This window comes from Dipodomys merriami, unplaced genomic scaffold, assembly GCF_024711535.1.
Source record: "Dipodomys merriami isolate MVZ:Mamm:240054 unplaced genomic scaffold, mDipMer1.0.p SCAF_540, whole genome shotgun sequence".
In the NCBI taxonomy this organism is placed as follows: Eukaryota; Metazoa; Chordata; class Mammalia; order Rodentia; family Heteromyidae; genus Dipodomys; species Dipodomys merriami.
The window spans coordinates 324,146-396,234 of NW_027206114.1; the positions used below are offsets into that span (position 1 = coordinate 324,146).

General features: G+C 38.8%; 1 non-coding gene across 1 annotated transcript; it reads left to right on the forward strand.

The window, feature by feature from the left end:
- The first annotated feature begins 18,095 nt into the window (after window positions 1–18,095).
- On the forward strand, window positions 18,096–18,259 carry LOC138811623 (U1 spliceosomal RNA). The gene has a single exon (XR_011367455.1). It is a non-coding gene; the product is annotated as a U1 spliceosomal RNA (small nuclear RNA).
- The last annotated feature ends 53,830 nt before the right edge of the window (window positions 18,260–72,089 follow it).

Sequence of the window (72,089 nt, forward strand, 5' to 3'; positions counted from 1 at the left end):
TGAATTCACCCTCAGGTGCAGAATACACACACACACACACACACACACACACACACACACACACACACACACACACACACACACACACACAGCTAACTATATATTAGAAAATAGTCATATATCAACATTTAATGCTCACAAATGTTAACTTCCACTGAATTTCACATTCTCTTAAAAGGGACTATCTTCTTGGCAGAATGTCCTTCATTTTTAAAAAGAATTTATTGCCAAGGAGTTCCGGGAAGATGGTGGAGGAGAAGGTGGAGGCAAAACAAGCTCTCGCATAGAAAGCAGTTTTAGTGTTCCAGTGAACAGTCCTAAGCCAGAGAATCACACCAAGTGTGCCATCACAGTACAGAGAGTTAGGCCAGAGAGGGAAAATCCAGGCAAGCAGACAGATCTGAGCACTTGCCAGCAGTCACTGCTGCGGCTGCAGCAGCAACAGCCAAAGCCGTCATTCCTGCAACACAGAGAGTTCAGGACGAAGGAGCCAGACACGGCATGTGGGCAGATTCTACTCAACACCAGCAAGAACCGACAAGGAGCAGACATCTTCATCTTGCAGGTCGTAGACCAGAGGCAACCCAGGAACCAAGACTGGGCATGAGTAGAAGCCTGATATCCTCACTCTTTCTCAGGGAGCAGAGGAGGGAAGGCCACCCCTTCCCCCCCCCCACTACCAGAGATCTCCATCTTTGATGCTGACAAACACCCAGCTGAGCTGCCAGCTCCAACTAAGGCCTTGGAAGAAAACTAGAGACATTTAGCAGGACACAGAAACAAACCTGACCTGCCAGACTCAGCTACACCCAGGGAAAAGTCACCCAGCTCAGGACCGTCAGCCCCAGGAGTGGCTTTCTTCACTGGGTAAACAGAGCCAGAGGCTGCCCCTCCCTTTTGCAGCCCTGACAATCAATTGAAATTCAGTAAACATAAACTCTGAGAATGGCTCCAGGCTAGGCTCTGTGAGTTTATCACAAGCTAGCCCACCAGGGAAAAGCTATTGTTCTCTGAAAGGCCTCAACTCTACCCAGAATCTAGCCTCATCACAGCATCTCCAAACTTGAGGAAACAGACATCTCCCTCTTTTGTTACTTAAAGCAGATCTCCCCCCCCCCCCCATTGAACTAACCTGGGAAGAGGATCACAAAATCCTGGGTAAAGTAGAAAATTTTTCTGCCTGCTCAAACAAACTGACTTAAGAAACCAACCAACCCACAGGAAAATCAACCACAAGCAGACCAGAGACTCCAACAAGAGGCTGGTTACAGACACAAGGGAGATACATGATCTTCCCATCCCTCCCAAAAAAATCAAAGAACTTTTTTTTATACATTTAATGAAAAGATATTTTTTAAAAAATTTTTACCTTTTGAAAAATGTTTACTATTAACTTTTTTTCTTCCTCTTATAATTTTTTTAGGGGTATATGTGTGTGTGTGTGTGCCTTTTTCTTTCTTTTTTTTTTCTTTTTAAAAAAATTATTTTGGGGGACTGGGAAGGTGGCTCAATAGTAGAGCGCTTGCCTTTCATGCCCGAGGCCCTGGGTTCGATTCCTCAGCACCACATAAACAAAAAGGAAAGAGCCAGAAGTGGCGCTATGTCTCAAGTGGTAGAGCACTAGCCTGCAGCTGAAGAGCTGAGGGACAGCGTTCAGGCCCCATGACTGAATACACCCCCAAAAATATTTTTTTTGTTTAGCTCTACTGAAATTTTGATTTTGTTTTCTTTCTTTCTCATTCTTTGCACATTTTCTTCTCTTTCGTTCTTCTTTGTGTGACATAATTGCTGTTCTGCACATCCTCAAATGTACACATAATCGATTATTAGACCTTATCCCCCATTGTGTGCACACTTAATCCAGATATTTATTACTCAATTCAAAACCTCTTAGACTTAATTTCTTTAATAGCAGTACTACCTCTTTATACCTATATAATATTTTAAATATTTTTAAGTTTTTAATGTCTCCTTTATATCCCCTTCTCTCATTATATCTACTTTCTTCTCTGAATATTACATTTTCATTTTGCATACTTTTTTTTTCGGTCGTGGGGCTTGAACTCTGGGCCTGGCCGCTGTCCCTCAGCTCTTCTCAAGGCGAGCACTCTACCACTTGAGCTACAGTGCCACTTCCGGTTTTCTGGTGGTTTACTGGAGATAGGAGTCTCAGGGTCTCTCTTGCCCGGGCTGGCTTTGAACTGTGATGCTTAGATCTGCCTCCGGAGTAGCTAGCATTACAGGCATGAGCCACCACTGCCCGGCTGGTTTTTTTGCATAATTTTGCACAATTTTGCATAATTTTTGCACAATTACCAACCTATTTCCCATTTGAGATTAAAACTTAGTTACATTAACTCTCCCTGTGCGTTCCCAAATCCCTCTATTCCTATTTTTACCCACATCTCTCCCTAAATCTAATAATTTCTAGTTTGCCAAATTCGTCTTTGCGGTTCATAGCCCATTAATATATAGTTGTTTGATATTGAAAATATATATCTGTTGAATTAGATTGTATCTGCAGACTTTTGACTGCAACTACAGACTTTGGTTGATACTTGCCTTAAGATAGTGTTCTAGCACAAAACCGGTGTTATTTTCATCCCAAAAAGGCAGAGTAAGCAGGAAAAACACAAGAAAAATGGCAAGTCAAGGAATCTCAACTCCCACTCATGATAATCAGAGGACAGAACAGATAATGAATAATCCAGAGGAGAGTTCCCAAATAGCTCTACAAACACTGCTGGCAAACATGGTAAATGAAAAGATTGAAAACCTAAAAAAGGACTCTGTATGAGCATGATAGGGAGAGAGAGAAGACAAACAAAAGGTCAATGCAGTAAAAGATTGAAAACCTCCAAAGGAATTTGTATGAGTGTGAGAGGGAGTGAGAGGAGGCAATCCAAAAGTTTATACAGGAATAATATAAGCATGAAGAAGCTACTCAGAACCTGATACAGGATTTGCGTGAGCAGCTCGAGAATACTCAAAGAGAAAGGCAGGAATGGCGTGACCAGGATGAGAACACTCAAAGAGAACTACAGGAATGGCATGAATGGGAGGAAGCTAAGCAAAGAGTAATACAGGAATTGAGAGGACAGGATGAGAACACACAAAGATAACTAAAGGCATTCATGGGATCCATTAACAAAGAGCTGAAGGAAGTCAGGGAGACCACAAAGGGAATGCTGATTGGAATCCAACAGAAGGAATTGGAGCCCAGGTAACCATAACCAATCAACTAAGTGATTTGAGAATAAACACTGAACACCAAATTAAGGAAGTAAAGAAGTTCATACAAGATCTAAAACAAAGCTTCAACAAAGAATTTGAAGCCATCAAAGCAGACCAATTAGAAGAAAAAGAAATAAAAAAAAAAAAACAAAGTAGAAAGTCTTGACAGCAGGTTAGAACATGCAGAGGATCGAATCTTGAGGATTGAAGACAGCCTAGATATTATAGAGAAAGAACATACAACCATCCAAGACAAGTCCAAGAAATATGATAGATCTATTCAACACTTGGAAGACACCATCAGAGAGCCTAATCTAAGGATAATAGGTGTAGAGGAGCACCTAGAAACAGAAGTTAATGGTCTAGGAAATTTGTTTAACAGGATCCTAGCAGAGAACTTCCCAAACATGCAAAAATATAGGCCTATTCAAATACAAGAAGCTTTTACATCTTCAAATAGACCAGACCAGAATAGGACATCCCATGGTCACATTATAATCCACACAGAATCAACTCAGATCAAGAAAAAGATCCTTAAAGCTGTCAAGGAGAAAAGATCAATCACGTATAAGGTGAAACCAATTAGAATCACCTCAGATTTCTCAGCAGAGACAAAGCAAGAAGAGCCTGGAATGATGTATGCCATGCCCTAAAGACAAACAACTATCAACCAAGAATACTATATCCAGCTAAACTCTCTTTCATAACTGAAGGCCAAATACAAACTTTCCATAGAAAAGAAAAATTGAAACAATATATCTCCACCAATCCAGCCCTACAAAAGATTTTTAAAGATGTCCTACACATAGAAAACCAACAAGACCACAATAAAGGCCAGGAAACCATACCCAAACTGAGAATCCAAGAACCATAGGAAGAACACAGTAGCTGCAGCCCCAAGAAGGTGGATTAAATGGCAGGAATACCCAAATAGTTCTCAGTCTTATCTCTCAACATTAACGGGCTTAACTCTCCAATTAAGCGACCTAGAATGTCTAGTTGGATTAAAAAGCAAGATCCTTCTATATGCTGCCTTCAGGAGTCACATCTTGCCCATAAAATTAAAAATATTTTCAATGTTAAAGGCTGAAACAAAATCTACCAAGCGAACGGTCCCCATAAATTAGCAGGAGTTGCAATACTAATATCAGATAAAATAGACTTCAAATTAAAATTCATGAGAAGAGACAAAGAAGGTTGCTACATACTAATTAATGGACCCCTCATTCAGGAGGATATTACAATTCTAAATATCTATTTGCTAAACAATGGAGCACTCAAATTTATCCAAGAAATAGTAATTTCCCTCAAATCCCACATAGATCCAAAGACATTAATTGTTGGGGATATTAACATACCAATTTCCCCACCAGATAGTTCAACTCGCAAAAACTCAACAGAGAAAAGGCAGATCTAAACAATTGCATAGATCAATTAGATTTAACAGAATTCTACCAAATATTTCACCCAGCAGCATCAGAATACATGTTTTTCTCAACAGCACATGGAACATATTCTAAAGTAAACCCCATTTTAGGTCACAAAGCAAACTTGTCCAAATTCAGAAACATTGAACTTATATCCTGCATTCTCTCAGACCACAAGGGAATAAAATTAGAAGTCAACACCAAAAGCCACCAAAGAAATTCCGGTAACACATGGAGTGTGAACAACACACTGCTGAATCACGAGTGAGTCATGGAAGAGATTAGAAAGGAAATTCAAATGTTCATTATATTCAACAAAAATGAACACACAAATTACCAGCTCCCCTGGAACACAGCAAAGACAGTACTCAGGGGCAAGTTTATAGCTCTGAGTTCCTACATCAACAAATTGAAGAGATCTGAAACCAATAATTTAATGAGACATCTGAACCTCCTTGAAAAAGAGCAGCAAGATAAACCCCAATCCAGTAGATGGAAAGAAATACTTAAAATTAAATCAGAATTAAATGAATTAGAATCCAAAAAAAAAAAAAACTATAGAAAGAATCAACAAATCAAAGAATTGGTTTTTCGAAAAAATCAACAAAATTGACAGACCCTTAGCAAATCTTATCAGAAAAAGAAGAGAACACACCCAAATAAATAAACTCAGAGATGAGAATGGAATCATCATCACAGAAACAACCAAGATTCTGAACATTATAAGAAATAATTCTCAAAACCTTATGCTAATAATTTTGAGAAGTTGGCATAAATGGACTGTTTCCTAACAAATATTGACATGCCAAAACTAAACCAAGATGAGTTAAACCATCTTAACAAGCCCATGTAAAGCATTGAAATAGAAACAGCAATAAGAGACCTCCCATTAAGAACAGCCCAGGATCAGATGGTTTTACAGCAGAATTCTACAAGGCCTTCAAAGCAGAGCTCATACCAATACTCCTCCAACTCTTCAATGAAATTAAAAGAGAAAGTTCACCGAACACATTCTATGAAGCCATCATAAATCTCATCCCAACACCAGGCAGGGACCCATCAAAGAAATAGAACTACAGATGCATTTCTTTGATGAACATTGATGCAAATTTATTCATCCAAAAAAATCAAACACTACTGTGATGACTCAGGGTCTATGTTGTGGGGGCAGAGTGATGCAGGCTCCAGCCTCACGACTGTGTTTGGTGTAAGGAAAGCTCTTGGCATGAAGGTCTAGAGAGGGAAAATCTTCTCTCTCCCTGTCTCAAAACACATGTCACAGACTCCTGGGAGCTGAGGAAGTAGCTCTTCTGCTTGCTTAAGCAAGGATGAACAGCTGGTCAAGCATTTTCCTGAGATTGGCGTAGTGGTTTGAGCTTGCTCTAACATAGTTTAGATAATAATATACCAAGACATTGTCTCATAGGTCAAGTAAAAATGTATCTGTTGAAATTTTTTGTTTGAATGTCTTCTGATCAAATCTTGGCAAAGATCATGCTTGCTTGTCTTTAAAAACCCACTAACAATAAAGCACAGCCTGCAGGGGCAATTGCTGTTTGCACTCTGCATCCCTAATCAGAATCTTGTACTAATTTGGCATAAAAGATTTTTTATGTGCTACAATCAATTAATTTCATTTTTAGGAAAAAATGGCAGAAAGGAATGTACCTGAAGATATAGTTTAATTTTTCTCTTTTGATTAATTAAGAACTTTATGTTTAATTTCAACTAAGTTATTGTGAGAAATACCAAGATATGAGATCCAGTTTCTGCCAATAATTAGATTAAATTAAAAGGAAAGGTCCTCTGTTTGCAGTAACAATTGCAATATGACATATAAAAATGCGGTCAACAAATTTGTGTTGTGGTGTAGTTAGCTATATTTATGTAGTGTTATAGAATTGTAATAAATTTCTTCAAGCACAAGGAAAAGTTTAATACATGTTAATGTTTTATACACAGCAAAGAAAATACCAGTTTTTAGTCAACAAATGTCCTCATTTTTCAATTTGTGTGTGTGTGTGTGTGTGTGTGTGTGTGTGTGTGTGTGTGTGTGTGTGTGTGTGTGTGTGTGTGTGTGTATGTGTGTGCTAATACTTGGGCTTCAACATGGGGTATTGTGCCATACCACAATTTCGGTGTTTTTTTTTTTTTTATTGCTGCTTGAGATCCTTTTGAATCTAGATCCTCAGATCTCAGATTCCTATGTAGCTGTGATCACAGGTGTGAGCCACCAGCATTCTGAATGATGCTTTTGTCATGTTGTGTTTGCTTAGCATGAATGAAGCATGAAAGGGTTCATTTACTCAGTACCACATAAAGAGAAAAACCTGGAAATGCTGTTGTGGCTCAAGTGGGATGGTGCTAGCCTTGAGCAAAACAGAAGCTCAGAGACAGTGCCCAGGCCCTTAGTTCATACCCCAGGACTGCCAAAAAAAAAAGAGAGAATTTGTCAATAATGGATGAGGGAGGGATCCAGAGTCCAAATTCATCACTGAATTTTTCCTCCTCTATTTCAAAATCAAGATATCATTCTCAGAGTAACAATGGGGCAAAAAGATGATCCAGAAAGAACATATCTTATGAAGTAATACTAGAATTTCTTAGTGTAACAGTCTTGTAGAGATAATCCATTAAGTATAATTGTGTCTTGCAGTACAACAAGAGCTCATTTAATAGCACAAGTGATATCTGGAGATTTTGTGTGGGTGCTGTTCCTGAAACGTGATCATTGCCTAATTGCTATTCCTATTTTTTCCCTCAAGGCTAGTACCATATTACTTAAGCCACAGCTCCACTTGTGGTTTTTTGGTGTTTAAATGAAGATAAGAGTGTCATTGACTTTTCCTGGTTCACCTGGCTTCAAAATATGATCCTCAAATCTCAGCATTCTGAAGAGGTAGGATTACAGCTGTGACTCACTAACACCCAGAGAAGCAATTTTTGGAGTGAAAGGAATTAAGAATACAGATCATCCAGGAAGATTCACCCGAAGTACTAAATATATCATCATGACCAATTTCGAGCATACACACACATGCATCTCGGTGTTCTGCATCATCTTTCCCAAAAGAATAGTGCCTTCCAAGTGGCAAATTGTGGTGTCACAGGTCTGTAATCCCAGCTATTGAGAGGCAGAGGTATAGGAGGATTGGGTTCTGAGGTTAGCTTGAGTGAAGTTAGCACAAGACCCTATATGATAAGCAAACTGTAAAAGATAAAAGGGTTGGAGCCCTGCAGGGCTCAAGTGGTAAAATATCGACCTAGTAAGTGAAAGGCCCTCAGTTCTATGGAAAGAAAAACTATAGCATCTCAGTCCATTTTGTCATGTTTTAACAAAAACATTGAAGCTGTATAATTCATAAGGAATAAGAGGTCTATTTCACTCACAATAGTGGTGGCTGGAAACTCTAAATAGCATGGTAGTGCATAGGACAAGGCCCCTAGTTGTATCACACCATGTAGGATCTCAGAAATCCTTCTTCATTTCTCCTTCCCTGTGATGGGCCTAGGGTCTGAAATCAGAGGTTGGGTGCTGTCCCTGAGCTTGTTCAACTCAAGGCTAGCACTCTATCACTTGAAACACAGTTCCACTTCCTGTCTTTTCTGAGTAGTTTGTTGGAGATGAGTGTCAGAAAGTTTCCTGCTTGGGGCTTGCTTCACATCTCAGCCTAATGAAGCAGCTAGTATTATAGATGTGAGCTACCCATGTCTAGCTTACATGCCACAGTTTTGAAAACAAAATTCAATTAGGCACTGCTGGCTAAGGCCTATAATCCTAGTGACATAGAAGGCTGAGATCTGGAGAATGGTGGTTCAAAGCCAGCCCAGGCAGAAATGTGTACAACTTCATCTTCTACAAAGCACCGCAGGGCTTGAGCTGAGATTAAGGTGGTAGAGTGCCAGCTAAGCAAGCAAGTTGAGACCCTGATTTCAAACCAATTATGTGCAAATACAAAACAAAATAAAGCAACCCTCCAGCCTATAAAAATTAAAATAGTGGGCTGAGAATGTAGTTCAGTGGTAAAGTTCTTGGCTTGCAGGCATGAGGCCCTGTGTTTGATTGCTCAGCACCACATAAGCAGAAAAGGCCAGAAGTAGAACTGTGACTCAAGTGGTAGAGCATTAGCGTTGAGCTAAAGAGCTCAGGGATAAGTCCCATGCCCAGTGTTCAGGCCCCATGACTGAAAAAAAAACATTAAAATAGTACAGTAGTCCAATAGTTAAATAATGGTCATTAAGTAATGGCTTGAAAATAAAAAAAAATAAAAACAAATACTCTCCATAAATCAAAACCTTCTACAAAATAATTTAAATGTCCTTTATTTTTTATTTTTTGGGTCCGGTCATGGGGCCTGAACTCTGGGCGTGGGTGCTGTCTCTCAGCTCTTCAGCTCAAGGCTAGCGCTTTACCACTTCAGCCACAACACCACTTCCGGCTTTTTTCTTTTTGATTATGTGGTACTGAGGAATCGAACCCAGGGCCTCAGGCATGCAAGGCAAGTTCTATACCATTGAACCACCTTCCCAGCCCCTTAAATGTCCTTTTAGACATGTTTTCTTTTTTTCCAGCATGTCATGGGATTTGAATTCTGGGTCTGGGAACTGTCTATGAGCACATCAGCTCAACACTAATACTCTGCCACTTGAACCACAGAGCCACTTCCAGTTTTCTGGCAGTTATTTGGATAAGAGGGTCTCACTGCATTATAGGCATACACAAGGTAGGCTTTTCTTGTTTGCTTTAAGTTCAGAGAGCCATGTTTTTATTATGTAATTCAATACATTTTTTCCTACAACAAAATCACAAGAAAAAGTCATCTAATAGAGGCATTCTTGGTTAAAGGCATCCTAGATGGTAATCTCCAAACTCTGATGACATATTTCACTCTTGGTTTTGACATCCTTTTGCCTTCTTCTCCAATCATTTTTTAAAATTGAACTCATGGCTTGAGATCTGTCTTTGCTTTCTTTTATCCCCCCTCAAAGTTAGTGCTTTAACACATGAGTCACAGCTCCTCTTCTAGATGTTTGGTGGTTAATTGGAGACAATTGATCCATTATCCTCAGATCTCACCATCTGAGTAGCTAGGTTTACCTAATGAAGTTATAGACAAAGCCATCACAGTGTCAATACCCTTGAAGATATAACATACATCCTATGAACAAGGACATTCTCAACATCACCACAGCACAACCACTAAACTCAGAGATTTTAAAAAGCAATACATTACTACTGTCTACAATTCCCTCAAACTACATTATCACATACTGCATCTGACTATTAAGTCTCACTGGTAGCCTAGAACTGCCTAAAGCATTTTCTGCTTTCCACAGCAACCACAAATAAAGTATAAAGTGTATCCTTGACCCCCTAAAAGATCTCTTGTCTTTCTGTAGTAAAATTCCACTCCACTGAGTCTCAGGCTATATAATTGATCAGCCATCACTACAGTTAATTTCACCTTTTCTTGACTTTCATGTAAACAGAATTATACAGTAATATGTCATTATTGTGACTGGCTTCTTCTAATCAGCTTTTATTGAGATATAATTTTATTGTCATTAATATTTAGGTTTGATGTGGCATGCTCACACACACACAAACGATATATGTATAACACATACCAATATATAGTATGTTAGTATATAATATATTATATATAATGTATTATACAATATATCCTATAATGTATATATAGTATATACTATATGCAATACATATGTATATTATATATGCATTATATAATATACTATATTATATATACTATAGTATATATGAAACATTATGTACACTATTATATATTGTACATTATATAACAGTGCATATTATATAATTATGTATTACATATAATATATTACATGTAATATAATATACAACTTATACAATATAATATATAATGAGTAATATATAATATAATAGGTATTACATAATATATATATAAAATTTATATTATGTATTATATATGGTTCATAGCATAGAAAACATATTGTATATGGTGTATATAATATATTACGCTTTATATTATATACAATATATGGTATATTATAAATCATATGTTATATATTATACAATTATGCATTTTATATATAGTATACACTCTATAGTACATATATAGTATACACAATATGATATATTTCACATAATACATAATATGATATATACACTATAAACTATATTATATATCATATGTATCATATAATATACATAATAATACATATAATTTATAATATATACAACTATAAAATATAATATATATTACAATATGTAACATATATAATATACATACATATACAATAGTGTTAAAATGACTTGTACTGGTGGCTCACACCTGTAGTCATAGCTACCCAGGAGGCTTAGATCTAAAGATTGTGGTTCAAAGCCAGCTTTGGGAGGGAAGTCCATGAGATTCTTATTTCCAATTAACCACTAAAAAATTGGAAGTGAAGCTGTGGCTCAAAGAGGTACAGTGCTTGCATTACAAAATGTGTTTAGGAGCCGTACAAGGCCCAGAGTTCAAGTCCAACAGCCAAAGGGAGGACTAACATCTCACAGTCTTTCCTGCCTGGGCTAGTTTCAAATTGTAATCTTTTGTTCTCAGACTCCTGAGTAATTAGTTTTACTAGATTGAGCCTCCAATTCTGGATTCTGGTTGTTTTTTTATATTCTAATTATCTCCTGTTATTTATGGCTGTATTGAGTTTAGCTCACAGTGTTTTGCAGTCAGAAATGAGTTTTTTTTACCGTTTTTTCCAAGTCCAAATAGTATCAGAACCATCAGTAGCAGCAGTCATTTCCAGCTAGCTTTTGTATTCTTAGTTCTGTTGGCTCTTTGATGATGTCTTTCCTTTCCAGTTTAACAAAGTATCTCTGATCCTTTCATTTCCCAAAATATTCCTGGACCTTTTCAGTGAAGAATGATACATAGCAATCAACCTCTGGGTGATAGGCAGTGTTTTCATACAGCCCTGCCTCACTTTCTGGGGTCCTGCATGAACATTTCTTGAATTGCTCTGCTCAACTCAACTACTAATGACAAGAGAAAGAGTATCAGCACACATTTTAGTGGCTCCACGCTTTAGTGCACTCGAGCAGGCCTGGAATGATCTTGCCTGGACATCAGCCATTTGTACATGCACAAGTACATGTACAAATGTACTTGTACATGTACTTAGGAATATTCCTAAGTAGCCCACTTATCTTGATAGTATATATTTCAATGTCCTTAACAATAGCTATATATTTTGTTGTTTTCTATTCTTCAAAAGTTTTTATTTTCCAGAATCACCTGTGGCTAATATTTTATTATTCCCCAAGACTTTGTGGACCTTTTCTTGCTGGATTCTTTAGCCTACTTCATACATGCCAAGCTTATTCAACTATCATTTATGTATATGAAAAACTTGCAAATACCTATTTCCAATCAAAACTCCTTGTATACACTTCTGATCCTTAAAATCTTGTTAAACAGGAATTATCTCCTTATATTAAGATATTAGTATATAAGTAAATTTAGGAAAATAAAGGAATATCATCAATAAATATAACTTACTATTGCTATAGTAATGTTAACCATTAATTAATACAGTGTTGATCCTTTTAATTTATTACAGCGCTGAAGGGAATGGAAATTAACTTTTTGTGTGCCACTTGAACTCAGGAATTTGCTTCTCATTCTACCTTTGCCCTCAAGGCTGGTGCTCTACTACTTGTCACAGCTCCACTTTCCCATTCATTTAGGGGAATAATTAGAAATATGTGTCTCACAGACTTTCCTCCCTGGGCTGGATTAGAAATTTGACACTCAATCTCAGTCTCTGAGGAAGCCAGTATTATAGGCATGAATTATTAATGCCTAGGTTTTATGAGAGTGAAAGGTACTGATTTGAAGCCCAGTACACAAAAACAAAAACAAAAAGATGGCACTAAGTACACTGAGAGAATATTAAATCAAACAAAATTATATGTGGGTTTCTGGGTGAAGGAAATCTGAGAATTATTATCACTATTATCTTTTCTGAATTTTTAAAATCAGAAATTAGGGTTGAAGGCATGGCTCAGTTGGTAGAACTAGATAGTCAGCAAAAGGCAGTCAGATACTGAATTGAAGTCCGAGTGTTGGACCTTAAATAAACAAAAAAAGAAAATAAAGAATAAATTGTTTCTTAAGTGTAAAATGCCTCCAGGAGACTCCTGTAGGAGTGTATGGTTCAATGTGATGACTGCTGTTGAGGAAAAACTGAAAATGCTCAGGCAGACTGAACATTTTAGATTTACGTGATGACCATATACATAGCAGATCTTAGCATCTGTAATTCGATACTACATGAAGTGGACTGCATTAATGACGTAAAAACAGTTGTACACATTAATACTCCTCATAAAAATATCTTGCTTCACATTCTTTCTCTGGATAGTTGATTCATTTTTCCACCAAATGCTACTAAGTATATACAGTCTTTCAACAACTCCAAAAAATTTTACTTTATCACTTAAATTTAGAATATTGTTATCTTTTTTTCTATTTTAGAGAATTAAAATAACTTTTATTTTGTTCTTTTAGTATTTATTTTGTTGAGACATATTTTCACAAAAAAAGATGGGAAAACCCTTAGCAGATCACATGATCTAAATACAGGTAACATAGTTGGGCACAAGTGGGTCATTCCTATAATACTAAAGAGGCTAGGATCTCAGAATTGTGGCTGACCTTAGCTCTAACTAACCTTAGCTCTACCTAATAACCAACAAAGATGAAAGTAGAGCTATGGCAAGTGGTAGAGCACTAGCCTAAAGTAAAAACAAAGGAAAACAAACAAAAAGAGGACTGGCACACACAAGAAAATCTAAGTGACAGAAATAGAGAGTTTCTGGGCATCACATCAACTTCCTAATGGGATGTGCACATGGGAATTTAAAATATTTTTGTTTTTAAAATAGATTAAAAATTTTAATCACAATGAAGCATTTTCATACGGTCAAACAAGTACTAAATCGGGGAATGAGTATAGCTCACTTTATGTTGTCATGGGAAGAAATACTTTGCGTTTGGGTTTGAAAACCCTATTACAGTTTCTTTTTGCCATGGCATCATTTTGGTTCAAGGTAAAATACTTGGCCTAAGGAACATTTATGGTTAAGATATGAAATCTCTTCATAAATCACTGCAATTGAGGACTGATTCCTATTGTGTGTAAATTCTTCATGCATGTCACTCAATGATAAAGTCCCATAAGATTGCACCTTCATTCACTCATACACTTTCACCAAAACATAAGCTGTCTACCTAGAATGTTGGATACCTTTAGTGTTGAATGTAGCTTTCAAGGGAACAGAGGAATTGTAGGGGAGACTTCAGACCACAGCAACTCACTTTGGCTGAATTGGTGTCCTTGATGAGAATGTTGATGTCAAAGGCTTCACCACTAAGCTTTTCAAAGGAGATGCTGTAGGACAATCCCTTCCCCTCCATAGCTATATGAAGTGAAGCAAGTTCTGTCTCCTCCTATTCCTATGGCAGAAAGAAAGCTCATCAGTTTTCAATAACTTAAGGATTTGTTTTCAGAGTATGACTATCAGACTAGAAGAATCAAAAAACATTCTGAAATATTCCAATACACTGGAATAAACTATTCTTTCCATTCTATACACAGTTATAGGGAGATTAAAAGAGATATACTTAATTGTATGATAATTTATAAGAAACAACAAAATTACTTTAAACATTTTTCTGGGACATCAAAGCTCTAATCTGAAAAGAGAATGTTCCTAAGGCAAAAAAAGAATTCTAACTCGTAGCACACCCCCACTCCCAAAATTATTTTTTGGTCATTCAGATTTATCAGCAGATACATGAGAGGGTCTAGGATATTAAACAGCTTCAGCATTAAGACAAATAAATCATAGCTAATATATTAGATCATAACCTAATCATCACTGCTTTTGGAAAGCCTTTATTTCTCGAGATTCCTATACTTTCCTTCAATGTATCTGTCTAGCATTCTCTTCTTTTTTCTGGTCCTGGTGTCTGAGCTTTTATTCAACGTTAGTGCTCCACCACATGAATCACAGTGTCACTTCCAGATTTTTCTGTGATTAATTGGATTGCAGGTGTGAGCCATCGGTGCTCAGGCATTCTCAGAAGTAGGGCTGTGACTCTAAGTAGTAAAGCACTAGCTTTGAGCAAAAGAGCTCAGGGACAGGGTCCAGGGCCTGAGTTATAGCCATATATCCAGTCAGATAAGTTGATGTTAGGCGAAACCTCAAGATAAGGAATCAAATGGTTTTTCTTTCTTGCTATTATTTCTAACTTATTTATAAGATGATTTTTTTTGTTGCTTTGTAGGAAGGGAAAAATTTGTTTAAATAGGGATACAGGTGGACCCATTGCAACAATGGGATGTCATGTCAAAAACGAAATTTACAACTTTGGTGCAAGGGAGGGGGGAGTAGATGGGAAGGGATGGTAAGGGGAAACAAAGGAGGAAGGAATAATGCTTGATAAGAACTATACTCATTATCTTGGTCATGTAATTGTAACCCCTATGTACGGTATTTTCACAATAAAAAAGTGAAAAAGAAAAATAAGAGAACAAAGAGGTAGAATCTTTAAGACATGATCGTGAGGAGAACTCTGCCCTCATAGACAGATGACCTCATTATGAAAATGATCTTGTTTCAAAACAAATACTGTCTTACCTTCTCATTCTCTCATTCATGCTTTTTTGCCTTTCTACCATCCTTCATGGGGAGACACAGCAAAAAGACCTCAGTTACATATGTAAACACCATGCTCTAGTGCTCTGTTTGACATTTCTTTGCGATAAGAATAACAAAGACAAGGTTGATTTTGAATAGAAGAGAAAAAGAACAGAATGTATTAATCAAAGATCAGGACACTGAATAAGATACCTATGTACAATGAAAAATATCTGCTCTATCATTGCTTTAGAGGTCAGGGGAGCTTATAGATAAATAGTTTCTCCTAGATACTCTAATTTATCACTTGCTACTACTGCTTTCATGGATCTCTGGGTACACAGCACACCACGAATGCAGTCACTGACTTAGAACTTTTCTAACACCTTCTACTTTTAATTCATTAGGATTAAAGTGAAAGAAAATCCCCACATATTTGTTAAAAATGGTGCATATCGTTACCTAATGAGATGGGAGGCAGTGGTGGACCCCAGAATAATGTGTACACAGTCTTCTTATGATATACCCTGGAAACCTGTGGAAGTGGAAGATGGTGCAGAACAAAGAGGGAGATTTAAATGATAAAAAGAAATAGTGGAAAATAGACAATATTTTACAAAATAAGTTTATTACAAACTCAGTTATTCATAGAAAAAAGTCACGTAAGAACCTTCTTCAGTTCATTGCAAAAAAGCACTTAATATATGAGGTAAGACAAAATATACAAAAACTAGCACTAAATATACATTACCTAGAAAACATTGTCAGTTCTCATTCATCTGGCCAGTGTGGGATTTCTTTTATTTATTTATTTATTTTATTTATTTATTTATTTATTTATTTATTTATTTATTTATTTATTTATTTATTTTTGTCAGTCGAGGGACTAAGACTCTGTCTGACTTGAGCTCTTCAGATCAAGGCTAGTGCTCTACTACTTGAGCCACAGTACCATTTCTAGTTTTCTTAGTGGTTTATTGGAGATAAAAGTCCCATGAATTTTCCTGCCTGTGCTAGCTTTTAACTGCGATCCTCGGATATCATCCTCCTGAGGAGCTAGGATTACAGACGTGAGCCACTACCTACTGGTTTAAGATTATTTTTTATCTGTCCCTGGAAGCAGCCATTTCAAAATTGTCTAACACTGCTGTAGCATTCCTGAAGTATAAATATTATGACAAGTAGAAATCGAAGAAGCTAATTGTACCTGTCAAGACAGTCAGTGACAATTATTTCAAGTTATTGCTTGGACATATATCATCACTATTCAAATGTGTTCTTAATTTGACAAGATTTGAGTACAGATTTTCCAAGCTGACTTTTCTAGTGATGTGTGTCAGTAAGGCATGCTTTAGACAAAATCAATATACTGTATGGATTAAAATACAAAGTATCTTGTAAGTTTGGTTTTAGAACTCTAAATCATTGACTGAACTAGCTCTGTCATTATTTTTATGATTCATAGGAATCATTCTAGACAATGAATCAGATTTTCTCCAGATAAGACACAGAATAAAATATAAGATTTGGGTACCGAAAAACAAAGTAATATCATTTTCCCAATTACCTAACATTATTAGTGTTAGTCCTGAAAATTCACCTCATAAAATGTTAGTAATAGAACTACTTAGCAATTTTGTGATGATACAGAGATATTTAAACCTATATAGTTTTAAGTTGTTTACCACTCTGGGAAGTTTCCCATACTTGTTCTTTTTTAAATTAAAAGAAGATACTTGAAAACTTAAAAAAAAAGTAAGGTGGATGCCAATGTCTCATCCTGTAATCATAAGCTGATAAGATCATGGTTGGAATCCAGCCGAAGAGGGAAAGCCAATGAGACCTTATCTCTAAATAACCATCAAAAAGACAGAACCGGACCTGTGGTTGAAGTGGCAGAGCACTAGCCTTGAACACAAAAGGTCAGAGATAGTGTCCAGGGCCAAAGTTCAAGCCCTGAAAAAGTACCCCCTCACCAAACACAAAATCATACCCAGGGCTGGGATTCAGCTTAGCAGCTTACCATGCATGAGTTTTGCTCCCTAAAACAAGGAAAGGGAGGGATTGGGTGAGGGAAGAGAGAGGGAGGGAGAAAAGGAGAGGGAGACATAACTGCATATAGAAAAGTGGGTACCTCTGCATAATAAATGATATTCACTAGGGTACATGGTCAGGCAAACATTTTCTGTAAAGGAAGAGTGTAACTACCTCCATGCCTTGGGAGCTACATGATATGCCGTAAGTATTCCATTCTTCTATGGCAGTGTCACAGGAGACACAGATAGAATGAATTCATTAAAACCTTACTAACATTCACTGAAACATGAATTCTATTTTTATTTGAAATATGGCTAGTGTAACAGTGTGTCTGAATTTTTAATTTTATGTAATTTTGCTTACTGTAGGTATTGTCACTTACAGCTTTGTGGCTGGCTACTCAGCTGAGTAGAACAAGTTTGGCCTCTGATGAAGTCTTAGAGCACCTCTAGTGTAATCCAGGAATACAATCCACGTAAGTCACTCAGCTTTTTGGTAGTCACAGTAAGAAACAGCAAAATAAGAAAATAAATAAAAACTAAAATTAAAAACACCAAAGGAGCTTTAATCAAAATTCAGCAAAATTTATCTAGTATTCAAAGCTTAATCCTCAGATTTCAGCATTCTGAGTAGCTAGTATTACAAATGTGAACTACTCTCATGTGTTTGTTAGTTTTTAAAATACCAAGTCAGCATTGTTACTTACCTGGCAGGGGAGATACCATGATCATGAAGATGGTTTTCCCAGGGAAATATTTACCTATCACATTCCAGATGAGATGACTCCTGTGATTTCCTCAAATGTGAGAAATTCGACTGCATAATTTGTGGTAGTGGAGGACTGTGTTAGTGTTCTACCCTGGATAACTAACTAGATTAGATAGATAGATAGATAGATAGATAGATAGATAGATAGATAGATAGATAGATAGATAGATAGATAGATAGATAGATAGATAGATAGATAGATAGATAGATAGATAGATAAATAGATAGCATTGTATTTTATATTGACCTCATCTCCTTTCCTGCACTCAGCAGTCACTTGGTCCTAAGGACTACTGTAAAGGATGAGGTACTTCTAGGCCTATGTTGTAGTTGCTAGGAACTACAAGGAGTAGATAAATCAGCTAGAACTCACCATGAGAAAATAAATGAGGAAGTTGGGTGCAGGTGGCTTACACATGTAAACCTAACTACTCAAGAGGCTGAGATCTGAGGATTGCAGTTCAAAGCCAGCCCAGGTAGGAAAGCTCATGAGATTCTTATCCTAAATTAACCACCAGAAAACCAGAAGTGTGCTCTGGCTCAAGTAGTAGAGCACATCATTTGTCCTGAAGAGGTCAGGGACAGCACCTAGAGTTCAAGTCCCATGACTTACAAAAAATAAAAAGAAAGAAAACAAATGGGTGACCAGAGCCAATGGCTCATACCTGTAATTCTAGCTAGTCAGAAGGCTGAGATCTGAGGATCAAGGTTCAACACGAGCCTGGGCAGGAAAATCTATGAGATTCTTATTTCCAATTAACTACTGAAAACCATAAGTGACAATGTAACTCAAAGAGGTAGAGCACTAGCCTTGAGCACAAAAGACCAGGGACAGGATCCAGGTCCTGAGTTCAAGCCCACAACCCACAAAAAAAAAAACAGAAGAAGAAAGAAGAAAAAGGAATGAGAAGACACCTTAATGAAATAGCTAGGCAAGTTCAATATACAGAATAACTCCTCCCTTCCTTCTTTTCTTCCTTCTATTCCTTCACATCCTTTCCCCTTCTATCCTAGAATTTAAACTCAGAGTCCCATGATTTTAGGTAGATACTCTACCTGATGAGCCATACACCTGCTGTTTTTTTTTTTTTTGCTTTAGTCATTTTTTTCTTTTTATAGGGGGGGATGGGGAGGTCCGGTTATGAGGCCTGAACTCTGGGTCTGTGTGCCATCCCTTCGTTCTTCAGCTCAAGTCTAGCGCTCTACCACTTGAGCCTCAGCGCCACTTCCAGCTCTTTTCTTTTTGCTTATGTGGTGCTGAGGAATCGAACTCAGGGACTCAGGCATACAAGGCAAGAGATCTACCACTGAGCCACTTTCCCAGCCCTCATTTTTCTTCTGTTTGTTATGCGACTTTAATTCTGTGCCTGGGTGTTGTCCCTGAGTTGTTCTGCTCAAGTAGAGGGCTCTACTGTTTGAGCCACAGTACCACTTCTCATTTTCTAGTGGTTTATTGGAGATAAGAGTCTCATTGTGCTGCCTGGGATGGCTTTGATCTGTGATCTTCAGATCTCACCTCCTGCATAGCTAAGATTACAGGCATGAGCCACCTGTGCCCGGCTCAGCTTTAGACATTTTGCGGTAGGGTTTTAAGTCTATGACCAGGCCAGCATGGATCACAATCCTTCTTTATACCTTTTCTGAGTAGATGAAATAAGAAATAAAATACATTGGGTTCAAATATTCATTGAGATCCAATATTTTGAATGTTTCCAGGGCTAAGATCAAATCATAATCCTCTCTGTATCAGCCAAGACCCAGCAGATAGCATTACAAGTATGAGCTCCCAACCCTGGCTCAAATTTCTGATGACTAAAACATCTGAAGAAAAATTTTTATTGTGAAAATACTGTACAGAGGGGTTACAATTACATGGGCAAGATAGTTAGTACAGTTCTTATCGAGCATTGTAGCCTCCTACTATGTTTACCCTTCCCATCACTTCCCATCCTCCCCCCTCCCTTATATAATCCTCCCCCTCCCAGTTGTAAAGTTAGTTAGTTTTTGACATGACAAATTGTACTTCTCATTGTTGAAACAGGTCCACCTGTATCCTTATTTAAACGACTTGTTTTTCCCCTGTCCTCTACAAATTATACCGACATCAAATACAGTGAAAGCATGGGTTATACCGTGGGGGAGGGACATACAAAGAAACAAAGAAATAATCTTATAATTGCGTTAGAAACAAATGCATGAAAGAAAAAAAAACATTTAAAATAGATATCTTAGGGTTCATTTTCCTAACATCACCTAATCTGACCTTTTCTGCTTGACTCATACATATACTAGATATTGCAAATAAGGGAAATCATGGGACCTATATTTCTTTGGGCTTGGCTTACTTCACTTAATATAATTTTTTCCATGTCTTTCCATTTCCTAACAAATGGGGCAATGTCATTCTTTCTGATGGAGGCATAGAATTCCATTGTGTATATATACCACATTTTCTTGAACCATTCATCTACTGAGGGGCATCTGGGTTGGTTCCAGATCTTAGCTATGGTAAATAATGCTGCAATAAACATAGTTGTGATGGTAGCTTTAGTGTGGTATTGTTTATAGACATTTGGGTAAATGCCCAAAAGTGGGACTGCTGGGTCATATGGGAGCTCTATGTGGAGTCTTTTGAGGAACTTCCATACTGCTTTCCAAAGTGGTTGAACAATTTTATACTCCCACCAACAATGAAGAAAGGTTCCCTTCTGTCCACAGCCCTCCAGCATCTGTTGTTATTAGAGTTCTTGATTTTTTCCATTATAACTGGGGAGAGATGGTATCTCAATGTTGTTTTGATTTGCATTTTTTTATGGCTAGGGAGGTTGAGCATTTCTACCTGTGTGTATTGGTCATCCTTCTTTCTTCTTCAGAGAAGTTTCTCTTTAAGTCATTAGCCCACTTATCTATTGTGCAGTTGTTTCTTTGAGGATTTGTTGTTGGGGGATTTAATTTTTTGAGTTCCAAGTATATTTTAGATATGAGACCCTTGTCCGTTGTATGGCTAGTGAAGATCTCCCAATCCTTTGGCTTTCTATTGATCTTGCTAGCTATGTCCTATGCCATGCAGGAGCTCTGCAACTTCATGCAATCCCATTTGTCCAACCTTCTTTGATTTGTTGTGTTTCCGGGTCTCTATTAAGAAAATTTCGGGCCTGAGCCAAGGAGACAAAGGGTTTCTCCTATTCCATCCTGTAATGTTTTCAGATTGTCTGCTTGGACTTCGAGGTCTTTGACCATTTGCAGTTGATTCTAATGCAGGATTATATATAAGGATATAGCTTTAGTTTTCTACATGTAGTTAACCAATTTTGCCAGCACCATTTACTGAAGAGGCTGTCTTTCTTCCATTCTATTTTTTTAGCTCCCTTATCAAAGATTAGATGGCTATAGGTCTGTAGGTTCATTTCTGGGTTTTCAATTCTATTCCATTGTTCCTGAGGTGTGTTCTTTTGTGAGTAGCAAGCTGTTTTGATTACTATGGCTTTATAGTAGTGTTTGAAATTTGGTATTGATATTCCTACAGCAGTGTTCTTTCCGTTGAGGAGCGTTTTTGCTATTCAGGGTCTTTTATTGTTCCATATGAATTTTTGGATTGCCTTTTCTATTTCCTTGAAGAATGAGGTATTTTAAATAGGTACTGCATTATATTTGTAGATAGCCTTGGGAAGTATTGTCATATTCACGATGTTAATCTTTCCAATCCAGGAGCATGGGAGTTTTCCCCATTTTCTATGTTCTGTTTTGATTTCCTTTTTCAAGCTTTAAAAGTATTCCTCATAGAGGTCCTACACTTCTTTGGTTAATTCCTAGGTATTTTATATTTTGTGGGGGTATTATAAATGGTGTTGCTTTCCTAATTGGAGCCACAATTTTCTTATTGTTGGCATACAGAAAAGCCATTGATTTTTGAGGTTTAATTTAAATTTTTTTAATATTATTTTATTTTATTTGAGAACATACTGTGCAGAGGGGCTACAATTACATGGGCAGGATAATGCATACATTTCTTACCAAGCATTGCAGCCTCCTCCTTTGTTTACCCTTCACCTCCCTTCCCAGCCTCCCCCCTTCCCCCCACCCAATTATACCCCCTCCCTCCCCCACCGACATTGTAAAGCTGGTTTTGAAATGACATTTTCTACTTCTCATTGTTGCAACAGGTCCACCTGAATCCTTAAACGACTTGTTTGCCCCCATCTCCTCCACATGTTATACTGACATCAAATATAGTGAAAGCGGGGGTTACAATGTGGGGGAGGGACATACAAAGCAACAAAGAAATAATCTTATAAATGCGTTAGAAACATATGCATGAAAGAAACGAAAACATTAAAATACATATTTAAGGGTTCATTTTCCTAACATCACATTATCTGACCATTTCTGCTTGACTCATACCTATACTAGATATTGCAAATAAGGGAAACCATGGGACCTATGCTTCTTTGGGCCTGGCTTACTTCACTTAATATAATTTTTTCCAAGTCTTTCCATTTCCTAACAAATGGGGAAATGTCATTCTTTCTGATGGAGGCATAGAATTCCATTGTGTATATATACCACATTTTCTTGATCCATTCATCTACTGAGGGGCATCTGGGTTGGTTCCATATCTTAGCTATGGTAAATAATGCTGCAATAAACATAGTTGTGCTGGTAGCTTTAGTGTGGTCTTGTTTGTAAACATTTGGGTAAATGCCCAAAAGTGGGATTGCTGGATCATAGGGGAGATCTATGTGAAGTCTTTTGAGGAACTTCCATACTGCTTTCCAAAGTGGTTGAACAAGTTTACATTCCCACCAACAATGAAGTAAGGTTCCTTTCTGTCCACATCCCCTCCAGCATCTGTTGTTGTTAGAGTTCTTGATTTTTGCTGTTCTAACTGGAGTGAGGTGATATCTCAATGTTGTTTTGATTTGCATTTCTTAATTGTATACCCTGCTTCTTTGCTAAAGTTTTGAATCAGCTTGAGTAATTTGGGAGTTGAGTCTATGAAAATCTTTAAGTACAATATCATGTCATCTGCAAAGAGGAGAGTTTTATTTCTTCTTTCCCTATTTGGATCCCCTGTATGTGTGCATCTTGTCTTATTGCTGTAGCTAGGCATTCTAATACTAGGTTGAAGAGAAGTGGAGAGAGTGGACATCCTTGACTTGTTCTTAAGTTAAGAGGAAATGGCTTGAGTTTTTCAACATTAAGTACAATGCTGGCTGTAAGATTATCATATACAGCCTTTATTGTATTGAGGAATGTTCCCATGGATTCCTAATTTTTCCAAAACCTTCATCATAAAGGGGTGTTGGATCTTGTCAAATGCTTTTTCTGCATCTACTGAGATAACCATGTGGTTCGTATCCTTGCTCCTGTTGATGTGATGAATATTAATTGATTTCTGTATATTGAACCAGCTCTCCATCCCTGAAATAAATCCTGTTTGATGTGATGTATGATTTTTTTGGATGAATTGTTGAAGTCTATTGGCCAAAATTTTGTTGAGAAGTTTTGCATAAATGTTCATCAAAGAAATGAGTCTATAATTCTTTTTGATGAGTCCCTGCCTGGTTTTGGGATGAAGGTTATGATGGCTTCATAGAATGTGTTCAGTAGTGAATTTTCTCTTTCAATTTCCTTGAAGAGTTGGAGGAGTATTGGTGTGAGCTCTGCCTTGAAGGCCTTGTAGAATTCCTCTGTAAAACCATCTGGTCCTGGACTTTTCTTAGCTGGGAGGTCTCTTATTGCTGTTTCTATTTCAATGCTTGATATGGGCCTGTTAAGATGGTTTAACTCATCTTGGTTTAGTATTGGCATGTCATTATTTGCTCGGAAAAGGTCCATTTCTGTCAAGTTCTCAAACTTATTAGCATAAAATTTTGAGAAGTATTCCCTTAAAATGTTCTGAATCTTGGTAGTTTCTGTGGTGATGTTTCCATTCTCCTCTCTTAGTTTATTCTCTTCTTTTTCTGATAAGATTGGCTAAGGGTCTGTCAATTTTGTTGATTTTTTGAAGAACCAACTCTTTGGTTTGTTGATTCTTCCTATAGATTTTTGCATTCTAATTCATTTAATTCTGATTAAATTTTCATTATTTCTTTCCATTTACTGGATTGGGGTTTATCTTGCTGTTCTTTTTCAAGGATGTTTAGATGTGTCATTAAATTGTTGCTTTCAGATCTCTCCAATTTGTTGATGTAGGAACTCAGAGCTATAAACTTGCCTCTGAGTACTGCTTTTGCTGTGTCCCAGAGGACCTGGTAATTTGTGTGTTCATTTTTGTTGAATATCATGAACTTTTGAATTTCCTTTCTAATCTCTTCCATGACCCACTCATGATTCAGCAGTGTGTTGTTAAGCCTCCATGTAATACTGGACTTTCTTTGGTGGCTTTTGGTGTTGACTTCTAATTTTATTCTCTTGTGGTCAGAGAGAATACAAAGTATAACTTCAATGTTTCTGTATTTGGACAAGTTTGATTTGTGGCCTAAAATGTGGTCTATTTTAGAAAATGTTCAATGTGCTGCTGAAAAAGAACGTGTATTCTGATGCTGCTTGGTGAAATATTCGATAGATGTCTGTTAAATCTACTGATCTATGCAGCTGTTTAGATCTGCGATTTCTCTGTTGAGTTTTTGCTGAGTTGATCTATCTAGTGGGGAGAGTGGTGTGTGAAAATCCCCAACAATTAATGTCTTTGGATCTGTGTGGGATTTGAGGGAAAGTAGTGTTTCTTGGATAAATTTGGGTGATCCTGTGTTTGGCGAATAGATATTTAGAATTGTAATATACTCCTGGAGGAGAGAGCTCTTAATTAGTATGTAGCGACCTTATTTATCTCTTGTCACAAATTTTAATTTGAAGTCTATTTTATCTGATATTAGCATTGCACCTCCCGCCTCTTTATGAGGGCCGTTTGCTTGGTAGATTTTGTTTGATCCTTTAACATCAAAAATGTGTTTGTTTTTTCGGGCAAAATGGGCCTCTTGAAGGAGCCAGATATAAGGATCTTCTTTTTTAATCCAACTAGACAGTCTATGTCGCTTAATTGGAGAGTTAGGTCAGTTAATGTTAAGAGATAGGACTGAGAGGTATTTGGGAGTTCCTGCCATGTTATCCTCTTTCATGGGGGCTGCAAAACTTGGTTCTTCCTATGGTTCATGGATTCTCAGTTTGGGTGCAATTTCTTGCCCTTTATTGTGGTCTTGTTGGTTTTCTATGTGTAGGACATCTTAAAGAATCTTTTGTAGGGCTGGTTTAGTGATGTATTGTTTCATTTTTTCTTTTCTATGGAAGGTTTTTATTTGGCCTTCAGTTATGAAGGAGAGTTTAGCTGGGTACAATATTCTTGGTTGATAGTTGTTTTTAGGGCATGGCATACATCATTCCAGGCTCTTCTTGCTTTGATTGTCTCTGCTGAGAAATCTGAGGCGAGTCTAATTTGTTTCCCTTTATTGGTGATGAATCTTTTCTCTTTGACAGCTTTAAGGATCTTTTCCTTGGTCTGAATTGATCCTGTGTGGATTATAATGTGATGGTGGAATGTCCTATTCTGGTCTGGTCTATTTGGAGTTCTAAAAGCTTCTTGTATTTGAATAGGCCTATCTTTTTGCCTGTTTGGTAAGTTCGCTGCTAGGATCCTGTAAACAAATTTCCTAGACCAGTAACTTCTCTTTCTAGGTGCTCCTCTACACCCATTATCCTTAGATTTGGCCTGCTGATGGTGTCTTCCAAGTGTTGGAAGACATATTTCTTGGATTTGTCTTGAACGGTTGTATATTCTTTCTCAATAATGTCTAGGCTGTCTTGAATCCCCGAGGTTTGATCTTCTGCATGGTCTAACCTGCTGTCGAGACTTTCTACTTAGTTTTTTATTTCTTTTCCTTCTAGTTGGTCAGCTTTGATGGCTTCAAATTCTTTGTTGAAGCTTTGTTTTAGATTTTGTATTAACTTCTTTACTTCCTTAATTTGGCGTTCAGTGTATATTCTCAAATCATTTAGTTTATTGGTTATATTTACTTGGACTTCCAGTCCTTCTGTTGGTTTCCATTCAGCATTCCCTTTGTGGTCTCCCTGACTTCCTTCAGCCCTTTGTTAATGGATTCCATGAATCCCTTTAGTGATCTTTGTGTATTCTCAACCTGCTCTCTGAATTTCTGTATTACTCTTTGATTAGCTTCCTCCCGTTCGTGTGATTCCTGTAGTTCTCTTTGAGTGTTCTTAGCCTGCTTATGCCATTTCTGCCTTTCTCTTTGAGTATTCTCAAGCTGCTCATGCAAATCCTGTATCAGTTTTTGAGTAGCTTCCTCAAGCTTATTATATTCCTGTATAAACTTTTGGATTGCCTCTTCTCTCTCCTTATTATGCTCATACAAAGCCCTTTGTATGTTTTCAATCTTTTTATTTATCATGTTTGCCAGCAGTGTTTGTAGAGGTATCTGGGAACTCTCCTCTGGATTATTCATTATCTGTTCTGTCTCCTGGTTATCATGAGTGGGAGTTGAGATACCCGGACTTGCCATTTTTCTTGTGTTTTTCCGGCTTACTCTGCCCATTTAGGAGGAAATTAACACCAATTTTGTGCTAGAACACTATCTTAAGGCTAGCTTCAATCAAAGTCTCTATTTTCACAGTCAATAGTCTTCAGAAACAATCTAGTTCAACAGATACATCTATTCAACATCAAACTAATTAATGGGCTATGGACCGTAAAGAAGAATTTGGTAATCCAGAAATTATTAGGTTGAGGAAGAGATGTGGGTAAAAAATAGGAATAGAGTGATGTGGGAAGGCACAAGGAGTGTTAACTAAGTCCTAATATCAAAGCAGGAAATAGGTTGGATAGGATGTAAGTAGAGACAAAAAAAAAAAAAAAAAAGAAGAAGAAGAAAGAGAAAGGGAACAAAAAGAGACCAGAAAAAAAAGAAAGGTAAAAATTACTAATATTATACAGAAATGAAAACAAGCTATACAGAGAAGATGAATATATTGAGAGAAGAGGAGGGATATAAAGGAGATGTGAAAAACTTAAAAATAAAAATACTTAAAATATTATATAAGTATAAAGAGGTAGTACTGCTATTAAGGAATTTAAGTCTAAGAAGTTTTGAATTGAGTAATAAATTTGTGGATTAAGTGTGTTCACAATGGGGGATAAGGTCTAATAATCGACTACGGGTTTATCTGAGGATTTGCAGAACAGCAAGTAACTCACATAAAGAATGCAAGAGAAGAACCGGTGAAAAGAATAAGCGAGAAAGAAAATAGATCAGAAGTTCAGTAGAGCTAACGAAAAAAACAAAACAAAAACAGAAACAAGATAAAAGGAAGAAAAATGCACACACTTATACCCCTAAAATAAAATTCTAAGAGGAGAAAAAAAATTACTAGAAAACATTTTTTTTTTCAAAAAAGGTAAAAATTAAAGATTAAAAAATTTTTTTAGAAAAAAATTTTTTATAAAAGCTACAACAACAAAAAAAAGTTCTTTGATTTTTTTGGGAGGGGTGGGAAAAATACTGTCTCTCCCTTGTGTCCAGAATCAGCCTCTTCTTTGAGTCTCAGGTCTGCTTGTGTTCCTGTGGCTTTGTTGGTTACTTAAGTCAGTTTCTTTGAATAGGCAGAAAAATACTCTGTGATCCTCCTCCCAGGTTAGTTAAATGGGAGGAGATGGCTTTTTCCTCGAGTTTGGAGATGCTGTGATGAGGCTAGGTTCTGGGTAAAGTTGAGGCCTTTCAGCAAACAGTAGCTTTTCCCGGGGGCTGGTTTGTGAGAAACTCACAGAGCCCAGCCTGGAACCACTCTCAGGGTTTCTATTTACTTAATTTCAGTTGATTGTCGAGGCTGCTAAAGGGAGGGGCAGTCTCTGGCTCTTATTCCCCAGTGAAGAAAGCCACTCCTAGGGCTGTTGCTCGAACTGGGTGACTTTTCCCTCGGTGGAGCTGAGTCTGGCAGGTCTCCTTTGACATGCTAGATGACTCTAGATTTATTCCAGGGCCTGAGTTGGAGCTAGCAGCTCCACCGAGCTTTGTCGGTATCCAATATGGAGATCTCCGGTACTGGGGGGCGGGGGGTGACCTTCCCTCCTCTGCTCCCTGAGAAATAGTGAGAACATTAGGCTTCTGCTCACGCTGTCTTGGTTCCTGGGTCGTCTCTGGTCTGCGAACTGCAGGATGAAGATGTCTGATCCTTGTCGGTTCTTGCTGGTGTTGAGTAGAATCTGCTCGCCCCCCCGCATCTGTCTCCTTCGTCCGGACTCTCTGTGATTCAGGTATGGCCGCTGCAGTTGCCACCTCCACTGCTGCAGCCGCGGCGGCTGCTGGCAAGTGCTCAGGGCTGTCTCCTTGCCTGTATTTTCTCTCTCTGGCCTAACTCTCTGTCCTGTGAAGGCACACTTGGTTTGATTCTCTGGCTTAGGACTGTTCACTGGAACTCTATAACTGCTTTCTATGCAAGAGCTTGATTAGCCTCCAGCTTCTCATCCGCCATCTTCCCAGAACTCCCTGAACAAAGTTTTAATAATTTCAAATGTTGAACTTGGGGACAAAGTGTGCTCTTACCTGCTTAGTTTCAAATTGCAACAAAATCCTAAGTTTTAACTTTTGATTTCCTAGAGTACATTAAATAAAAAGATAAACTTTAAAATGCAATTAACTAAAGAAAAAAGCTAAACAGAATACATCCTTACTATTGTAACTTTGGACTTAATACCTTGTCAATCATTGTTTGCATCAGAGTTGTTTGTCTGGGCAGTATATTCCATACACAGATCATGCCACCTCCAAGGTTGAGGGCTAAGCATCCTATATCCACAGGAGTGAAATCCAGACTGTAGGCAAACACACCAAAGGAAGGTAGGTTCCAGCAGCATTGTAGATGGCAATGTCCAAACATATGACTTGAAGTTTTAGGGCAGCTTAAGTAGAGCTTTTTCCTGAGGAATAATACTCTATTTAGGCATACCTCTGCTTCTGGGTTTATCACTGCTTAATTGGAGACAAATCTCATGGACTTTCCTGCTTGGGCTGGCCTGAAATCATGTCCCTCAGTTCACAGCCTCCTAAGCTGCAAGGATTATAGGCATGAGCTACCAATGTCTAAATTAATTATTCCTTTAATAAAAATCAAAATAGCTACAGTATGGTTTAGCAGAGAGCTTGAATCCTTTTCTGAGCATTAGAAATTTTCTGACTAGAAGAAGAATAACAAACTGACATGTGGGAAACAATCTACCATATTAAACCATTTTTCAGAAGAGTATCTGGCTCATCAGTTTGGCTCTTGTCCTGCTATTCTAATAGGTACTTTTCTGCCTGGGCTGGTTTCAAAACACAATCCTTACATCTCAGCCTCCTGAGTAAGATTATAGGCATGAGTCACCTATACCTGGCACAATCCACATTTCTGTACAAGCAAATAAGCTCAGTGATATACTGTCCACCGCTTTATCCAAAAGCAGATAAGAAACCAAAATTGAATTTGAAATTCAGTTGAATATGATTCTTAACAACTGAGTTGTAAATTATTTGATCTTTGCACGTCCCTTAGTAGATATAGACACATGTGTCGGGTCTTTGTCCATACCAGGAAAGATGGGCGGGCTGCGGGGAAAGGTAAGTGTGGCTGCAAGCCCATTCCCCAGTCTCCCTTAGCCCAGGAGACAATCAGACGCAGTGGGGAGTCAAGTCAAGCAGGAACTCATTTATTAGCATGGAGCATGCCCTTTTTAAAGAAAAAGACTGTGTAGTAGGGGAGGAAATGGAACCAACCAATGACTGTAAAGGCCATACCTTATATGCACCTAAGCTTCCATGAGTTGTTTACGCACTAAACATAAACAATTCCGGCTCAGCCCACTCAACTTCCTCTCAGGTCCATCGTTGCTGCCTGTGTTCCCACACACATGTCATGATTTTTCTATTTCAAATGGTCCATGAGAGAGAGCTGGGCATGGTATAGTAAGACTGTAATTCTATCACTTGTGAGGCTGAAGCAGAAGCAAAGTAAGCTCAAGGCCATATTGGCTATGTAGTGAGATGCCATTTCAGAAGGGCAGAAAGTAAATGGTTCCTGACTATATAAGCCTCGGCAATTAATTTCCCATCTTCTGTGTCTACAAAGAGAAGCCTAAGACTCTCCAAGGTCAAACAGAAAACATGAGCCAATGACTAACACAAAAACAACTGGATACCATCTGTGTCAACTCATTCTTGGGCCAATAGAGTGTCACCCAAAGGCACTCTTGAACAGTTGGGTCTATGTCCCCTACTCTTCTCTTCAGAAAGGGTTATTTCAAAATCATCATTCCTAGAAATTAAAAGACATCAGTGATATTAGGATTTCCATTCCAGCATATTTACAAGTCAGTGAACACTTAATACATTGGTAACTATAAAATTAAATGACTAGCAAGTGGAACATGGTACCTGAAGACACTAATAGTTCATAGTATATGGTCTGTGATTTAGAGCTTATTAAATTTGCTACCATAGCTGCAGCAGGTGCAGTAACAGTTGGGGGAGGGCAGCAGCATCCTTGGCTCCAGCCTCTTGACCTCCAGAGTGCATCATGGAACCTAGCAGCCCTTCACAAAGGCTGGGAGAGAAGGGAGCTGCCATGGAATGCTAGGATCATGCCTCTGGTGTGGCATGCGACCATCACCTCATTTCTGCTTTCTGGCTAGGTAAGTAGAGGCCGCATGCCTGTGTCACCTCATTCCTGCTTCCAGTCTGGGGGAAGTAGAGGGAGCCCATGTGCCCTTGTCACCTCACTCATGCTTCTGGTCTGGGTGGGTGGGAGCCGTGTGCCGGCACTACCTCACTCCCACTTCCGGTCTTGGTTAGTGTGGGGTGCATGCCCATTTCATCTCACTTCTGCTTCCACTCTAGGTGAGCGGGGGCCACATGCATGTGTCACTTCACTCCTGCTTCTGGTCTGTGTGAGTTGGGGAATAGGGGCCATGGTGCCTGTGTCATCTCACCACTGCCTCCCGTCTGGGTGGGTAGGGGCCATGTCCTTGCATCACCTCACTACTGCTTCCTGGCTGTATATATCTGGCATTGGTGCCCTTGTTACCTCACTCTGGCTTCCGGTCTGGGTGAGTGGGGGCTGCCTGCCTGTGTCACCTCACTCCTGATTCCAGTCTAGGTGAGTAGGGGAATAGGGGCCATATGCCTGCACCACCTCACTCGTGCTTCTGGTTTGGGTTGGTCTGACTGGCTGTGAGCTAATTACTATATCCAGATGCTGTTTACCAGCATGGACTGCGGCCCACACCAGAGGTTAGACTTTTCCAGTTCTTATAACAAAGCATGACATTAAGGGATTAGGATGGCACCTTGCTAGGTTTGAGAACCATGTTATTAAATTGTGTGTGTGTGTGTGTGTGTGTGTGTGTGTGTGCATGTGCACTGGTCTTGGGCCTTGAACTCAGGGCCTGAGGTCTATCCCTGAGGTACTTGATCAAGGTAGAGCTCTACTTCTTGAGCCACAACTTAACATATGGCATTTTTTGTGGTTAATTGGGACTAAAAGTCTCCCAGATTTTTCTGTCTGGGCTGGCCTTGAACCATTAACTTCATATCTCAGACATTTCAGTAGCTAGGATTTACAGGTGTGAGCTACTGGTGCCTCTGTATTTGCTTGATTGCCATCCAGAAAGAACTGTGATTGGCAAGTTAGAGGAAAACGAATTGAACTCTTCCAATGAGCAGTGGTGAAAATACTCAAGTTCTAGCCCAGCATTGGTGGATCAGGCCTCTAATTCTACCAATTCAGGAAAGTGAAATCTGAGAATTGCAGTTAGAAATCAGTGTGTGAAGGACAGAGTCCTTGAGACTCTTTATCGCCAACAAACTACCACAAACCCAGAAGTGGCACTGTAGTTAAGTGGTAAAGCACTAACCTTGAGTGAAAATGCACAGGGACAGCACTCAGGCCATGAGTCCAAGTCCAATGACCACAAAAACCAAACAAAACATGAAAATAAATTTGGGTTCTTCAGTAGAAGTTTATCATTATAAATATCACTTTCTCATTATATTTCGCTCTGTTATAGATGTATGAATCTTAGGGGAATAAGAAACTTGGCTAAAATATATAGGAAGCATTGGTTTTGTGTGTGTTGTGTTTGCCAGTCCTGAGGCTTGAACCTAGGATATTAATCTCTTGATTGGTTTCCTTCCATCAAGGCCGGTACTCTGCCACTTCGTCCACAGCTCTACTCCCAGATTTTTTTAATTGTTAATTGGAGATAACAAATATCTCTACTGTAAGGCTGATTTACATTTCTTTAGGTGTATATGTAGGATTTCTTGTGTGGAACTTCCACACTGATTTCTGTGGGGCTGCACTGATTCACTTAATTGCCATCATTGTGTAGGGTATATTTCCCCACCTCCTTGCAAGTATTTCTGTTTTCTTTTTAATAGGCATTCTGATTAGGCAGACATGAACTTCAACATAGATTTGATTTGCATTTCGTTGATTAGTAAAGGTGTTGAATATTTTCATTTATTCCTTACACACCTATATCAATTTTGGGGAACTATCTGGTCAATTCACTTGCCTATTTATTGATAAGATTATTTGTTCTTAGGGTGTTTAATTTTTTGTCTATTCGTTCTAGATATTAGGATTTCTTCAGTTAGGCAGGAGTTTAGGCTTATTTTACTTAATCTTAACAAAAGATAAATTGTGAGCTTTCAATTATTTAAATGATGATTGATTTAAAAATGAGAAGGATGTGGCTCACAGAGCAGAGTGCATGTCAACAAGTACAAGTTCTGAACTCAGACTACAGTGTCTACAAAAAAAGAGAAAGATTCTATTATTTTAGAACAATAAAAGCTAATAAGCTACATTTTCTCAAAATATATAATTCTAAATATTTTACTATTCTTCGTGGTAAAACTATTGCAAATTTTAGCACAAACTAACAATTTTAGGTTCTATCTTTTCCTTGGTAATCATTCAAGACAGCAAAACTGAAGAAAATACAAGTTTGGCTAGGTGCTGGTGGATCCTGTCTGTATTCCTATCTACTCCGGAGGCTGAGACCTGAAGATTGCAGTTCAAAGCCAGCCTGGGCAGGAAACTCCACGAACCACCAGAAAACTGGAAGTAGTGCTGTGGCTCAAGTGGTAGAGTGCTTTCCTTGAGCTGAATAGCTAAGGGACTGCCCCTAGGCCCATAGTTCTAGCCCCACGACCGACAAAAAAACAACAACAACAAAACAACTTTGTATAAAGAGTAAGAATCTCCAAGTTTTGATTCAAGTTTTTTAATTCTCGTGGCAAATGTTTTCATTGGGTAGAAAGTGGACTGATTATATCTGTCATTGTGATAAACTTGCTATTATGTGGTTGCTTTTCTCCAACATCTAACATTGTTGAAGATAAAAAATTCATCAAGGACAAGACATACCATTTGGAAAAACTGGTGAGTTGAAATGACTATTACTTTCTAGGTAGGCAAAGAAGCTGTGATTTTCCTTCCCTCTCCAAGATTTGAACAATGAAAAAAAAAAAGTCTTGATTTTTCCAAAAAGTGAGGAATACAGCTCATATTCAAATAATTAGAAGATAATGAAATGAATGTTTAGGACATATAATATGCTTAATTTTGAACCTTCCTCTCAAGAAACTTCCAAGCACACATTGGTTATAGATATTGATATCAAAGAGCCCACTGCAGGTGCTTCATACCTATAATTGGCTACTCAGAAAGATGAGATCTGGGATTAAGATTGGTGCCAGCCTGGAAAAGCAATAATTGCATGGATGATGTACCCTGCTGTTAGATCATATGTCTCTCCCTCCCATCCTCAGTGTGAAGCTGTCTCCCCAGATAACCATCCTTCTGATTCATTGATATTATCATTGGGATTTCTGGTTTTCTCCTTCAGCAAGAAATTTGCATGGAGAAGGCCATTCACAGCTGTATTCACATGTTTCTCCAGTAGCCTAAAACAATGCCTGGTCCTTAGTGCTTAGTAGCCTTGTGTAGAGATGAGTCTTAGTGCTTAGCCTTGTGTAGAGATGTGCCTGCTCTCCTCATGTAATCTCAGAATTCAGTCAGGAAAGCTCATCAAGCTGAGCTCTTGTAGTTAACAGTCATTTCTTCTAATTATATTTTTCCTCCTTGTGTATCTAAGTCCACATAAGGGTGAGATTAGTGGCTGACACCTATCCATTGTGATAGAAAAAGAGGCTGTGACATCATAGAAGTTTATTGTGAAGCTGCAGGAAGACCCCACCACCAAAGCACCCAAAATGGCAGACTCCTACGTCCAGAAATACATTTAACAATCCATCATTCATTCTCTGCAGGGTTCAGACTCAGTGTTTCCTTTTCCTGATTAAATTAAAGAAATATTCAAGACTTGCCTTTTTTGATTTGTCATTGAATTATTGAAATGTCCCTCCAAACAGAAAAAATAAAAATGCCATTTAGTGGAATGTAAATATAAGGCATGAAAAAAAAAACAAGCATAAATGTTCCTAGGGAAAACATCAAAAGTGGCAGCTGATACAAAAAGTTGGTTCTTAAAACCAGGACTGGTGTCTCACACCAGTAATACTAGTATAATATAAGCTAATGAAAGGTTTCTTTTTGTGCCAGTCCATGGGCTTGAACTTGAGTCCTGTGCTCTGAGTTTTTTGCTCAAGTCTAGCAATTTACTACTTCAGTCATATCTTCACTTCTAGTACATTGGTAGTGTAGTGGAGATAATTTCCTAGATTTTTCTGCCTGTGCTGGCTTCAAACTGTGATCCTTGATGTCAGCCTCCTGAGTAGGATAACAGGCATGAGCCACCAGGACCTAGCTAAAAGTTACTTTTGTGAAATACAAAAATTTAGTTATGTAAGATATAAAAAGCAACAAAACAAGTGAAACATTAGAACAAAACAAACAAATTATATAGAAGACATAAAAAAGACAAACACCAAAGTCCTGAGTTAAAGCCTAAGAAACACCACAAAAGAAATAAAGAAGTGTAGAAGAAGAGAAGGAATAGCCAGTGATCGTTTTAAATTAATCAATCACTGGTGGCTTACACATGTATTAACTACATAGGGGACTAAAGTCAGAAAATACCATTTAAAGACAAGTCCAAGCAGGAAAACCCATTGGCCTTTTTCTGTGTGTGCCAGTCATGGAGTTGAATTTGTTCTACTTTACTCAAGGCTGGAGTTCTATCAGTCTCAGCTTATTGGTGGGATCACTACCAGCTAACTGTAGATAAAGAGTATCATGGAATTTCCTTTGCAGGCTGGCTTCGAAACTGTGATCCTCAGATTTCAGCTTCCTGAGGTGGTCTTAGCTTTGCATGAGACTCTTATCTCCAAGGAACCACCAAAAAATAAAGAAAAGAAAAAAAAAAAAAAACAGCTGGAGGTTGAGCTGTGGCTCCAATAGCAGAAATGAGACTGATTCTGGGACAGCACCCACATATTGAGATAAAGCTCCAGGACCAGTATAAACAAGATAAAATAAATAAATGAAATAAAGGTGGAAGAAGAAAAGGGAGAGCCAATTTCAGAGGATAAAATCAATACTGAAGTAGCTTACACTTGTTATTATAGTTACTCAAGGTTCATACATATGAGACTCACAGTATTCAAGGCCAGCCAATGCAGGTGAGTCCATGGACTCATCTCTAATTAGCCAACTACAGTTTTTAAAAAATCCACAAATTGTGCTGTGGCTCACGTATTAGAGTGCTAGTATTAAAAATGTACTGGGACGGGGCTGGGAAGTTGGCTCAGTGGTAGAGTGCTGCCTTGCATGTATGAGGCCCTGGGTTTAATTCCTCAGCAACAAATAAGCAGAAAAAGCCAGAAGTGGCACTGTGGAACAACTGGTAGGGCTCTAGCCTCAAGCTTAAGAGCTGAGGGACAGTGCCCAAGCCCAGAGTTCAGGCCCCACTACTGGCAAAAAAAGTACTGGGACAATACCCAGGCTCTGATTTATAGCCCCAAGCCCAGCATACACATGGAAATAAAAAATAGAAATTAAAAAATGTATTGGAAAATCCAATTAAATTTTCAAAATGAGCCATGAGTTTTTGTTTCATGTGTGTAATCTAGATATTAAGATAGATGAAATCTGAGGGTTATGGTGTCTCATCATCAAATTACCAGCAAAACAAACAACAAGAAAATAGAAGTGAAGCTGGGATTGGAGTTGTAAAGCACCAGCCTTGAGTGAGAAAGCTATAAACCAGTGTCCTGAGTGCCTCAGAGATCCATCCTCCGGATCACAAAAAATGATAAGAAAAATAGAACCTGGGGCTGGTGACTCATGCCTGTAATTCTAGAACCTCTGGAGGCAGAAATATGGGGATCCAGTGTAAAGACAAAACTTAGCAGGAAATCCCAGAAGACAGTTCTTTATGGAGGGTCCTGGGGCTGGAACTGTACTACTCCCAGATTTTTTGGCAGTTAATTGGAGGTAAGGATCTTAGACTTTCCTGCTCAGGGTGGCTTTGAATCATGATGGTCAGAATTCAGCCTCCTGAAACAGTCCAGGCCTTGCATGAGTTCTAGCTCCAGGACCATCACACACAAAACAATGAAATGAATAAATGTAAAGAAGGGTAGAAGAAGAGAAGAACCAATAACCAAGGCTTCAATGAGCCAATCAGCCAATCATTGGTGGCTCATAATGGTAATTCTAGTTACTCAGGAGCCTAAAATCTGAGGATAATATTTAAAGACCAGACCAATTAGGAAAGTCCATAAGACGTGTGTGTGTGTGTGTGTGTGTGTGTGTGTGTGTGTGTGTGTGTGTGTGTGTGTGTGTATCTGTGTGCAAGTCCTATAGCTTGAACTTGTACTGTTTTTCTCAAGGCTCTACTATTCTCAGTTTTTTAGTGGTTATAATTGGAGATATCAATGACTTTCCTGCCTAGGCTAGTACAAACTATGATCCTCAGATTTCAGCCTCATGAATCTGGACTGGATCTACTCATTTCTAATTAACCACCAAAACAGAAAAAATAAAACCTGGAATTGAGTTATGGTCAACTGACAGAACTGGGAAATAGTATCTGGTACAGCACTCAGACCCTGAGTTCAAGGCACAGGACAAAGAGAAGAAATAAAAGAAAGGATGATAGAAGTACAAAACCTCTATCAGTGATAGAGGTTGAAATGAATCAAAGATTGGTTGCTCACACATGTTATACGAGGTACTCAGGAGGATGAAATCTAAGGATCACAGTTCATGACCAGCCAAGTCAGGAGAGTCCAAGAGACTCATCTGTCTAATTTGCCACCAAAAATAAGCTACAAGTTGTACTTTGGCTCATGCAGTTGAGTGGTAGTCTTAAACAGAAAACCTGGAACAGCACCTAAGACCTAAGTTGAAATCCTAGACACACATTTCAAAAAACCAAACAAGCCCAAACTAAAAATGAAGGGAAAAGAGAAAGCCAGTTTCAAAATGATCATGGGTTTTGGTTCATATGTGTATTCCTAGCTATTCAAGGTTCAAAGCTAGACTTGGCAAGAAAGTACATGACACTCTTTTTTTTTAATTTTATTTTGTTTTATTTGAGAACATACTGTACAGAGGGGCTACAATTACATGGGCAGGATCTTATACCCAACTACCCAGTGTAGATATCATTGTATCTGTAAAACACTGTATTTGTTTAAAAATCTAAAAAACAAACTTGTTTGCTGACCGAGAGGTCAATTCCTGGTACTAAAAATGTGTAGGAGAAGAGAAGAAAGCCAATTATAAATTGAAGCATAAGCCTAGTGCTTGTTGATCATGGCTGTAGTCCTACTCAGGAGGCAGAAATCTCAGGATCAACTTTCAAGGCCAGGTCAAGAAGCAAAGTGCAGGAGACTTTGTGTGTATGTGTGTATATGTGTGTATGTTTGTGTGTGTGTGTGTGTGTGTGTGTGTGTGTGTGTGTGTGTGTGTGTGTGTGTGTGTGTGTGTGTGTTTGTATCTGTGATGTTGTGTTTGTGTACCATACTTTGCTAGTGCCCTAGCATTCCCAGATTTTGGGTGGTGAATTGGAGATAAGAGTGTCATCGATTTCCTGCCCAGGCTGGTTTTGAAACATGGTCCTCAGATTTCAGCCACCTGATCCAGCTGGAATTTGATCTATGGCTTAAGTGGCAGAACTGGGCAAATATTTTCTGGGACTCCACCTAAACCCTGAGTTCAAGCCCCAGAACATGCACAGAAGAGATAAAGAAGAATAGAAGTAACCAAGGAAGAGTGAGTGACAAAGTCTTAAATTGTTGGCTCATACATGTTCTACTAGCTATTCAAGTGGCTGAAATCTGAGGATGATGGTTTATGTCCAGCCCTGACAGGAGAGTCCTTGAAAATCTTGTCTGTAACTAATCACCGCCCGCAAAAAAGGGCCAAAAAGTAATAGTGTGTCTCATGTAATAAAGGATAGCCTTGAATAAAAACTTCTGGGACAAATATGAGCCCCAATATGTAGACCCAGTAACAGCACACACATGCAAAAAAAGTAAACAACAGTTGATAGTGGCAAGCACATATTAAAGTTTTAAAATGACACAAGGGTTGTTGGTCCTGTGTATAATCCTAACTATACAAGAGGCTGACATATGAGGATGTGGTATCAAGTCAACCTGGTCATAAACCTGCTTGAGATGCTTATCCAAGCTACCTAGCACAAAGCTCTGAGCTGAAGCTGAGGTGGTAAAGTAGCAGCCTTTATTTAAAAAGCTAAGAAACAGTCCTCAGAGCATGAGGTCAAGCTGCAGGACGACTAAAATTTACAAATAAAAACCAATAAATAAAAAGGACAGTAGAAGAAGAGAGACTGAAATCTGAGGATTAGTGTTCAAAATTAACACAAGCAAGAAAATCCATGAGACTTTGTGTGTGTGCATCTCTGTGCCATCCTGAGGCTTTTGTGTGCCATCCTTGAACTTGTGCTGGTTTGTTCAAGGATAGAGCTCTACCACTCCCAGCTATTCAGTGGTTAATTGGAGGTCATAGTCTCATGGACTTTCCTTTCCAGGCTAGCTTGATTTATGCTAGGCTTTGTCTCAGTCTCTTATCTCCAATTAATTGTCAAAAAGAAAAGAAAAAAACCTGGGAATTGAGTTATGGCTCAAGTGGCAGAATTGGGCAATCACTTTCTGGGACAGCAACCTGGCACTGAGTTCAAGACCCAGGACAATCACAGAAGAAAAAAAAGGAGGGTAGAAGTGCAGAAGGAAGATCCAATGACAGAGGTCTAAATAAATCAAGCATTGGTAGCTCACTGATGTTCTATCAGCTACACAGGAGGATGAAAGCTTAGGATCACAGTTGAAGGCTAGCCCAGGTAGGAGAATCCCTGAGACTCTTATGTCTCATTTGTCACCAAAATATGCCACTAGCTGTGCTCTGGCACATGTGGTAGAGTGCTAGTCTTAAACAGAAAGCTCTGGGACAGCACACAGACCCTAGTGCTGATGCCCTAGCACATAACTTACAAAAAAAAGAAAAAAGCACAAATTATAAAAGATGGAAGAACAAGAAAATTACAGTTTCAAAATGAGCCATGCGTGATTGATTTATGTGTGCATTCCTAGCTACTCAGAAAGATGAAATATGAGGATCACAGCTAAAAGCCAGCCTGGACAGGAAAGGGATTGAAATTCTTTTCTCCAACTACCCAGTAAAAGCTGGAAATGAAGGTGTTTTGTAGTTGTAAAGTACTGACATTTCGTGAAAAAACTGGGAAACAGTTCCCTGGTCCATAATTCAGCCCAAAGTCGAACAAAAACAAAACTGAAAGAAGAGAAGAAATGACCATTTGAGATATAAAAATAAGCCTGGGGCTGGTGGTTCTTGCTTATTATTATAGCTATTCAGGGAGCTGAAGTCTGAAGATACATTTTAAGACCAGCCCAAACAGGAAAGTCCATGGTCCTTTTCTTACTGTGTGTGCCAACCTGGGGCTTGAATTTGAGTAGTTAGTTGATGCAAATAGCCTCATGGACTTTCTTGTCCAGGACAGCTTCAACTTCAATCCTCAGATTTTAGCCTCCTGTGTCTTGCTGGGCTTTACATGAGACATCTCCAATTAACCACCAAAAGGAAGAAAAATAAAACCTGGTGATTGAGCTGTGGCTTCAATGGTAGAAATGAGAAAATAATTTCTGGGACAGCACCCAGATCTTGATATTAACTTGAGGATGAACATACACACAAACAATAAAATAAATAAATGTAGAGAGGTGAGGAGAAGAAAGGGCCAATTTCAGAGTTTAAAATGAGCCAAGCATAGGTGGCACACATCTATGATGATAGCCACTCTGTAGGCTCAAATCTGAGGATCACAGTTGAAAGCCAGCCCAGGTAGGAGAATTCATTGACTCAAATCTAAGTAGCTATTTGAAACAAAACAAAAACTAATAGCCACAAGTTATGCTGTGGTTCATTTCTTAGTGTGCTAGTCTTGAATAAAAACTTCTGGGACTGCAACTGGGCTGATTTTTAGACCCAGGGCCAGCATACATAAGAAAATAAAAATACAAATAAAAAGGTGTAAGAATGGCTGGGAATGTGGCTTATTGAAAGAGTGTTTGCCTACCATGTTTGAATCCCTGTTTTTGTATCCTCATTACCTCATAAATAAAAAAGGCTGGAAGTGGCACAGTGGCTCAAGTAGTAGAGTTCTCACCTTGAGTAACAGAAGTTCAGAGACAGTGCCCAAGGCCTGAATTCAAGCCCCAGGATTAGGAAAAAGAAGAATGGTGTGAGAAAATCCAATTAAATTTTCAAAATGATCCATGCATGAATGTTTGGTCGGTATGTGTAATCCTATTTACTCACAAGAATGAAATCTGAAGTTTGTTGTTCATAGCCAGCCTGGAGAGGGAAGTTCATAAGTCTCCAACTAACCAGCAAAAAACTTCAGAAATGAAGCTGTGGTTGTAGTTGTAAAGCACCAGCCTTGAATGAATAACTTATTGAAACAGTGCCCTGGCTCAGAGATCCTGCCTCAGGATCACAATAAGAAAATTAAATGCTTGGAAGGAGAGAACCTAGGACTGTTGGCTCCTGTCTGTAATTCTAGAAATGCAGGAGACTGAAATATTAGATCCTGTGTAAAGTCAAACCTAATCAAGAAATTCGAGGAGACTGTTTTGTTTGTGGTGGCCACACTGGGGATAGGTTTTTGTTGATTGAAGGGAGATAAGAGTTTCATGGACTTTCCTGCTCAGGCTGCTTTCAAACCATGATGGGCAGATTTCAGCCTCCTGAATCAAGCTAGGGCTTGCATGAGCTCGAGCTCCAACACCAACACACACACAAAGAATGAAATAAATGAAAAGTAGGGTAGAAGAAGAGAAGAAAGACCAAGTAACAGAGGTTTTGATGAGAGAACCATTGGTGGCTCATATCTGTTATTCTATATAATCAAGCTGAAATTTGAGGATACTCTTTAAAGCTCAGCTCAGGTCTAGGTGTTCATAAGACGTGTGTGTGTGTGTGTGTGTGTGTGTGTGTGTGTGTGTGTGTGTGTGTGTGTGTGTGTGTGTGTGTGTGTGTGTGTGTGTGTGTGTGTTTGCCAGTCCTGGTGCTTGAACTTGCACTATTTTGCTCAATGATCTACAACTCTCAGATTTTAGTGGTTAGTTGGAGAAAACAGTGTCATGAACTCTCCTCAATTTTCATCCTCCTGAATCTGGCCTAGCTCTACATGATTCTTTTCTCTCCAATTAACCTCCCCCCCAAAGCCAAATATTATGGTGGGTCCCATGTGTGCCCTGAGACAACATCTGAGCTTCAATTTCTTCTCCCAGGACAAGTAAAAATGGAAAAAGAAAAAGAAAAAATGTGGAAGCAAGCACATATTAAAGTTTTAAAATGATCCAAATGTTGATGGTCATGTGTGTAAGCCTTACTACACAAGAGGCTGACAACTGAGCATTGCAGGGTCAAGTCAGCCTAGGAAGGAACGTGCTTGAGATTCTTATGTCTAGCTGCACGGCACAAAGTCTTGAGCTGTGGATGAGGTGGTAAATCACCAGCCTTGAGTTTAAAAGCTAACATATAGGCCTTAGAATCAGAGGTCAAGGCACAGGACAAATAAAATTTTCAAAGGAGAGAGGATGAAGAGAGGCTGAAATCTGAGAAGCATGGGTCAAAGCTCACCCATTCAAGAAAGTCATGAAGCTTTCTCTCTAGGTGCATCTGTGTGCTATCTTGTGACTTGAACTTATGTTGTATTGTTCAAGGATAGAGCTCTACCACTCCCAGCTTTTCAATGATTAATTGGAGCTAAGAGTCTCATGGGCTTTCCTGCTCTGCCTGGCTTTCAACCATGATCCTCAGAATTCAGCCAACTGATTCAGGCTAGGCTTTGCATTAAACTCATCTCCTATTAACTACCAAGAATTAAAAAAAAACCTGGAGTTGAGCTGTGACCCAAGATACAAACTGGTCAATGACTTTTTAGTACAGCACCTAGGCCTTTACTTCAAGCACGAAGATAAAACACGTATAGCCACAAGTTACACTTTGGCTCATGTGGTAAGCCACTAGTCTCGAAGAAAATCTCTGGCATTGTATCAGGCCCTGATTTGTAGTCCCAGGACTAGAACATATACAAAAATTAAAAAAAAAAACAAGGAAAATTTTAAAAATAAGAAGTGAAAAAAACCTATTAATAATTTTAAATGACCAATGGGTTTGTGCTTCATGTGTATAATCGGAGCACCTGAGGAAGCTGAAATCTGAGGATCATGATTTGAAGCCAGACTACTCAGAAAAGTACATTTGAAACTTATGTCCAATAAACCAAAATAAACTAGAAGTGGAACTATGGTTGAAGTTGTAAAACATCATCCTTGAGTCAAAAAGCTAAGAAACAGAAGGACACTGCTGGTTCTAGTCTGTAATCCTGCTACTCATTGGGCTGAGATATGAAGATCACGGTTCAAGCCAGACTGATCAGGAAAGTTCATGAGACTGTAATCTCCAATTAAACAGCAGAAAATCTGAAGTGGCTCTGTGGGTGAACTGGTAGAGCATTTGCCTTAAGCTGAAGAGCACAAAGACAGCCCCCAGGCCTAGAATTCAACCCCTACCCTCCTTCAAAATAACTAAGAAACAGCAATGTGGCCCAATGATCAGGTCTACTGGACAAAATAAAAAAAGTATTAAGGTTGAAGGCAAGAAAGAGATGGTTAAAAATATTAAAATAAGCCGGGTACCAGTGGCTCATGCCTGTAACCCTTACTACTAAGGAGGCTGATACTTGAGTATCAGAGTTCCAAGCCACCCTGGTCAGGAAAGTCCCTGAAACTCTTATCTCTGATAAACCACCAGAAAACTGGAAGTGGTTCTATGACTCAAGTGGTAGAGTGTTGCCTTGAGCTGAAGAGCACTGGGACAGCAACTAAGGCCAGAGTTTAAGCCCCAAGAATGACCAAAAAAAATATAAGTCAGCAGTTGGTTGCTCATGCCTGTAAATCCTAACTCCCCAGGAGGCTGAAATCTAAGGGGTGCAGTTCAAAGCAGCCCAAGCAAGAAAGTCCATGAGACTTGTTTGTGTGATTACCCGTACTAGGGCTTGAACTTGCCCTGTTTAACTCAAGGCTAGAGATCTACTACCCACCGCTTTTTGGTGATTAATTGGAGATAAGATCTCAGACTTTGCTGCTCAAACTGGCTTCAAACCAAGATCCTCAGATTTTAGTCTCCTTAGTTGTGCTGGGCTTTGCATGAGACTTTTCAAAAGAATGAATCTGGAAGTTGAGCTCTGGTTCAATTGGCAGAACTGAGAAAAACCTCTGAGACAGTTGCCACTCAGTACATGCAGAAAAAAAAAACGATAAAAGCTTTCAAAAATTAATAAAAGTAGTTGTAATATAGAAAAAATAAAAAAACATGTTTAATATGATATAAAGGAAAACCATGTGTTTTTTTTTTGTTTTGTGAGGCAAACGAGAACATAGTACAAAGTCTCAAAATGACATACTGAGAGTAAGGGAAAAAGAAAAAAAAATAAAATCATGTAAATATTAAATACAAGCTGACATGACCAAAATATAATGTGATCAAAAACTTATCTCTCTCTTATCTCTCACTTTTAATTGCTTACAAATAATTGTCCCTCCAGTTTCAGCAGATATTACGATCATTTAGACATGACCTCTCTATGCAGCCTTGAATGTGTAAGGATCTTCCTGCTTTAGACTCGAGTTAGAACTGCAAGCATTGCTCTCATTTAAATATACGCAGTTTCCTTTAAAACTCAAAATTAATATTCAAATAATGGATTTTCTGTAATGCATGACTAAACATCAGAGATCCACCAGAGATCCTCTGAGGAATACAATCAAAACAGTAGAAAAGGAAGGAAAATTTAGCATTTTTTTGGATGTGCTGGGGGTTGAATGCAGGGCCTCATGCTTGCTAGGGAGGTATAAAATTCAGTGACATTAATTATATCCACACTGCTTTGTAACCATTACCTCTATTTGTGAGCTATCTTTTTGATACTGATGGAATCCACACAATTCTTGAGTAATATCACCCCAATGACCTGCCCCAGAAAATTTAATCTTCCAGTTTCTCTTATGAAATAGTTTAGCCAATATGTTTCACATAAATAGTAGATTATTTTTGGTGTCCATCCGTTACAGACATATATTAAATTGCAGCCATCCGGTGGATAAGTCATAATCCATTTATGCATACCTCATATTTTATAAACCTGTTCATCTAATAGACACTCCAGGTATTTCCAACTTATGACTATTGTAAACGATGGCATATGAGCTATTATTTTTTTTTTCTTTTCAGTTCTTTTTATTATGCAATGAGCAGTGGAATTGCTGGGTAATGTGGTAATGCTATGTTTTGTTAGAAGAATGAGTCAAATTCTACCATAATTGTTATATCACTTTTCATCACCAGAGAAATGTACAAATGGTCAATAAAATGTACCATAGTATTTCAAATCTTCCACAGCTGTGCCCTAAAAGATCATTTTTCTTACTTTTTACTTGTTTTTATTTAGGTCATGTAGGCCTGGAACTATGAAGCATTGTTTAGAGCTGAAGTGAGAACAGTACCAAATTCCCCTCCCCCAGCCTCCAAAAACATTTAATCTGCTAGTCATTTTTTTCTAGAGATAAATTTTAGTGATTATTTGCATTTTTACTCTTTTTTTACTTTTCTTTTTTTTAAATTTTATTTTATTTTATTTGAGAACATACTGAACAGAGGGGTTACATTTACATTGGCAGGATAATGCATACATTTCTTACCAAGCATTGCAGCCTCCTCCTTTGTTTACCCTTCACCTCCCTTCCCAGCCTCCCCCCTCCCCCCCACCCAATCATACCCCCCCTCCCCCCCCCACACCGACATTTTAAAGCTTGCTTTGACATGACATTTTGTAATTCTCCTTTTTGCAACAGGTCCACCTGAATCCTTAAACGACTTGTTTGTCCCCATCTCCTCCACATGTTATACTGACATCAAATAAAGTGAAAGCGGGGGTTACACTGTGGGGGAGGGACATACAAAGAAACAAAGAAATAATCTTATAAATGCGTTAGAAACACATGCATGAAAGAAACGAAAACATTAAAATACATATTTAAGGGTTCGTTTTCCTAACATCACATTATCTGACCATTTCTGCTTCACTCATACCTATACTAGATATTGCAAATAAGGGAAACCATGGGACCTATGTTTCTTTGGGCCTGGCTTAATTCACTTAATATAATTTTTTCCAAGCCTTACCATTTCCTAACAAATGGGGAAATGTCATTCTTTCTGATGGAGGCATAGAATTCCATTGTGTATATATACCACATTTTCTTGATCCATTCATCTACTGAGGGGCATCTGGGTTGGTTTCATATCTTAGCTATGGTAAATAATGCTGCAATAAACATAGTTGTGCTGGTAGATTTAGTGTGGTCTTGTTTGTATACATTTGGGTAAATGCCCAAAAGTGCGATTGCTGGATCATAGGGGAGATCTATGTGAAGTCTTTTGAGGAACCTCCATACTGCTTTCCAAAGTGGTTGAAAAAGTTTACATTCCCACCAACAATGAAGTAAGATTCCTTTCTGTCCACATCCCCTCCAGCATCTGTTGTTGTTAGAGTTCTTGATTTTTGCTGTTCTAATTGGAGTGAGGTGATATCTCAATGTTGTTTTGATTTGCATTTCTTTTATGGCTAGGGATGTTGAACATTTCTTCATGTGTCTATTGGCCATCCTTCTTTCTTCTTCAGAGAAGCTTCTCTTTAAGTCTTTCCTCCACTTATTTATTGGGCAGTTGTTTCTTTGAGGATTTGTTGTTGGGTGGTTTAATTTTTTGAGTTCCAAGTATATTTTAGATATGAGACCCTTGTCCGTTGTATGGCTAGTAAAGATCTTCTCCCAATCGGTGGGCTTTCTATTGATCTTGCTAGCTATATAATTTGCCCTGCAGAAGCTCTGCAACCTTATGCAATCCCATTTGTCCAACCTTTCTTTGATTTGTTGTGTTTCCGGGTCTCTATTCAGAAAATTTCGGGATGAGCCAAGGAGAACAAGGGTTTCTCCTATTCCATCCTCTAATGTTTTCAGAGTGTCTGCTTTGAGTTCAAGGTCTTTGATCCATTTGGAGTTGATTCTGGTGCAGGGTGATATATAAGGATCTAGCTTTAGTTTTCTACATTTAGTTAACCAATTTTGCCAGCACCATTTACTGAAGAGGCTGTTTTTCTTCCATTCTAATGTTTTAGCTTCCTTATCGAAGATTAGATGGCTATAGGTCTGTAGGTTCATTTCTGGGTTTTCAATTCTATTCCATTGGTCCTGAGGTCGGTTCTTATGCCAATACCAAGCTGTTTTGATTACTATGGCTTTATAGTAGAGTTTGAAATTTGGTATTGATATTCCTCCAGTAGTGTTCTTTCCGTTGAGAAGTGTTTTTGCTATTCGGGGTCTTTTATTATTCCATATGAATTTGTGGATTGCCTCTTCTATTTCCTTGAAGAATGAGGGTGGAATTTTGATAGGTATTGCGTTGAATTTGTAGATAGCCTTGGGAAGTATTGCCATTTTCACGATGTTAATCTTGCCAATCCAGGAGCATAGGAGGTTTTGCCATTTTTTAAGTTCTGTGTTGATTTCCTTTTTCAAGATTTTAAAGATTTCATCATAGAGGTCCTTCACTTCTTTAGTTAAGTTAATTCCTAGGTATTTTATTTTTTGTGGGGCTATTACAAATGGAGTTGCTTTCCTAATTTCAGCCACACTTTTCTCATTGTTGGCATACAAAAAAGCCATTGATTTTGGGGGGTTAATTTTATAACCTGCTATTTTGCCAAAGTTTTGAATCAGCTTGAGTAATTTGGGAGTGGAGTCTATGGGATTCTTTAAATACAAGATCATGTCATCTGCAAAGAGGGAGAGTTTTATTTCTTCTTTCCCTATTTGGATCCCCTTTATGTCTGCATCTTGTCTTATTGCTCTAGCTAGGCATTCTAATACTAGATTGAAGAGAAATGGAGAGAGTGGGCATCCTTGTCTTGTTCCTGAGTTAAGAGGAAATGGCTTTACTTTTTCACCATTGAGTATAATGCTGGCTGTAGGTTTGTCATATACAGCCTTTATTGTATTGAGGAATGTTCTATGGATTCCTAATTTTTCCAAAACCTTCATCATTAATGGGTGTTGGATCTTGTCGAATGCTTTTTCTGCGTCTATTGAGATAACCATGTGGTTCTTGTTCTTGCTCCTGTTGATGTGATGAATAATATTAATTGATTTGCGTATATTGAACCAGCTTTGCATCCCTGAAATTAATCCTGTTTGATCGTGGTGTATGATTTTTTGGATGAATTGTTGAAGTCGATTGGCCAAAATTTTGTTGAGAAGTTTTGCATCAATGTTCATCAAAGAAATGGGTCTATAGTTCTCATTCTTTGATGAGTCCCTGCATGGTTTTGGGATGAGGGTTATGATGGCTTCATAGAATGTGTTCAGTAGTGAGCTTTCTCTTTCAATTTCATTGAAGAGTTGGCGGAGAATTGGTGTGAGCTCTGCTTTGAAGGCCTTGTAAAATTCCGCTGTAAAACCATCTGGTCCTGGACTTTTCTTAGCTGGGAGGTCTCTTATTGCTGTTGCTATTTCAATGCTTGATATGGGCCTGTTAAGATGGTTTAACTCATCTTGGTTTAGCTTTGGCATGTCAATATTTGCTAGAAAGAGGTCCATTTCTGTCAAGTTGTCGAACTTATTAGCACAAAGTTTTGAGAAGTATGCCCTTATAATGTTCTGAATCTTGGTTGTTTCCGTGGTGCTGTTTCCATTCTCATCTCTGAGTTTATTAATTTGGTTGTGTTCTCTTCTTTTTCTGATAAGATTTGCTAAGGGTCTGTCAATTTTGTTAAGTTTTTCAAAGAAACAACTCTTTCTTTTGTTGATTCTTTCTATAGTTTTTTTGGATTCTAATTCATTTAATTCTGATTAAATTTTGATTATTTCTTTCCGTCTACTGGATTGGGGTTTATCTTGCTGCTCTTTTTCAAGGAGGTTTAGATGTGTCATTAAATTGTTAGTTTCAGATCTCTCCAATTTGTTGATGTATGAGCTCAGAGCTATAAACTTGCCTCTGAGTACTGCCTTTGCTGTGTCCCAGATGAGCTGGTAATTTGTGTGTTCATTTTTGTTGAATATCATGAACATTTGAATTTCCTTTCTAATCTCTTCCATGACCCACTCTTGATTCAGCAGTGTGTTGTTTAGCCTCCATGTGATACCGGACTTTCTTTGGTGGCTTTTGGTGTTGAGTTCTAATTTTATTCCCTTGTGGTCAGAGAGAATGCAGGGTATAACTTCAATGTTTCTGAATTTAGACAAGTTTGCTTTGTGGCCGAGAATGTGGTCTATTTTAGAAAACGTTCCATGTGCTGCTGAGAAGAACGTGTATTCTGATGCTGCTGGGTGAAATGTTCAGTAAATGTCTGTTAAGTCTAGTTGATCTATGCAGCTGTTTAGATCTGCGGTTTCTCTGTTGAGTTTATGCCAAGTTGATCTATCTAGTGGGGAGAGTGGTATGTTAAAATCCCCAAAAATTAATGTCTTTGGATCTATATGGGATTTGAGGGAAAGTAGTGCTTCTTTGATAAATTTGGGTGCTCCATTGTTTGGCGAACAGATATTTAGAATTGTAATATCCTCCTGAAGGAGAGATCCTTTAATTAGTATGTAGCGACCTTCTTTATCTCTTCTCACGGTTTTTAATTTGAAGTCTATTTTATCTGATATTAGGATTGCAACTCCCGCCGTTTTATGAGGGCCGTTTGCTTGGTAGATTTTGTTCCAGCCTTTAACCTTGAAAATATGTTTGTTTTTACGGGCAAGATGTGATTCCTGCAGGCAGCAGATAGAAGGGTCTTGTTTTTTAATCCAACTAGACAGTCTATGTCGCTTAATTGGAGAGTTCAGTCCGTTAACCTTAAGAGATAGGACTGAGAGGTATTTGGGAGTTCCTGCCATGTTATCTACCTTCTTGGGGGCTGCGAAAACTGGGTTCTTCCTATGGTTCTTGGATTCTCAGTTTGGGTGCAGTTTGTTGGCCTTTATTGGGGTCTTGTTGGTTTTCTATGTGTAGGACATCTTTAAGAATCTTTTGTAGGGCTAGTTTGGTGGAGATGTATTGTTTCAATTTTTCTTTGCTATGGAAGGTTTTTATTTGGCCTTCAGTTATGAAGGAGAGTTTAGCTGGGTACAGTATTCTTGGTTGATAGTTGTTTGTTTTTAGGGCATGGCATACATCATTCCAGGCTCTTCTTGCTTTGATTGTCTCTGCTGATAAATCTGAGGTGATTCTAATTGGTTTCCCTTTATAGGTGATTAACCTTTTCACCCTGACAGCTTTAAGGATCTTTTCCTTGTTCTGAGTTGATCCTGTGTGGATTATAATGTGACGGTGGGATGTCCTATTCTGGTCTGGTCTATTTGGGGTTCTAAAGGCTTCTTGTATCTGAATAGGCCTATCTTTTTGCATGTTTGGGAAGTTCTCTGCTAGGATCCTGTTAAACAAATTTCCTAGACCATTGACTTCTGTTTCTAGGTGCTCCTCTACACCCATTATCCTTAAGTTAGGCTTTCTCATGGTGTCTTCCAGGTGTTGGATAGATCTATCATATTTCTTGGACTTGTCTTGGATGGTTGTATGTTCTTTCTCTATAATATCTAGGCTGTCTTCAATCCCTGAGATTCGGTCTTCTGCATGGTCTAACCTGCTGTCAAGACTCTCTACTTTGTTTTTTATCTCTTCTCCTTCTAATTGGTCAGCTTTGATGGCTTCAAGTTCTTTGTTGAAGCTCTGTTTTAGGTCTTGTATGAATCCCTTTACTTCCTTATTTTGGTGTTCAGTGTTTGTCCTCAAATCACTTAGTTGATTGGATGTGGTTTCTTTGGACTCTCATTCCTTCTGTTGGGTTCCATTCAGCATTCCCTTTGTGGTCTCCCTGACTTCCTTCAGCTCTTTGTTAATAGATTCTATGGATGCCTTTAGTGATCTTTGTGTGTTCTCTACCTGGTCTCTCAATTCCTGTATTACTCTTTGTTTAGCTTCCTCACGTTCGTGGGATTCCTGCAGTTCTCTTTGAGTGTTCTCAGCCTGCTCAAGCCATTCCTCCCTTTCTCTTTGAGTATTCTCAAGTTGTTCACGCAAATCCTGTATCAGTTTTTGAGTAGCTTCCTCACGCTTATGATATTCCTTTATAAAATTCTGGGATGCCACCTCTCTCTCCCTATCACGCTCATACAGAGTCCTTTGTACATTGTCAAACTTCTCATTTATCATGTTTTCTAGTAGTGTTTGTAGAGCTATTTGGGAACTCTCCTCTGGATTATTCTTTATCTGTTCTAATCCCTGATTATCAGGATTGGGAATTGAGATACCCGAATTTGCCATTTTTCTTGTGTTTTTCCGGCTTACTCTGCCCATTTGAGATGAAGATAGCACCAGTTTTGTGCTGGAACACTATCTTAAGGCAACCATCAACCAAAGTTTGCATTTGTACAGTCAATAGTCTACAGATACAATCTAGTTCAACAGATACATCTATTCAACATCAAACAACTATATGTTAAAGGACTTCGAAACACAGAAAAGAATTTGGAAAACCAGAAATTATTAGGATTAGGGAGAGATGTGGGTAAAAATAGGAATAGATTGGTGTGGGGAGGCACAGGGAGAGTTAACTATGTCCTAATCACAATGCAGGAAATGGGTTAGGTAGGATGCAAGTAGAGAGAGAGAGAAAAGGAAGAAACGGAAAGGGGAATGAAAAGAGAGCAGAAAAAATAGAAACGTAAAAATTAATGTTATTGTAGAGATTGAAAGACCATCTATTTAGAGAGGAATGTGAATATGTTGAGAGAAAGGGAGGGACCTAGAGGAGATGTGAAAAACTTTAAGGATGGTAAGGGAGAAGAATAGATCAGAAGTTCAGTAGAACTAGACAAAAAACAAAAAGATATTTAAGAAAGAAAGAAAAAGAGAAAGAAAACAAGAAAAGAAAGGAAAACGCTCATTCACATATTCCTAAAATAAAAATTATAAGAGGAGAAAAATAAAAGGTACTGGAAAACAATTATTTTTTCTGAAGAGGCAAAAATTAAATATTAATAAAAGTTTTAGAAGAGAAAAAAAATATATATATGGTAACAAAAAACAAAAAACAAACAAAAAAAGAAAAGAAGAAGAAGAAAAAAAAGAAAAAAAAGTCCTTTGATTTTTTTTTGGGGGGGAGGGGTGGGAAGAATCCTGTATCTCCCTTTTGTCTGTAGCCAGCATCTTGTTGGAGTCTCTGGTCAGCTTGAGGTCCTGTGGCTTGATTGGTTTCTAAATCGGTTTGTTGGAAGAGTCAGAAAAATGCTCTGCTTTACCCAAGATTTTGAGATCCCCCTCCCAGGTTAGTTTTCTGGGAGGGTGATCAGCTTTGAGAATCACAAAAGAGGGGGATGCAGTGATGAGGCTAGGTTCTGGGTAGAGTTGAGGCCATTCAACAAACAGTAGCTTTTCCCTGGGGCTATTTTGTGATAAAACTCACAGCGCCCAGCCTGGAGCCATTCTCAGGGCTTCTGTTTTTCAATTGATTGTGGTGGCTGCTAGAGGGAGGGGCAGACTCTGGCTCTGGTTACCCAGTGAGGGAAGCCACTCCAATGGCTGGCACCTGAGCTGTGTGACTTTTCCCTGGATGGAGCCGAGTCTGGCAGTTCACTTTGCCGTTAAGTTCTTGTGACCTGCTAAATGACTCGTTTTATTCCAAGGCCTGGGTTGGAGCTGGCAGCTCCTACGATCTTTGTCGGTATCCAAGATGGAGATCACTGGTGCTGGGGGGGAGGGGTGGCCTTCCCTCCTCTGCTCCCTGAGAAGGAGTGACGACGTCGGGCTTCTACTCACGCCGTCTTGGATCCTGGGTCGTCTCTGGTCTGCAAGCTACAGGATGAAGATGTCCGCTCTTTGTTGGTTCTTGCTGGTGTTGAGTAGAATCCGCTTGCCCGCTGCATCTGGCTCCTTTGTCCCGGACTCTCTGTGTGAGCGCTCAGGTATGGCCCCCGGCTGCGGTCTCCGCCGCTTGCGACCCTGCTGCCACCGGGACGGCTCCTGGCCATCACTCAGGTGTGTCTTTTTGCCTTGGCTTCCCTCTCTTGTCTAACTCTCTGTCCTGTGATGGCACACTTGGTGTGATTCTCTGGCTTAGGACTGTTCACTGGAACTCTAAAACTGCTTTCTATGCGAGAGCTTGTTCAGATTACAGCTTCTCCTCCGCCATCCTCCCAGAACTCCTGAATTTTTACTCTTAAAATAAGATTTTGAATTTTAAAATGATTTATATAAATGTAACACGTCTATATACTTCTTTTTAATAAGAAGAAAAATTATATTTCCAAAAATTATAAAAGGAATAAAAAGATTCCCAGCAGGAAAATACATTACAATTACAGTCTGATTCTGACCCAAGCAAAATAATACAATAAGAGCTCATCTAAAATAAAATGAAGAACAAGGGCTGGGGGCAGGGTTCAAGGGGTAGAGCACTTGCTTGCCCAGCACCAGCCTCTGAATCAAAACCACAGTACTGCCAAGGAATAAAATAAAGTGTTAAAACTTAAGGAAACATGGAGATAATAGTATGATGGATAACATAGATGTACACACCTGTAATCCCAACAGTTAGGAGACAAGGCAGGAGAATTATGATGTTAAGATCAGACTTGGCTACATAATGAGACTGCATAGAATAAAATAAATCAAACTATATTTTTCAAGACTAGGAAGTATTTCAAGTGTAATTTAAGTAGTTTTGTATGTAAAAGGAACTGGTAAAATGCACAAAAATTACATGCTTTGATAACTACAACGTTCAGTTACACTGCAGTACAAGGTGCCCCTTGGCTGGAATCCCTCCTGAGGAAACCTTCTGGAATCCCTCCTGAGGGAACCTAAGGCAGTTGATGCACCTGTCTTCTTGGCTGGACTGAGGGTGTTGCTGCGCAAAGTGTTTTGATCTCCATTCTTGAATCCCACTTACAACTTTTTTTTTAAGTAGACCACCTACAAATCTCTCCCATCTCAATAACAGGGTCTTCTGGATTTCAAGTGAAGTTACCTTTGATATATCTTAGGGCTCTCCTCCCCTTTGTCTAGAAATGCTCTGTTCCTGGACCCACATTCAGTAGCTTGTTCTAAGAAGAGTGGTAGCTATTTTGCTAGCCACCTCTATCCACTGCCATTTCCTCCTCAAATTAGTCTTTGGTATCAGTTTGTGTCTACTCAGACGTTAGAGCCAGTCTGGGCTGGCTTTGAACCATAATCCTCAGAACTCACCCCCCTGAATAGCTAGGATTACAGATGTGAGCCACTGGCACCCAGCCATCATTTCTTTCTTCCAGGAAAATGTAGCAGGGTGGAATAGCACAGCAGCACATATATTCAATAGCAACTGCCCCAGGGTGAACCAGATGCTCAGACCAAACTACTGACCTTGATATTGTCTTTGGTATCCAACAAGATGTTGTTGGACTTAAGGTCTCAGTGTGTGATTCTGTTCTAGTGTGAACAGTACTTACAATTCGTGTGAAGAGCCTCTTGGTTTCATCCTCATATAGGAGGCAGGATTTTCAGATCCACCCCAGGAGGTATCCACTACTGGCATGATGAGATACACATACTCTTCCTTCTCCATCACCTGGTACAATCTCATGATGTTTGTGCCATATCGTCTTAAAAATGTCCACCTCATTCTTTAACTGATGACTAGAGAACTCTCCCTTCAGGAGTATTTTAACTGCCACTTCCATGTGTGTGAGGCGAGGATGGGCCAGCTTCACTTGTCCATTGGTACCATGGTCGATGAACTCTTTCATCTGGCATTGTTTGATGATCTCCTCCTTCAAGGATCTGGAGGATGATTCTTTTTATTCTTCCATCCTTCTGCTATGATGGCAGGTAGCAAGTCTACCTAAAATTAACTAAATAAAATAATGGAAAACCCAGAAAAAGTAAAAAGAAATACCAAAATCCAAACGACAACTCACCCCCCAACCAAAAAAATCATGAATTTAGCTTTGAGACAGTCAAGTGGGTCACCAATCAAGAGATCCTAAAGGTGTTAACTGACATAGGTTGGAGCACAGTGGCTTCCTATATACCCTGCATGACCTCGCAAAATGGAGCTATCACAGCTCGGCATAGTGACATCATAGAGGAAATGGACCAAACAGAGTCTGGGCCAGTGAGGTCAGAGAAAAAATTGTACCAATCATAGCTTTCCAGCATTGCTACTCTAGCTCATAGGCTTCAAAGACTGTTGCTCAGGAATCCATGTGGGCTTGAGCTTGCTCTGGTCATTATTATGCCATTCCTGAAACCACTAAGACAGTGGTCAAAGTCCTCTGACCTTATAGAAGACTCCTGAATCTCATAAATTGCTTCTGTGGAGACACTATCCAATGGCCTCCATGCTTCATGCCCACATTATCCTATATCTTGTTCCAGCAATGAAATGGCAAAAAGGCCTCTGTCCTTCTCAAGGACTGCTGTCCTACAACTTGCTCATGAGGGGACAAGGTCCAGACTGGCTTTGAGCCACAATCCTCACAATTCACCTTCCTGAGTAGTTAGTATTATATGCCTGAGCCATCGTTAGGTACTTAGCTCATCTCTCACATTTGGAGGAAGTATAAATATTTGTTAGAAAGGTTGGTATTAGATATGTCCTTTTAGCACCTTAAATTTGTTGCCCTTGCTGTCTAATAGTTAATTTAGTGTCTGATTAGAAATTTGTCATAATATTATTGAAGATCACTTGTGTGTGATGAGTTTTGTCTCTGTGCTTTGGGAGGGTTTCTGTCTTTGAGTGTTTAATTAGGATGTGTCTTAGTGTGGACCTGTGTAATTATGTTAATTGACTTCTTTAAGCTGCTAGATTCCTGCATAGAAGGGTTCATGCTTTCAATCAAATTTGGGAAGGTTTTTGTCATTATTCCTTCAAATACTATGTATTTTTTTTCTCCATGTATGTTATACATATACACATTATACGTACAATACATATTCATGTTGTATATGTGTTTTCACCATTTATGTTAGGTTTTTAAAAAGATTTAGATGAGTAAGCGCAGCAGCACACACGTGGTATTCAGGTTTTATTCATTGTTCTGGCTGGCACCAGACCATCTTGGTCCTCCACGCGGTGGGGAAAGGCCTGGGAAAGAGAGCTGGGAGAGCTGGGAAAGAGAGAGATATGGGAAAGAGAGGAGCGCTGAGAAAGAGAAGAGAAGGAAAGAGTTGAGAAAGAGCTAGAAAAGAGCAGAGAGAGAGCTAGAAAAGAGAAGGGAGCTGGGAAAGAGAAGAGAAGGAAAGAGCTGAGAAAGATCTAGAAAAGAGCAGAGTCACGTTGTATATGTGAATATACATATATAAACCTATATGTATATATTATATATACAACATTTATATACATATGTTTTTTCACATAACTTCCTCTTTTGTGATTGTTCATGGCAGGAAGTCTAGATTGATCCCAGCTAATCCATCAGAGTTAGAGTTAGCAGTTTTCCATTTTATTTCTTGGTGAAAATATGCATTTATCGACAAGGATATTTAAAACGGTACAAATCAGAGCTAGCCTAGAGTCTCTCTCTCTCTCTCTCTCTCTCTCTCTCTCTCTCTCTCTCTCTCTCTCTCTCTCTCTCTCTCTCTCTCTCTCTCTCTCTCTCTCTCTCTCTCTCTCTCTCTCTCTCTCTCTCTCACTCATTCTCTCTCTTTCTCTGATTTCCTGCCTGTCAGGTCTCTGAGCACAAGACCATGGATTAACAAGTTCTTCTAGTGTGTTATGTAATCTTCTAGTGTGCACACTGTCATGTTCTGCTTCAATGGCCACTACACCTGCACCTGGAAGAGGAGCTGCTCCAAAGTCAAACTGCATAGGTGTGACTGACTCTTTATTTTTGTCAGAGCCCCCATAGCTACTGCAGTGGACTTAGTAGATTCCCATGTGTCAGGACTGCTGACTGCTGAGTGTGGACAACTCAAGCACAGCCTCTGTTTTTTTTTTTTAACCAAAGTCAGAGGTCTGCGTTGGATCCTGGGGGCACTGCCCTGTTGGTGACTGTGCTAGTAGCAAGGCTGTGGACTGCAGAAGCCTCACTGTGGCCTGACTTCTGGTGCACAACATATGCCAAAGGCTTCTCTGGGCTCTATTCAGAATACATGGGCAAGTTCAGGAAGCAGAAACTGAGCTCAGGGGGCCCCTCGACACAGGGTGGGCAATGGACCTTGAAGGCACAGGGCTGTCCAGGTTGGCAGGAGGACAGGTTATAAGCCTATATTAGTAGTTTGCCGGCTTCCAACGGAAAAGTTAGACTTACTTGCTACCCAGAAATATCCTCCTAAAACTGGATGCACCAGAGTGTCCCATGCTGTTGAGGGGCAAAATCCCAAAGACCAAATTAGACAGACCAGGAGCACTTGGTGCTCTTGGTGGGCAAATCAATGCTGTCACTGGCAAGAAGAGCTGCGGGATCCCTAACATTGCAGGTTTAGGGAAGCCAGAGCTCAAGCAGACACCAGAATTGGCCAGCTGCACACTAGACAGGCTGGAAGGTGAAACCTTGCTGGATAGCTTTGCAGAGTCTGCAACTTGGGCCACCTGAAGGCACAAGAAGCTGCCTATCATCTACTCAACAAAGAACTTGGGTACAGCCGCATTACAAACTTGGAAATGAGTGTTCAGCTCAATAGAGGATGCTGTGATCAGTTTGGGTCTGGGAGGAGTGGCAGGCCAGCTGCTAGAGGGAGCAGATGCCCCTTCCAAGGCTTCTTGGGGACAGGGAGCCCTTGGAAATGGGCTCATGGGAAGGCTGCTGTGTCTTCCCCAAAGAGAACACCTCCAGCTTGTTTGACTGTTTGCTTGGGTAGGGAGTCGCCCCTTGGGGACAGTAATATTAGGAGACAGTGTTCATGAGATTATCCCCAAATTAAAGAAATCCCTGAGGATGCAAAATGTAAGGATTGCTGAACTGCCTATAGCAGGTGGAGGTGAGGCCATGGCTGCTTCTGTCTTGAAGGACCATGAGGCCTTGTCACCAGAGGACAAGTGAGTGGATGCTGGCATGGAGCCTGATAATTCTAGGAAAATTATTAGAGAGCCCTACTTGACTTGCATGTCACTCAGCAGGCCTAAAACTGGGTGAGGAGTTTGGGCTGTAAAGCTGAGCATCACAGTTTGATCTTTTTGAAGGGCTGAGGAAACCTTCTGGCAGGTGTTGGAACTTTACGAGGACTAAGTATATTATGTAATTAGGTGTGGTCCTCTGAACTTCATCCTTGGGCTGTTATAGGGCTGAGCCCTCCCTCCCTGCTGTCCTAGTGCTCTCAGGATGTGGACTGGTGTCTGGTGGGTAGAAAAGGGCAGTGTGTTTACCCCCTGAGAGTCACTGTGAAGGATTATTGTTGGCAGGGAGGATTGTGTCATTAGGAGGTCAATGGGTTCTTTGAGTAAGGAAATCTGCACACCTCAGAGAACATCTTGTTTATCTCTCTGAACATTTGGTTTCTTTGGAGTACTAGTCTCTGAAAGGCCTAAGAGTTCTAAGGCTCCAGAGTCTTTCTTGATTTCCAAACATGTCCAGGGCTTGTTCTTTTTGATCTTACACAGCTCTAACTTCCTCCCTTAGTCATGTTTTACTGAGTCTTTTGGCTCTGGCATAAATGAGAAAATAAAGGCAGGGCTGTGTTGTTGCTAAGGAAAAGCAGACAGGGCTGTCTTGTTACATAGTTTCATTTTATTCTCCAATGTTGGTAAATAAAGTCATCAGATTGGACTTCAGGAGCTGCCCAAGATCATTGCTCCATCCCTTTTCCCTGCTCTTCCCATACTGCCTTTCCATTTAAATTTATTTTCATTTTCAATTTTTGGATTGGTGATTGAATCTAGGGCATCAATAAGCTGACCATAGTGATGTGAACCTATAAGCTCAGTTTTGGGGTTGCTGAGACTGCAAAAATTCTATTTTCAGGTCATCCCAGGCCAAATTCTGTGAGACCTCATGTGAACAGAAGAAGCTGTGCACAGTGGTGAGCACCTCTCATCCCAGCAGTGATGGGAGAGGAAAGTTGCATACCTGAGCAGGAAATGAGACACTGTCTCAAAAACAATTAAAAAATTATACAGCTGTGTCTCAATATTAGAGTGTGAATCTGGAAAACATGAGGCCCTGAGTTCAAACCACACTACCATAAAAGGAAGAGAATCAGTTATGTCTGGAAAGCTTATTAAAACAAGTCTTTTTTTTAAATAAGTTTTTATTGTGAAAATACTGTACAGAAGGGTTACAATTACATGGGAAAGATAATGAGTACATTTCTTATCAAGCATTGTAGCCTCCTCCTTTGTTTCCCCTTCCCATCCCTTCCCATCCTCACCCGCCCCCACCCAATTCTCCTCCCCCTTCCACTCCCTCCCCAAAGTGGTAAAGTTCGTTTTTGACATAACGAATTGTACATTTCATTATTGCAATGGGCCACCTGTATCCCTATTTAAACAATTTGTTTTTTCCCTTCCCCTCCACAAATTATACCAACATGAAATACAGTGAAAGCAAGGGTTATACCATGGGGGAGGGACATACAAAGCAACAAAGAAATAATCTTATAAATGTGTTAGAAACAATTGGATGAAAGAAAGAAAACATTTTAATACATATCTCAGGGTTCATTTCCCTAACATCAAGTTATCTGACCTTTTCTGCTTGACTCAGACATATACTAGTTATTGTAAATAAGGGAAACCATAGGACCTATGTTTCTTTGGTCCTGGCTTAGTTCATAGCTAAGATATGGAACCAACCCAGATGCCCCTCAGTAGATGAATGGGCCAAGAAAATGTGGTATATATACACAATGTAATTCTATGCCTCCATCAGAAAGAATGGCATTGCCCCATTTGTTAGGAAATGGAAAGACTTGGAAAAAATTATATTAAGTGAAAAGTAGTCTTTTTTTTTTAAATGTGTTTCTATATTCGGGTTTGAACTCTGGGCATTGACATTTTACCTTAGGGAAATTTTCACATAATAGTGAACTTTGTTTTTTTGGGATACACGTTGACTCAGTGTAACAATAAGTTGTACAAAACACTAAGTTGAAAATAAACTTTACAACTTTGATGTGGGTGTGAGTGGGCTGGGTAGTTTTGTGGAGGTGGGAGGGAAGGGATTGTAGGGGGAAAACAAAGAAAGAGGCAACAATGATCAATAGGAAATGTACTCAGTACCTTGCTCATGTAACTGTAACCCCTCTGTCCAGCATTTTTACAGTAAAAAACGTACAAAAAAAGAGACTAATCTTATATGATTGAGCCACAGTTCCACTTCTAGTTTTCTTGTGTGTGTGTGTATGTGTGTGTGTGTGTGTGTGTGTGTGTGTGTGTGTGTGTATGTGTGTGTGTGTGCCAGTATTCGTTTTTTGAAATCCTGGACTGGGCCCTGGGCACTGTCCTTCAGCTCTTTTTTTCGAGGGTAGTATTGTACAACTTGGCCCACCACTCTCCTACTGACTTTTTGTGGTGAATGAGATAAAAGTTTTGTGGACTGTTCTTGCCCCAGCAAGCTTTGAACAAAGATCCTCTGCTTTCAAACTCGTGAATGGCTAGGGTTATGGGTGTGAATCAGCAGTATATGGTAGAAGTGTTCTTAAGCAGAAATAATATGAATGTGCTGGCCTTCTGCATTTGGTGGTGTGCTATTTTTTTAGAAATGAATTCCTTTACTGGGAGGCCAGAGGTTACCCTGGAAGCTAGGAAGGCAGACGAAATGGAATCCCCTATCTCCAGAGGCAGGACCTTTTTGCACGATGGTTGTAATACCATCATCTTCCTTTATCAAAGCAGATATCTATGCTAGCCTGAAGGTAACATTGTTTTCTTCATCAGCTTTGTCTTGGTTGCATTAAATAAGAAAATTACTTGAAAACTCTCACCAAGGTTCTCCAGAGAAAGGGTGGAATGAAGTTTTAAAGTGAGGCATTAGACACTACAGGAATATACCAGAAGGGGCAAGGAGAAATGAAAGTTCATAAATACACATTTTTATTTAAACAAAATAGGAAGACAACATGAATATATGTCAGAACTGGACAAGTGTGCTCAAAACTTTCTAATAAGCTAGCATTTAAAGGAAGTATTTTTAGCTATGGTAAATAATGCTGCAATAAACATAGTTGTGCTGGTAGCTTTAGTGTGGTCTTGTTTGTATACATTTGGGTAAATGCCCAAAAGTGGGATTGCTGGGTCATAGGGGAGTTCTATGTGAAGTCTTTTGAGGAACCTCCATACTGCTTTCCAAAGTGGTTAAACAAGTTTACATTCCCACAAACAATGAAGTAAAGTTCCTTTCTGTCCACATCCCCTCCAGCATCTGTTGTTGTTAGAGTTCTTGATTTTTGCTGTTCTAACTGGAGTGAGGTGATATCTCAATGTTGTTTTGATTTGCATTTCTTTTATAGCTAGGGATGTTGAACATTTCTTCATGTGTCTATTGGCCATCCTTCTTTCTTCTTCAGAGAAGTTTCTCTTTAATTCTTTCGCCCACTTATTTATTGGGCAGTTGTTTCTTTGAGGATTTGTTTTTGGGGGGTTTAATTTTTTGAGCTCCAAGTATATTTTAGATATGAGACCCTTGTCCGTTGTATGGCTAGTAAAGATCTTCTCCCAATCCGTGGGTTTAATATTGATCTTGCTAGCTATGTCATTTGCCCTGCAGAAGCTCTGCAACTTTATGCAATCCCATTTGTCCAAACTTTCTTTGATTTGTTGTGTTTCCTGGTCTCTATTCAGAAAATTTCGGCCTGAGCCAAGGAGACCTAGGGTTTCTCCTATTCCATCCTCTAATGTTTTCAGAGTGTCTGCTTTGAGTTCAAGGTCTTTGATCTATTTGGAGTTGATTCTGGTGCAGGGTGATATGTAAGGATCTAGTTTTAGTTTTCTACATGTAGTTAACCAATTTTGCCAGCACCATTTACTGAAGAGGTTGTCTTTCTTCCATTCTATTGTTTTAGCACCCTTATCGAATATTAGATGGCTATAGGTCTGTAGGTCAGTTTCTGGGTTTTCAATTCTATTCCATTGGTCCTGAGGTCTGTTTTTATGCCAATACTAAGCTGTTTTGATTACTATGGCTTTATAGTAGAGTTTGAAGTTTGGTATTGATATTCCTCCAGCAATGTTCTTTCCGTTGAGGAGCGTTTTTGCTATTCGGTGTCTTTTATTTTTCCATATGAATTTTTGGATTGCCTCTTCTATTTCCTTGAAGAATGAGGTTGGAATTTTGATAGGTACTGTGTTGAATTTGTAGATAGCCTTGGGAAGAATTGCCATTTTCACAATGTTAATCTTTCCAGTCCAGGAGCATGGGAGGTTTTGCCATTTTTTAAGTTCTGTGTTGATTTCCTTTTTTAAGATTTTAAAGTTTTCATCATAGAGGTCCTTCACTTCTTTAGTTAAGTTAATTCCTGGGTATTTTATTTTTTGTGTGGCTATTACAAATAAGAATGACATTGCCCCATTGTTAGGAAATGGAAAAACTTGGAAAAAATTATATTAAGTGAAGTAAGCCAGGCCCAAAGAAACATAGGTCCCATGGTTTCCCTTATTTGTAATATCTTGTATATGTATGAGTCAAGCGGAAAAGGTCAGGTAATGTGTATTTAGATGTGTATTTTAATGTTTTTTTCTTTCATGCATGTGTTTCTAATGCATCTATAAGATTATCTCTTTGTTGCTTTGTATGTCCCTCCCCCACAGTATAACCCCTGCTTTCACTATATTTGATGTCAGTATAACTTGTGGAGGAGATGGGGAAAAATCAGTTGTTTAAGGATACAGGTGGACCTGTTGCAACAATGAGAAGTACAAGTTGTCATGTCCAAAACGAGCTTTACAATGTCGGTGCGGGGGGGGGCAGGGGGGGAAGGAATAGGATTGGGATGGGGTGGGGGGAGGCTGGGAATGGATGTGAAGGGTAAACAAAGGAGGAGGCTGCAATTCTTGGTAAGAAATGTACGCATTATCCTGCCGATGTAATTGTAACTCCTCTGTACAGTGTGTTCACAAATAAAATTAAATTTAATTTAAAAAAAATAAAAATAAATAAAGGAAGTATTTTTATGATGCAGGACTGCTCATATTACCTATGTAGATTGTCTAATCCCTTCACTGTCCTCCCAGGGGAAGACACTGTCCCTCCAGCTCAGAGCAGAGCATCTAAGATAACATCTGTCTACTAATGGGCATTGGAAGACCAGTCAAACAGCTGGTGAAGTGTGGACAAGCTGCTCTAATCCTGTTTCCACCCAATTCTAGCCTTTGCTGTACAGAGTTCACAGATTAGGGGAGATGCTTGAGAATACTCCTGGACCCATAATTATTGTGTGTGTGTGTGTGTGTGTGTGTGTGTGTGTGTGTGTGTGTGTGTGTGTGTGTGTGTGTGTGTGTGTGTGACAGTACTCATATGCCAGCATGGGGCTTCTTTTGGGTCTCACAGGTGTTTACTCCTTCTTCCCCAAGTCTATTGAAAAGATTTGTCTTTCACTGCCTGAAATGCAGCAGAGGAGGAAATGGTCCTTGAATTCTCAACTGGTAGATCAGATGGGTCCTTCTATGTGCTCTGATTTATACTAATGCTAGTGCTAATACTAACCCATGACTGGGAATATCAGCTGATCCTTTTTGTGTATTTTGGCACTAGTTTTTTTTTCACATGGATTAAGCAAAAAATTCTCATAAGAATATCATGATGTAATGTTAAGTATAACATGGTGTATACACACACACACACACACACACACACACACACACACATACACACACACACATATTTGGCAGCAGTCTTCATTATGTAAAGTGGACCATGAACTGTACAGAAGTTCAATGGATGCCTCTCAGGTACCAGATCCTACAGCCAGCACCTTGGAGGAGGGACTCACAGGAGTGTGGCCAACAAGTTGGAGACAAGATGATGTAGATCCCGTGCCATTGTTGGCTACCGGCCTGATCTGGTGGGACACAGGATTTGCTATCCTAGCACTGTCCCCCATGGCCTGGCCTGGCCTGTTACCACCCCAAACCCACCTAATCTTTCGCACAGGAAGAAAAGTTTTGTCCTTTTGGCCACACGTTCATCTGACACATAAGGTTGGCTTCATAGAATTTCCAGAGGACAAAAGGAAGATATCTAGAAGATACATTAACTGAGGTCAGAAAGGGCAAAAATTTACTGTAGGTCTCACATTTGGTTAATAGTGGGGTCTATTGACTCCTTGATCTTTCCCCAAGGAAGGGGAGACACTTATTTAGGATTCTCACAATCCTCCCTTAGAAAAATAATCTACTAGAGTCAGAAACAAAGAGGCAATTAAAAAAATCTACATATAATGTTAATTTTTATTCTTGAATTACTAAAATGCATGCAGAATCTGTCTATCCAAGAAGCATAAAATGGCAGATGGTGTGAGCTTGACCTCTGTCTCTCTATTGTGGCTCTCTTGCTCCAACCTGGGGTGACCACTGCTACTAGTTAGTTATGAATTCCAGCATATAAACTAAATGTGTGCAAAGACAGGCTATTAAAAGGAGACTTCTTGTCCATAGCTACCTGAGGTCTCCCAAACTGCTAGCTTAGAACAAGGCCAAATTTTCATTCACACTACAGAGATTCAATCTTCTACACTCAGGTTCACAGCCCTGAGCCAAGTCTATTCTGCAACCACCTGACTGAAGGTGATAGCTCAAAACTTCACCAAAGAAGTCTGCAATAGCTGGAAGTCTGCCCTCCATCTTTCCCAATAGGTCACAGCATCAGGAATGAGGACTATGGAGTTACAAGGCTTTTCAAAGATTACTAGACATTGGGGTTTAACTTTTGTAATACCAAGTTTTGCTTCAAATCAAATATTGGGCCTGCACAGCAGCAGCTCAAGTGGAAATGATGTTCAGAACTTGTGTAAATGTCTCAGATCGTTTGAATTTGTTTTTACTGAATTGTCATTTTTCTTACAATCCACACCTGTGGCCGAAAGGGGACTTTCTTACAGCTAGCTGACAGAAGACACAACACTGGATCTAGTTTCTACCTAGTTATGCAGTCATATTCTGGAATATGGCTGTTGTAGTCTTTGATTTACAATTCCCCTTTCTTTTTAAAAAAATGTATGTATGTATTTATTTATTTATCTATTTATTTTCATTGTGAGAATAACGTACAGAGGAGTTACAATTACATGGGCAGGATAACGAGTATATTTCTTATCAAGCATTGTTACCTGTTCTTTGTTTCTGCTTCCCATCCCATCCCATACTCTCCCCCTCCCCCCACCCATTCATCCCTCCCCCCCACCAAAGTTGTAAAGTTCGTTTTTCAACATAACGACTTGTACATCTGATTATTGTAATGGATCCACCTGTTATTTCTATATTGTTTGTATGTCCCTACCCCACTATATAACCCATACTTTCACTGTAATTGATGTTGGTATAATTTGTGGAGGGGAATGGAAAAAAACAAATCGTTTAACTAGGGATACAGGTGGACCCATTACAATTCCCCTTTGTATTACCCTCTCTTTCCCCACACTCTCTGTCCATCAGTGAACGATTCAAATGTCACTTGTTGAAAAAGAAGTTGGAAAATTGTCATAACATTAAACAGTAGTGTCCACCTTTCAAGTCTGCCAATATTGTTAGCACAGCTGGAGAATAAGGAAGATAAAAAGTAAATGCACATACAGATGCATACACAGACACCCACTCCTACACCAGAGAGACACATAGACACACCTTGTTCTCTTAATAATTTAAATAGACAAAAATATGTGATGCAGGTAGGAAATCACTAGGGTCTGTGCACACATGTGCACACACATGCACACACACACACACACACACACACACACACACACACACACACACACACACACAAACACACTGCCAATCCTAGAGATTGAATATAGGATATGTGTAATGTCCCTGAGATTTTGTTTTTTTTTTTAATTTTTATTTTTTAATGTGACAATACTGTACAGAGGGGTTACAATTACATGAGCAAGATAATGAATACATTTCTTATCAATCATTGTAGCCTCCCCCTTTGTTTCCCCTTCCCATCCCTTCCCATCCTCCCCCCGGTCCCCCCAATCCACCCCACCCCCCCACCAAAGTTGTTAAGTTCATTTTCGACATAACAACTTGTACTTCTCATTGTTGCAACGGGTCCACCTGTATCCTTATTTAAATGATTTGTTTTTCCCCTTCCCCTCCACAAATTATACCAACATCAAATATAGTGAAAGCAGGGGTTATACTGTGGGGGAGGGACATACAATGCAACAAAGAAATAATCTTATAAATGCGTTAGAAACAATCGCATGAAAGAAAAAAAAAACATTTGAATACATACCTTAAGGTTCATTTCCCTAACATCAACTTATCTGACCTTTTCTGCTTGACTCAGACATATAATAGATATTGCAAATAAGGGAAACCATGGGACCTATGTTTCTTTGGGCCTGGCTTATTTCCCTTAATAAAATTTTTACCAAGCTTTTCCATTTCCTAACAAATGGGGCAATGTCATTCTTTCTGATGGAGGCATAGAATTCAATTGTGTATATATACCACATTTTCTTTTTTCATTGCTTTTCTTTTTATTTTTTTATTGTGAACATTCTGTACAGATCGGTTACAATTACATGGGCAAGATAATGAGTACATTTCTCATCAAGCATTGCAGCCTCCTCCTTTGTTTACCCTTCACATCCCTTCCCAGCCTCCTCCCCCCTCAGTCCTCCCCCCCCCAAAGTTGTAAAGTTCGTTTTCGTCATGACAACTTGTACTTCTCATTGTTGCAACCGGTCCACCTTTATACTTAAACGACTTGTTTTTCCCCTTGTCTTCCACAAATTATACCGACATCAAATGTAGTGAAAGCAGGGGTTATACTGTGGGGGAGGGACATACAAAGCAATGAAAGCTACCACTTTACTCATTTGCACCACAGCTCTACTTTGGCTTTTTGGTGACCAATTGGAGATGAGAAACCCATGGACTTTTCTGCCCTATTTGCCTTCAAACCACAATACTCACATCTCAGCCTCCGGACTGCTTGAACAGTTTATATTCTCACTAACAGTGATAGAGTTCCATTTTGGCCACATCCATGACATCATTGGTTCCTAATCACTTTGAAAAAAAATTTATTGGCCTTCTTTACTGGGGTGAGATGGAATTACAGTGTTGTTTTGGTGTACGTTATCTTTATGTTCAGTTGTTGAAAATTTCTTCATGTATCTATTGGCCATTATTACTTCTTCTGACAAGTATCTCTTTAGGTCATTACTTCATTTAGTAATTGGGGTGTTATTTGAGGGTTTCTTGGGGGCTAATTTATGTGCTCTATCTATATTTTTTTCTATTTGGACCTGTCTGATGCAAGCTCATACAATTCTTCCCCATTCCGTGGGATTTCTATTTAGCTTGTTATGTCCTTTATCAGGCAGAAACGTTCAAGTTTCATGCAATCCCATTTATCTACTTGGAATGTTTTGCCCTGAGTAGCTCGAATATGTATATGCCACCTCACCCAATGTATCTCTCATTTGACTACTGCAGAAATTTTTTAAAAGAAGAAACACCTCCTAATTAACTTCATGAGCCCCATGACAAAATGAGAATGTATTTATAGCAATTATATTTATGAAGAGAAAGGCAAAAAATCCTAAACAAAAGAGAATATGTATCAGTAATAAAGGACCATTTACATTTATCCTTTTTTCCTCTTTCTTATGTGTGTGCTTTCCTGAAGATATAACACCGCTTCACCCATGTTAATCAAGTTATTCTAACACCAAGCTGCAACCCCACTTACATAGTTAAAATTTAGAAAACCTAATGCAATTTATCACACTGAGTAACGAAGAAATCTTATATATTCTTCTCAACAGATGGTAACACAAAGGCATTTAATATTTTTAATATTACTGAAAACTCTGAAACTGAAGGAAAAGAGCTTTATCTTAAGTAGAATATCTATCAAACATGTACTAGGTTCTTAAAAATTAGCTTAGGTATATCTGATGCAATCAAGAGATAAATTTGTTTTCAGTGATGGAATTCGTTGACACATTGGATGTTTTAACGAAGAAGGAGGAGGAGGAAGGAGGAGGATGAGGAGGAGGAGGAGGAAGAAGAAGAAGAAGAAGAAGAAGAAGAAGAAGAAGAAGAAGAAGAAGAAGAAGAAGAAGAAGAAGAAGAAGAAAGAAGGAAGCGGAGGATCAGGAGGAGGAGGAGGAAGAAGAGGAGGAGGAGGAGGAGGAGAAGGAGGAGTAGGAGTAAAAGGAGAAGGAGAAAGAGGAGGAGGAGAAAGAAGAAGAAGAAGAAGAAGAAGAAGAAGAAGAAGAAGAAGAAGAAGAAGAAGAAGAAGAAGAAGAAGAAGAAGAAGAAGAAGAAGAAGTAGAAGAAGAAGAAGAAGAAGAAGAAGAAGAAGAAGAAGAAGAAGAAGAAGAAGAAGAAGAAGAAGAAGAAGAAGAAGAAGAAGAAGAAGAAGAAGAAGAAGAAAAGGAGGAGGAGGCGGAGGAGGAGGAGGAGGAGGAAGAAGAAGAAAACCAATTACAATAGGAAGAAAACACTGTAATTTGTGAGTAAGATAACATGGTTGTCTACATAAAAATTCAGACATATTTACAGGTATACTCTAAGAACTATTCAGTAAGTTGGTTAAACATGAAGTCAACCAGTAAAGAAATAAAAAAAAATATGCAAGGTATTTGTAGCTCAGTGGTAGAATATTTGCCTAATATCTGTGAAGGGTCCTTGTTAAATGTTCTGCAAAATTCAAAACAGACCAAAAATTAAAAAAAAAATACAGGAAGGAAAATAAAGCACAGGTTTTTGGACATGTAAATGGTTTACTTCCAAAATAGAAGTAGCAGCAGTTGATTTTGTTGGTACATACTTGGAATCCAAACTTCCATTTTTGGTGGTTCAAATGTTCAAAGCGAGTCAGCTAAAAAACTACAACAAATAAACAAGAGGAGGAGGAACATCAGAGAAGTAAAAATAGAGATGTGAAGCAAATTAAACTTCATCTGAATGGTGGGAAGAAGTCTGTCAGTCGCACTGTTTTCTTTAAAATAAGTTCCTAGCCTTAACACCATGTGAGGACACAGCAAAAATTGAGCACATTCAATCCTGGTGAAGGTGACCTCTCTGTACATTGAATTTTCTAGGTTCTAGATCTTGTCCTTCAGAATGTCTTTGACTACAAATGACTTGTTCTAAGCTATTGGGAGCTGGTCGTAAGGAGTTTTGTTGGTGTGCTTTCACCTTGTATATACACTACTCTAATTTGGGGACCGGAAGCGAAAAGACAATATGCTTATATAAGGATACAGGTGGACCCATTGTAACGATGATATGCACAAGAAACTATATTGAAAATTGAACTTTACAATTTAGGCCGGGGGGAGGAAGGGGAGTGTACTTGGTTAGGTGGGAGGGAAGGGATTGTGGGGGATATACAAAGGAGGTAACAATGCCTGAGAGGAAACATACTCGTTAGCTTGATCATGTAACTGTAACCTCTCTGTACATTACTTTTTACAATAAAAATATATATAAATCTTCTGAGATGGAGGAGTTTATTTCCCCTATTTTATCCATACATTATTATTAACAAAGAAATTAATGCAAAACACTGACATGAAAATATTTTGAATGTGTGTATGTGTGTGTGTGTGTGTGTGTGCACGCACGCGCGTGCGCGTGCCTGTGTGTTGGTATGCTTTGAGTTTGAACTCAGGGCTTCAAGGTCTAGCTAGGCTTTTCCTCTCTAGATTGCTGAGTTACTATATAAGCCACATCTCCATTCCAGGATTTTGCTAGTTCATTAAAATTTTTGAAAAATAATCTCATGAATTTTTTTGCCCTGATTGGCTTCCAATTGTTATCCACAGATCTCAGCCTCTTGACTAGATATCCTGAGTAGACAGGAATACAGGTGTGACCAATCAGCACAAGGCTTTCAGAATAATTTTAAAAGTAGAAGAAAATTTACTTCATGGTGACCTGTTTTGTCATCTCTTACTTTTAAACCATTTTAGAGTGATTATATGTGAATTAATTTCATTTTTGGATTCTTAAAAGACAGTAAGTGATGATATTTAAAAGTTTTAGTCCTTTTCATAAGGAAACTGGAACTGTGGGACAGAAGAAATTTTGCTCACTTTGGACCTCAATTTATAAGCTCAGCTCTATGCGTGGGTTTACAAAGATGTGTTTAATACCACTTCTATGCTGGCTTAATGCTTTGTGAACAGTCTTTAGAGGAATACAATTCAAAATTATTATACTACTTCATAACTATTATAACTCATCAAAAAATCAAATGAACCATGTGTGTTGGTAAAGGCTTGTAATTCCAAGCATTTAAGAGTTTGGAGTAAGAAGACTTGAGTCTAAGGCCAGTCTGGGGTACTGCACATAGTAAAACCTGCCCTTTAAAAAAACCTCAAAAGGTAATAATGTTGGTGAGAGTGTGGAGAAAAGGAAATTTTCTACATTCTTGGTCAAAATACAGGTTAGTATTCTCGTTGTAGGAAGTAATATGCAGTTTTCTAAAGAAATGAAAAGTTGAAATATAATCTGACCCACCAATCATGTGATTATTTCTCTCTGGGTAACTCATAAATTTACCTGTAGTTCATTGTTATTCACATTATTCACAACAACAGCCAAGATATAACTCAAAGTTTAGTGTACAACTACAGACTAATAAAGCAGCTGTGGTACATGCACAAATGTATTTTTTTCTGTTTCATCCTTAAAATAGCAAGACACTTCTCTCATTAGCCACAACTTACAATGACCAGAAAGATGTATTCTAAATGAATTAAAATGTTATCTTCTCACCTTTGTAATAAGACACACACACACACACACACACACACACACACACACACACACACACACACACACACACACACACACACACACATGAACCTCAAACATTAAGAGAGAATTTTTTTAGAAAGTAAACTGGAATTACTAGGCAATTTAGGTCACAATGTAGAAAATAGAAGATATGCAGGATGACCAAGAATAGAGATGTAATGTACAACATGGTACAGGGGACAACTATGTCCTTACATAGGAATGAAGCTAAGTAAGTGGGAGATGTTCTTCCTAGTAGGGATTGCTCTTTAAATTGTTCTTTCTTCAGTAATGGATGAGATGAATGTAAATCTTTAAATATACCTGCATGCTTGCAGAAATAATAACAAATAATATAGCAATAATGTTCTATGCTCAACATAGAACAAAATGTCAAATTAAAATTCATTAGATTTTCCTTGATGTAAACTAATTATTACAATTAAGGGAAACCATGGGACCTATGTTTCTTTAAGTCTGGCTTACTCCAATTAATATGATTTTTTCCAAGATCTTCCATTTCATTACAAATGAGATGGTCTCATTATTCCTGATGGAACGATAGTATTCCGTGTGTGTGTGTGTGTGTGTGTGTGTGTGTGTGTGTGTGTGTGTGTGTGTGTGTGTGTGTGTGAGACATTTTCTTGATCTATTCATCTACTGAGAGGCATCTGGGTTGATTCCATATCATAGCTATGGTAAATAATACTGTGATAAACATAATTGTGCTGATAGCGTTAGTGTGGCCTTGTTTGTGGTCACTAGTGTAAATGCCCAGATGTGGGATTACTGGGTAATAGGGAAGCATTATTGTGTACATCAAGGATAATCTTAATAGATGAGCAGAATAGCTCAATAGCTAAGTACATATGACCATATAAGGTGATTCCAAGTGAAATGAACTCCAAGATATGTTCTTTGTTTTTGTTGTTCTTAACATACTATGTGGTTTCTTATTTTCTTTTGTGTTTTCCACACCTATGGTTTATCCCCTGTAGTCACTGTATTTTATGATGAGACAAAGGACAAAGGGGAACCAATGCAAAAGTGATACTCACAAAACAATATATTGGAAATTATCTTGGGGGAGTGTTGGGAGGGAAGAGGGAGGAAAATGTGGGAAGGTGGTAACAAGTTAGAAAATAATGAATTCACAACCTTACTTATGTAACTATAACCACTCTGAACGTTACCTTGCCAATAAAATTTAAACAAAAAATAAAATAAAATACATGAGAGCAGCAATACAGGAGATGGGAGTGAGGGAAATACTGCACTATACAGAGAAGAGTAAAAGAGCTTTGGAGAGCAGTAATTTTACTTTAACATAGGAAGTAATAATCTAGCATACAGATTTTCAGACTCATGTCAGTCTCTAAAAAGGGAAAAATGCACAATCAGTAAACCAATAGAGATA